Genomic DNA, 72,089 nt, shown 5'->3' on the forward strand with positions numbered 1-72,089 from the left:
TTCTGCTTTGGGGCGTGTAGTTTTTCCTATCTACAGGTCTTCAGCTGTTCCTGTGGGCCTGTGCACTGAATTCACCAGGCAGGACACTTGGAGCAGAAAAGTTGGTCTTACCTGTGGTCCCAAGGCTCAAGATTGCTCGTGGGGTGTTGCTAATGATCTCTCCTCAGGGGCAGCAACCAGGCGGACCTGCGCTGCCCTTTCCGGGAGCCCTCCGTGCACCAGAGTCCCAGATGGCGTTTGGTGTTTTCCTCTGGAGTCAGAGATGTGGGCAGAGTGCAGTCTCTTCTGGTTTACCAGTCGTGTCTGCCTCTCTGACGGTTTAGCTCTCCCTCTCCCAGGATTTGGGTGCAGAGAACCGTTTATCTGGCTGGTCCCTTCAGGTTCCTGCGGTGTCTCAGACGCAGTGGACCTGCTGCTCCTGTGCCCTTATCTACGGGAACCCAGAGACCGTTTCCTCTTGGGCCAGGGATATGGGCAGGGGTGGGCAGTGTTGGTGGTCTCTTCTGCTCTGCAGTCTCAGGAGTGCCCACCTGTCCGGGCGGTGAGCTCTGTCTCCCACGGGGTTTGGGAGCAGTGAGCTGGAGGCAGGGAGCACGAGATTCGGACTCCCGCTAAAAACTGGAAGTGTCCGGTCCTCCCACGGGGTTTGGGAGCCATACATCACTTTCTTTATTCATTGTTCAGTAGAGGCACATCCAGGTTGTTTCCAGATTCTGGTTAGTATGAACAAAGCTACTATGAACATAGTTTGACAAGTGGTTCTTTGGTACAGTGTGACATCTTTATGACTACACACCCAGGAGCGTTATAGCTGGCCCTTGAGGTAGAACAGTTTTTTTCTCTCAGTTTTGTGAGAAACCACCCAATTGATTTCCAAAGTTGTTGTTCAAAGTTTCACGTCCATCAGTGATGGATTAGTGTTCCCTTTGCTCCACAACCTGCCAGCATTCACTCTCACTTGAGTTTTTCATCTTTGCTTTTGTGATGGGTGTCAAATGACATGTCAGAGTGGTTTTGAGTAAGCAGCTCTTGGTTTTGTTCATTCTTTGTATTGTTTCCCATGTTTCTATGTTTAATTTTCATACCATCTTCTCTTGAGCGTGTATGCTTCTGTTTTTATTTTTAATATTGCATATGTGCTGATTAGCTGCTATTATGAAATCTCTCCATTTCTTTTGAAGGGACATAGTGTTATGAACTTTCCTTTTGCACTGCTTTTATTGTGTTCCCTAAGTTTGTATGATTTGTGCCTTCACTTTCATTGAATTCTAGAAAGACTTTTCTTCTTTCAACAGTGGTCACTTAGCATAGAGTTGTTCAGTTTCCATGAGATTGTAGGCTTTCCATTGTTTTTGTTGTTGACATAGTCCAACTTTAGTCCATGGTGACCTTATCAGACACAAAAGCATTTTGGTGTTCTTTTGTTGTTGTTGTTTTTGTATTTTCTTGTATCTGTTGTAGATCTGTATCTGTACATGTTCAATTTTGGAGAAGGTTCCATGAGGTGCTGAGAAGATACATATTTTTTTATTTGAGTGACAGCTTCTATAGATATATGTTGTTGTAAAAATATTAAAATAAAAAAGTAAAAGTTGTCTTTTACCCCGCTAGGTCCGCACCTCGGTGCCCCAAGATATCTGCTAGATATCTTGGCGGAAACACAGCCCAGCCGCACATTTTCCTACACTCAAACCCTCACATAAAAGAACACACAACACAATAATCTTTGATCCAATTGGTAAGGTATAGTTGCCACTTAAACATACAAGGCCTGGTACCATCCATCCCTTAGGAAGATTGATAACAACCTGTAAATACACAGAGCAGAATCTTAACATCACCTGCCATGGCTCCTCCCCCCTCTCTCTCCTCTTCTCTGTGTTAATCCCCTTCTCTTCCTTCAAGCTTCTCTCCTGCCCATCCTTGCTTCTCCTCCAGTGTCAGGTCTCCTACTATCCTGTACCTGCCCCTCACCTGTATTTTACAAATTCAATGGGGAGGTGGTTCTGGTGAAGTCATCTGAGTTCTGAGTATGTGACTAGGCAGCTGTCCTTGGGGCAGTGGAATTAGCATCAAAATACAGAAACTTCAGGGCAAACCACCACAGATATCTGTTAGGTCCATTTGATTCATGTCATCTACTAGTTGCATTACATTTCAGTTTAGTTTCTCTTTTGGTGACATGCCTGTTGGTCATTAACGTGATAATATGTAGGTGATGTCCCCTACTATTAATGTGTGGAATTGGAGGTGTGGTTTAAGCTTTAACAAAATTAGTAAATGTTTCTTTTGTAAAGGAGGATGCACTTGTATCGCAAGCATTGATGTTTAGAATTGAAGCACCATCTTGTTGGATTTTCCTTTGATTTATATGCAGTGTCCTTTCCCATCTCTTTTAATTATTTCTCATTGAAAGTCTATTTTACCAGATATTAGATTGGCTGCTGCAGCTTGACTCTTGCTTTACAGACCTTTTGTCCAGTCCTTTATTCTGTGGCAGTGATTATCTTTGTGGCTGAGTTGCATTTCTATATGCAACAGAAGCATAGATTCTGTTTATGCATCTACTCTCTTAGACTATGTCTTTTTATTTGGTAAGTGAATCTGTTCCTGTTCAGAGATATTAATAATTAATGATTGCTTTTACTTGGTATTTTGATTTTGGTTTGCATGTGTTTCTCTTGGTTGGTTTTACTATGCGATTATTAGTTTCTCGTGTTTCATTGAGTTCAGTTACTCTCCTTGTCTTGGAGTTTTGCTTGTAGCATCCTGATTAGTGATGGGTTAGTAGAAAGATATAGTTTGCGTTTGGTTTTGTCACAGAATAGCTTTTTACTCCATCTTGAGTAAAATTGATTGAAAATTTTGCTAAGTATTGTAGTCTGGGCTGACAGCTATAGTCTCTTGGGGTCTGTAAGACATCTCTCTGGCTCTTCTGGCTTTTAATTCTCTGTTGAGAAGTTTGGTATAATTCTGATTGTTCTGTCTTTATATGTAATATGTTACTTGCCTCTTTCTCCTTGTGGCTTTTTAATTTTCTCTCTTTGTTTTGGGGATTTAATGTTTTGGTTATTATGTAGCTGGAGGATTTATTTTCTGACACAGTAAACTCTTATTTGTACTGTAAGCTTCTTGTGTGTATGTAGGCATCTTTTTCTTGAGGTTTGGGATGTTTTCTTCTATGATGTTGTTGAAGATATTTTCTGGGCCTTTCATCTGGGAATCTTCTTCTCCTGTTCCTATTTTTCTTAAGTTTGGCCCTGATTCCACATCCAGCCTATCAGGCTGTGCCTTTTTAATGGGGAAGATGAGTTCACTGATATTGAGAGATATTAACAACAAATGAGTGTTAATTCCTGCCATTCTCATTTTGTGAATGAGTGATTATTATTTATTTTTGTTAACACCAATCAATTTGGTGTTCTGTAAGGTTCCTCTAAGTTTATAGGCATTCTTCCTTTATGTTGTATAAATTTCCTTCTATGATTTTGTTGAACATGTGTTCTCATCTTTGGAGCTGGTACTCTCTTCACTTTTGAACAATTCCTATTATCCTTAGTACAAAATTTCACAGTGTCTCAGACTACCTGAATATTTTGAGTCAGTAACTTTTTAGGTGATATTTTCTTTGGTTGACGTATTAATTTCTTTGAGTATATCATGTATGCCTGAGATCATCTCTTCCAATTCTTTTATTGTGTTGGCTGTGCTTCTGTTCTTGTTCTCTTTTGGAGTATTTCTGTCTCCAAGGTTCCATCATTTTGGGTTGCCTTTATTGCTTCTTTAATCATTTGCAGGTGTTGACATATTTTATTCATTTTGCTCACCTGTTTGATTGTATTTTCCTGTATATTTTAAGGGATTTGATAATTTCTCCTTTAAATTCCTCTATCATATTCATAAGATTGGATTCAATGTCATTTTATTGTGTTTTGATTTTATTCGCATATCCAGGTCTTGATGTAGTAGGATAGCTGGGCTCCAGGTGTGTTATATTGTTTTGTTCTTGTTGAGTGTATTCTCATGCTGGCCTTTAGCCAACTCTTTATCCATGGGTGTTTACTGGTGCAAGAGTCATGAAGTGGGCTCTGGGTTTTTCTCTTTTTAGGGGTTAGGTTAAGATATGGTCTCACTAAATTGTAGCTTTCTTTGTCTAAGGAATCACAGTGATCCATATGCTTTTGCTTCCTCAGTGTTGGGATTCATGTTGTGCGCCACCAGACCCAATCTGTTATTCTTTCAAGAATCATTAGCCCAGAGTAAAAGGAATCACAGTTGATTGTTTTTATACTGGTAAGGATTGGGTTTTCTGTCATTCTGAGAGAGTTCAGTTAGGATCATCACAATTGTTCACGGGTATTTATTTCTAGACATTGATGTTTGATAAATTACTGCCATCTTTGATTTGAAATATACAGGGAATGGATTGGTTCTAAGTGACGTAATTGGCTACAAATGAATATTTACTCTAGAGTACTCAATAGATTGTTCTCATAGACATTGATACTAAAAATGAGTTTCATAATTTTATTTGTAATATTCTTCTATACTTGTAATAATACACATTTTGTTTTTATTTTCAGAAGTCTTGTTTTTTAAAGATGAAAGGCCTTTGTCCTGGTAAGGCTTAACAGTACATTAGTACTAGAGGAGTGCAAAGATAAAAAGCAAATTCTTTTTGGGTATACTTTGAGACTTGTGTCTTACAGGTCCCACAGTATTCTGAATATAATTTTAGCCTAAAATTTGTTCAGTGTACTTTATATGAATGTGAAAAGTATGCTCACAAGTATGCCATTTCCAAGAAAAAACTATGCAGTTTTTAAAAAGAGCCTGCTAGGATTAACTCTGCAAGTTAATGTCCACTTAAGATTCTTCAGCTTTTCAAAGCCTTACTAAATTGTATTTGTGGACTAAGACCCACACTCATAGTTATCATTTCAGGCATTCATCTCTCTGACACGGTACATAATGTGGGATGATTCTCAGTTGTCAGTCATTACTACAAGATGGCAAGCATTTCTTTCCTCCTTTGACACCAGCTATGAAGGCAAAGGAACTTTTTGTCAGGTGTAGCATATATCATATATCTTAGAAGAAACCCATGAGTTGCAGTCCATCCAATGAAAGGCTGAGATTCCATGAAGGTGGATATTAACATTTCTCACTTTACATTTATAGGTTGTTATGGCTATTCTTAAGGGATGGATATATACTGGTTTGTGTGTGTCTAGATGAACTAACTATATCTTACCTAAGTGGGTGGTTTATGTCCTTATCAATTGGTTGTAAGTTGATTGTGCAAATGTATTGTTCATTAAGTAATTAACATATGACTCTGGGTTACAGTTGCTGGGTTACAGTTTGTTGAGTCATGACTTCACTGGATTGTTGGGAGTGTGAGAAGAGTCTGTGACAGGAAGCGGTGCTAGGCTATGGAATGCTTGGGGCTAGCTTGGCATGTGGCCACACTAGCATGGCCCACAGAACAACCCGCTATGGAGACAGTGTGTGAAAATGGATGACAGAGAAACATCTAGAGCATGTGATTGCACCTGGCATGGGAACTCATGGGAACCAGTCATTCACCTTTTAATTATTCCACAAGACCCATGTCTTCCTGAAAGCTCCACCCATCAAATATCCATTCATATGATCAGTTTTCCACAGGAATGGATCCTTTGAATCTCAATAGATTAGCTGAATGTATAGAACTAAGTGACCATGTGACTATTATTTATCTCTCTATAAAGGAGGTTTTTGCCTTCCATATCAGTTGGACATGAACATACAGGTGAAGGCCCATCCATTCCTGTCCAGGATGCTAGGTTAGACACTGGTTTGGTAGAAAATTAAAAGGTGTATTTCAAGCTCATTCTGTGCTCATTAGGATTACTTACCTCCACAAGAGAGGACAATTATGTTGTTCTCTTTATTTGGGCTCTGCATCAGGAAATCATTTTATAAATACTATCACATGACTTATTCCCTCCATGTTTAAGATTCCCTAAATCATACAAGCTAATGTCAAAATCAAGATTCAAACTTTTCCATACTAAAACTGTTCAAAGACTCCTTGCAAAATACGCATGTTAACTTATACTTGGAAGTGCAAACAGTTTCACAGTCTCAATGCAATTAGTCTTATTGTTCTTTGTTTCTGTTATTACCTTATTATGTTCATAAAAATGGATAAATGGCACAGAAACAGGCAGATTGTGACTTCGGGATTCATTCATGCGTGTGTTAAGAAGGAGCAGCTTGAACATTACAAATGCAGTGGTGGGTTTTGAAGAGCTCTAGCAGCAACAGAAATCTATTTGATGTTCGACAAGCAAACCACTTGGGTGGTACCATCATAGATAGTGAAATATTCACAAAGTATCATGGGAATAGGTGCCTTACTGCATCAGGGGCAAAGACTGTTATGATTAATGTAGTCAGGGGACTAATTCCATTGCATCTATAGATTAAAAATATCACTCGGTATAGCTATGAGAGCAAAAGCTAGAGAGGTGGTTGTGTGTATATATGTATCTGTATAATGGTTTCATTGGGCTAATTTTTGGGCCTAATTTCCTTCCCTTTCTTCTACATGGGGAAAAGTTGGAAGTAAAGTATTCCCAGACATACTCAACTGGTTAAAGAACAAATGAATAGCTTTTTAAAACAATTTATAATGTAATATAAGTTAGAAAATCAAGCAAGAAGTAATCCAATGCATTGGATTAATGTTTAGTATGAATATTAACATAACATTCTTAAAATACACCACAGTGGAGTAAGACCACCAGGACAGCTAAAATCCATTTTGAAAAACTCTAACCGGCATAATTCAGGTAAGATTAAGTGTAAGTCCTCTACTGATTCTACCCTAACTATAGAAAGAACTTTGTTTGTGCTAGGAAAGTAAGGAAATCAAATATGAATATATTTATATCCATTCTTCACTTCCTGGCAACCATTTTTAGAATTCAGATTTACTTAAGATATTGTTTCTAAGAAATTTCTTTTTTTCTTTTAAAGTTGTTTTATGTATTTGCATTCTTTTTATTGAATTACATTTTATTTCTTTACACAACTTTTCCATAGGCATTCTAGACATCAATCCAGTGGTTGGCTGTCTCTGCGTCTGTCTTAGTCAGCTTCTGGTAGAGCCTCTTAGCGGGACAGCCATGCTAGGCTCCTGTTTGCCAGCACAACATGGCATCAGTAATAGTATCAGGGTTTGGTGCCTATGCATGGGATAGATCCCAAGTTGGGCCGGTCACTGGACAGCCTTTCCTTTCCTCTCTGCTCCATTTTTTACCCTGTATTTCTTTTTTTTTTCTTTTTTTTCCTTTTTTCTTTTATGGGATTTTTAAAAATTTATACAACCACCAAACTAGATAAGATGGATGAAGCAAAGAAGTGCAGGCCGACAGGAACCGGATGTAGATCTCTCCTGAGAGGCAAAGCCAGACTACAGCAAATACATAGGCAAATGCCATCATTAAACCACTGAACTGAGGACGGGACCCCCGTTGAAGGAATCAGAGAAAGGACTGAAGGAGCTTGAAGGGGCTTGAGACCCCATATGAACAACAATGCCAACCAACCAGAGCTTCTAAGAAATTTCAAATTCAAATTATATCATCTGCAATGCTACTATATTCAAATCGAACTACTGATGCATGTAGTGACCTTTGATAAAAAAAAAAAAACTATTCCATGATTTGTGTCCTCTCTAGACACATAGCAGCAAGTTGACTTTGATATAAAATACATTTTTATTTCAGGTTTTAGCATATATACTATATATATGATTATTGCTACATGTCATAGGTGTCAGTGTGTGAAAATATGATCATATTAAAAAGCAAACCAAAAACAGTATTCAATTAATTTCATTATGTTTTGGAGACTAAATATCATTAGCATAATCTGGAATTTTTCCCTCCATAATATTTCAATCATACTTATTTTATAATTCACAGATTATCTTATAGTTATTTTTAGTTGTCTTCCATTTAATGTGAATATCTTGATATTATAAATATCTGGCTCACTCAGGAACCTTTGGAGAAGTGAATGGTGTGTGAGATTTGTAGGTAGTGCTGGGGAATGAAAACTGATATTCTTAGCATTCAATGAAAGCAGCCTCCATATGGGCTACTCTGACAGCACCTTTTCCCTGTAGTCCTATTAATTAGCAAAAGATATAGTGATACTTGATTTATATGCTGCAAGACATAATTTCCAGTAAAAACAACATTGACACAGTAGATGGAAGGTTGAAAAACCACATCATTCTCCAGTACACAGCACTGAATGATCCCTTGATTGAGTCTGAATAAGATTAGATTCCAACAGGGGGAGAAGCACCACAGAATTTATCCTTTCAGCAACCTACACCACAGCATCTCTCATACCTACTGTGCCTTTGGAGAGAGCCAGCCAGAGAATAGTGTAGAGGAACCTAAATGACCCTCTTCACATAACCCTGAGAGAAACAGAATTATCATAATGTGGGTGTCTTTTTTTAAAATGTATTTCAGCACTGGAGTTTTGTTTCTGTTGTCGAGGACTGAAAGAGGCCCCACACATGCTGAGCATACGGTCCACCATAGAGACATTTTCTCAGCCCATTTGTTGATAGGACAAAAACTTGCTCTGGTCATGGGCAATGCCAAGGGGTGTGCAGTGGAGTTTTACATACTGTAAAGGAAATGAACTAGGGTTGTTCATTCTCTGAAGCATGTTTCGAGGGCAGGCTTTATCCAGAGAGTGAAACATGAGACACACTATGGTTTATATGTGGAAATATATTTTTAAAATGTTTTATGTAAGATTGCTGCTCTATCTGCAAGTTTCTTTCATGCTTCTCTCTGGAGTAATAATTCATGTTGCATAACTACTAAGGAAGTCTTTCCAGTTGCTCTTGCCATGGCCAGCAATGGAAGTTGATGTTGAACTTCTTTTTGCTGGAAATGAGCTAGGGGTCAATGCTAGATCTGAGGGCCCTTAACATCTTCTTCAGAAGATCTCGACTACAGTAACACACTGATCTCTCAAGAGCTTTGTCACACTTGCAGCTGGAAACACTTTGTAAAGGTCTTTGGGTCTCCTATATTTGACTATGCTGCAACGACAGTCACCGGAGACTGTGCTTCCCGGTGGTAGCAATGAATGTTCCCCTACAGTGAAGGAAGTTCAAGTCGACCTTTGTAGCAGCCCCTTTCACTGCTGTACGAGATGAGCATGCTCACCTAAAGCGCTGCAAACATCCCTAGTCCAGAGGCAGAAAGCAGCAGTGGCAACATGACGCTGTCCTTTTAACCCTTCACTATGGGACAACAGTTCAGGCTAAGATGATAATTTCTGTGTCTGATAGTGATCAGGATCATAGGTAATTTGCACAACAATTTTTATAAGTAGTAACTTTTGATGAAATTTTCTCTTTGTCTTTAAAATATACTAGGAAATGGGAAGAAAGGTTTTTGCATATATTTATTATTTACCAATAATTATTCACTTTAAAGGCTTTTCATAAATGGTGCCAAAGGATATAGGGTCACAAATATTAGCCTTTGTACTTATTGTCATGTTTCCTATAGTTGTTTTGTGACAAATTTTGCTTCCCTCTTTAGAAGCTGGTAAGAGACTTACAGGAACATCACCATGGTAAGAATGTGTGCATTTTACAATTAATCTGTAAAAAGTATAATGTTCAGAACCTGACATTCTCTTTGCCTCTGTGTACTCCGATTTCAGCTTCTTTATTTCTTCTATAATCACAAGCTGAACAATTATCTCCCACACAGCATGAGTTATGGACAAACATCCTTAGGAAGGGAGATGATTCAGTGGATAAAGTGCTTGCCATGAGTCTGTGAGAATGGAAGTTTGGATTCTCAGAATCCACATGAGGTCTTGAGGATCTCATGTGCATCTGAATCCTGGGGCACTTATGGTGAGGCAGGAGGTGGTGAGAGAGAATCCCCTGAAGTTTACTGGCTAGTTTGCCTGGGTTTCTTATTCATGAAGAAGGGATTGAGCCACAAAACCAAGGTTGGAAGAATGTTGCATGCTGTTATTCTAAAGGCTCCCTGACAAGCCCTCCTTTCTTGTTCCTAGGTGTGTGAATGTGGATAATGTCAGCTCTACCTCCTCTGTGAAGGTAAAATTCTTCTTTGTGAATTTAATTTTCTTATGAATTTTGTTACAATTCAGCAATAGTGTAACTATCCCAGTTTTATATGGAAAGATTGCTCAAGGGAGTCCACATTGTAGATGTGGAGATTTCTACAAACTGCAAGTGAGCAGTAAGTCCTTGTGGGTAGTGGTGGCCAATAAGAGAATGGACTCAAAAGACATAGTGAGTGGAAGACTGAGCGCAGTCCTCGTACAATAGAAGATGTCTGATGTTTGACAAGTATTGTTTGCAGAAATGAGTACATGTTCGACTGATTTTAAAATGTGACTGTTACTAGACCATAATATTTCTTTTTTAAAAAATTTTTATTAGATATATTTCTTTACTTACTTTTCCAATGTTTTTCCCCTTCCTGGTTTCCGGTCCATGAGCCCCCATCCCTTCCCCCTCACCCTCTCCCATATCGGTTTTCCTGGGCTGGAGAGATGGCTCAGTGGTTAAGAGCACTGACTGAAAGAACCAAAAAAAAAAAAAAAAAAACCAAAAAAAAAGGAGCACTGATTGCTCTTCCAGAGGTCTTGATGAATCCAATTCACAGCAACCACATGTTGACTGACGACCATCTATAATGAGATATGATGATCTCTCCTGGTGTGTCTGATGATAGCTACTGTATACTTATATATAATAAGTACTTCTTAGTAAGTCCAGACATTTCTATAATCCATGAATCTCCTAAGTGACTTTACCCTCAGGAAAATGCATGCAATTTTTATCTACCTTTGGACACTGCTATTTTAGGATCCTGTATGAGAGCATCTCCTTGGTTTCTCTATTTCATGTGTATTTACACTAAGGAGAAATTGTGGCTATGTAGCAGTTTGTAATATGTTCATCAAGTTTGTCTTATGAGAATAGAGCATTTTCTATTTGATTCTATGAGGGTATGTTGAAAGCTCTTCATCTAGAAAAACAACAAGTGTTTTTCCCAATTATCCAGCATTTTTAGATGCAGGGAGTCAATTACTGTATATTTCCATTTAAGTTCTTCTTTATGGATTTTAAAATAATATAAACTTATATTCTTTGTGCCACATTCAAACAGTTAAAATATTGTAGTGCTTTACTTAGATATTTCGATATCCAGTCTGAGGCTGCTTTATCACTGTGAGCTGCTCCAGGTTAAGAAACCTGTTTCTATATAACCTATAGCCCTATAGTGAGGGGCTGTGTGAATGAAGAGTGGCAATTTAATGATTTTTGAATGTGACTCAGTGGACAATTGTGTTTCTATAAAGCAGTTTCACCGGTTCTATGGTATGGACAGTGCTAGCAATTAAATTGCCATTTATTTGTAAATGAAAACTGTGCATTTTGTGATTCCCCACAATGGAAGAGGAAGACTGTTAGAAGGGGCCTCATTAATATTAATAATCATCTTAAACTAGAAGCAGAATAATTGACTGATAATGAATTAAGCTTAGTCTCAACAAGAACAAGGTCAAGTTTGTCAGTTAATGATTTTCTCTTAATCTAGGCTAGCATAAATATTTTAACTTCTTGATGGTATCCTATTAAGTTGTAAATAGGCATATAAGAAGATATTTTATATTTAATAATTTTGATTTTCATGTGTCAATATCCTGTAATTCCTAAAGAACATTGTTGATGTGAAAGCATGCATCCTAAAAGAATAGAGTTAATTTCAAGACCAAATAAAAAGTAAACTCTCTTCTCTGCATTGCAGGGAGAATCGGGAAGAAAATTCCATATAATACCTAAGAAGATCCAAAATATTTTTAGAAAATCTGGAGTTTATGTGTCTTCTCGGGTAGACCCAATTCTTGAAGTATGGGAAGAAAATACATCTGCAACAGTAATCCCCACTGATGTGAGAAGTAACCTATTTCCTTTTGTGAAGGGGAGTGATGGGTGTTTGTGCCTATGCCTTCCTAGTGCAAGTAGTGAACGAGTAGAGAAAGATCAGCCTTGAGCATTCCCTTCACACTCTCCATATCCTCACTCCTTGCCAGTCACTGCATTAGGCATTGCTTCTCAACCTTCCTAACGCTGTGACCTTTAATACAGTTCCTCATGCTGTGGTGATTCCCAACCATACAACTGTTATGTTGCTACTGCATCAGTGTCAGATTGATAATATCATCAACTGTAATGTCGTATTGGTATTTTCAGAAGGTCTTTGCCAACCTGTGTGAGACTGTTCTATGCCTTCCTCCAATAGGGTATGACAGACAGGTTGAGAATCACTGTCATAAAATGTAATAATAGTAAATTAGACTATGGAAACAGAAGAAAAAACAGAAAATGAGCATGTTTTTAACTCACTGAGGAGAAGTCATAAAAATACAGAAACCAAATAGTACATGCTCCTGGAAATAGGTACAGTCAACATGAAAGCGACCACCATAGTTGTGCTTCATTTACTTTGGATTGACTGACTTTATGTGTGTGAATGTTTTGCGTGTATTCTGTCTGTATACCATGTGCGTGTGCTTCCCACAAAAATCAGAAGAGGTCATTTCATCCTTTGTTCTTGTTGTTCCAGAATTTTGTCAACCAATATTATGTGTTTTACAAAGCAAAGCCAGGTGTCCTGGAGGAGCAATGAATGTTTTAAACTCCTCAGCCCCTTTTCCAGCACACAGATTTAATATGTTTGATAGGCAAAAAGATTAAAATTATCATCAGGGGAAATAAGAAGTCAGTCTTCTGATATTTCTTAACTTCCTGGACAGGACCTCAGCATTCTGGTTTTACCCATTGAAGTCCAAAGTACTTATAGGCGGGGTGCCCACAACAGGAGGCTGGGTATGTTGGTGTACACAGTTAATTCATGAACTCATAAATCAGGCAGGATGGTCTCTGTCAGTTCAAGGACATTCTGTACTTAATTTATTTGGGGAGTAGGAGAATGTAAGTTGAATTGTAGGTATCAAAAGATAACTTGTAGGAATCAATCTTTCCCTTCCTCTGTTTCCAGTCTCAGGTATCAAATTCAAGTTGTCAGTCAGGCTGCCAAGTAGGTTTATCACATTGGTAGTATGATTTACACTTTGGTTAGCATTAACAGACAAACAGTAGATAAACTCTGCATGTGTGTGTGGGGGGGGTTATTTAACATTAACACAAATGCTAAGCAGTGCATGGGAGGATCAGACAAAGAGATGGGAGTTCATGTGATTGAACACTTGGCCACTGATGGGAGATTGTTTAACTTTCGGGGTCTGGCCTTGCTAGCAGAAGGTTTTCAGTGGTAGATTTTAATGGCTATGACTACTTGTGGTACCAGTACTGTGTTATCTGCTTCCCGGTCTACCAGCATGTGAGAACCAACAATGTACTGCCAAAAGTCAGGCCTCCCTGTTCCTTCCTTGAAATAAGTGACTGGTTTTCCCCATCAGATATTTTGTCACAGAAAGTACAGAAACAAATTCAAAAGTAACAGCCATCTTTCCTGTTTAAATCCCCTTTCAGAAGTTACAAAGCAAGCAGAAGGGTGTGTCTGTTGATCTTACACACACTACTTACTCCTTACTCCACTGCATACTGTCAACACGTAGCTAACTACCTTCCTCTAGACCTCTAATTTCATCATTAGGAAAGAGGAAGTTCAGATATAATTATTACACATAATGGAATCATTAGAAACTGTAATTTACAGAAACCAAACTCAAATGCTCTTCGTTTATGCCTAGATAAATTTGGTTTCCAATTAACTACTACAGGTGATGAACCTGAGTAATTTTTATTCTAGGAAGAACTTAGCAAAGACATAGAACTCAGGTACTTTAATAAACAGAAATTCATTCGGCAATCACCTTCTATTGCAGTGAAAAGTCATTAGAATTTTCTAAACTAAAATTTCTAATGCAAACACATTTTATCCTAACTAGAATTTTATGATGCTATGGAATGTACAAATAATGGTGATGAATATAGTAACTAAATTTTATATGCCCATGATTAGAATACAATCCACAATATCATTACAGCAGTGGGATCTTACAGAGACAACTAAGACAAAGGTAGTTTCCATTCTTCCAAGGAATAAATGTCACTGAAGTAAAACTAAACATCATTTCTGATGTTAAATTTGAATAAAACCAAACGAACACAAGACTTCCCACAAGACTACATGGCAAATGCAGTGTAATGAGTATAAAATAAAAAAATGAAAGACCTTAGCTAGTTAATACCAGTTCTCTACCCCATGCTAGCGGAATACCAGGTATAAGTCATTATAAACAAGTACAGCCAGCAGGATTTACAATGACACAGGCACATTTCAAAGGTGATGCCTAGTTTGGCTGAAAGAAAAAGATCACATGAATGAGAAATTCACACTTACTACATTTCATTTTTATTCTAAACGGCTATACACCAATCTTTCTCCTTTTATTTTAAAAGCAGTAAATATATATACATATATACATATATACATATACTTGCATATATATGCATGTATACACATCTTCTCACGTACACATATGTAGTTACAAATACATACATGCGTATAAGTGCACACACATGTGTATATGCATATTTGCCAGCCAGATGGTTCAATGGGGTAGTGATAAGTAGTCTGGTAACACATTGCATATGAAAACATGACTATGTGTGTAACATACCCCATGGTTTGCTATATTCAAGTCTGTCTTTCTCAGGAAATCCAAGGAACTTAAATTCTCTCATGATCCATTTTAATAGTGTGAACACTAAGAGGAAATGCATGCTTCTTCAACATTATTCTTTGATCAACAGTCCTCCTTCACCTGTTCTGTTGAATCTTCTCTGTGATATATTGCTTGTTGATGCAGAGAATGTTTGACGTGTCAGTTTTGCAAGTAAGAAACGTAAATCATCCTCAAACCTGGCACTGAAAGTCAAAAGTAGACTGCCATGTTATGGGTTTCCCTGAGGTGTAAGGAAGAACAAACATGTGAAGATCTTATTTCTTATGCAGTATGAGTCAATGAGGCTTCCCATTTACAATGCAGCATCAAACCCATTCACAAGCCCAACTTCCTGAATTTATCTATTTAAATCAACGAGTGTTCCGGGCATCCTATCTAAGCTAGCTTTATGGAATTTGATAACACATTTTGTGACCAAATCCCCTGGGTAACACCACTTCACAGCTTTGAATGAATCCTTCAGACTCTGTTAAATACACTCTTATTGTAACTAGCTGATGCTTATGTTAGTCACTTTCTATAGTTGTAAAAAAATATCATGGGAAAGAAAATGTTTAGAAGAAAGAGATGGTGTGAAGTGGGTCTCTTGGTTAAATTGGATACAGAAATCACCATCATGATTCAGGCAGACAAGCATGACGATGAAGCAGCAGCTGAGAGATCACATCTTGACCTACACAGGAAAGAGAGAACTTAGTGGAAATGACACCAGTCTATTGAAATCTTTTTTTTTTATTAACTTGAGTATTTCTTATTTACATTTCGAATGTTATTCCCTTTCCTGGTTTCTAGGCCAACATCCCCCTAATCCCTCCCCCTCCCCTTCTTTATGGGTGTTCCCCTCCCCATCCTCCCCCCATTGCTGCCCTCCCCCCAACAATCACGTTCACTGGGGGTTCAGTCTTAGCAGGACCAAGGGCTTCCCCTTCCACTGGTGATCTTACTAGAATATTTATTGCTACCTATGAGGTCAGAGTCCAGGGTCAGTCCATGTATAGTCTTTAGGTAGTGGCTTAGTCCCTGGAAGCTCTGGTTGCTTGGCATTGTTGTTCATAAGGGGTCTCGAGCTCCTTCGAGCTCTTCGAGTTCTTTTTCTGATTCCTTCAACGGGGGTCCCGTTCTCAGTTCAGTGGTTTGCTGCTGGCATTCGGCTATGTATTTGCTGTATTCTGGCTGTGTCTCTCAGGAGAGATCTACATCCGTATCCTGACGGCATGCACTTCATCGCTTTATCCATATTGTCTAATTGGGTGGCTGTATATGATTGGGCCACATGTGGGGCAGGCTCTGAATGGGTGTTCCTTCTGTGTCTGTTTTAATCTTTGCCTCTCTATTCCCTGCCAAGGGTATTCTTGTTCCCCTTTTAAAGAAGGAGTGAAGCATTCACATTTTGATCATCCGTCTTGAGTTTCATTTGTTCTATGCATCTAGGGTAATTCAAGCATTTGGGCTAATAGCCACTTATCAATGAGTGCATACCATGTGTGTTTTTCTGTGATTGGGTTGCCTCACTCAGGATGATATTTTCCAGTTGCAGCCATTTGCCTACGAATTTCATAAAGTTATTGTTTTTGATAGCTGAGTAATATTCCATTGTGTAGATGTACCATATTTTCTGTATCCATTCCTCTGTTGAAGGGCATCTGGGTTCTTTCCAGCTTCTGGCTATTATAAATAAGGCTGCTATGAACATAGTGGAGCACGTGTCTTTTTTATATGTCGGGGCAACTTTTGGGTATGTGCCCAAGAGAGGTATAGCTGGATCCTCAGGCAGTTCAATGTCCAATTTTCTGAGGAACCTCCAGACTGATTTCCAGAATGGTTGCACCAGTCTGCTTTCCCACCAACAATGGAGGAGTGTTCCCCTTTCTCCACATCCTCGCCAGCATTTGCTGTCACCTGAGTTTTTGATCTTACCCATTCTCACTGGTGTGAGGTGAAATCTCAGGGTTGTTTTGATTTGCATTTCCATTATGACTAAAGATGTTGAACATTACTTTAGATGTTTCTCAGCCATTTCGCCTTCCTCAGCTGTGAATTCTTTGTTTAGCTCTGAACCCCATTTTTTAATAGGGTTATTTGTCTCGCTGCGGGCTAACTTCTTGAGTTCTTTGTATATTTTGGATATAAGGCCTCTATCTGTTGTAGGATTGGTAAAGATCTTTTCCCAATCTGTTGGTGGCCGTTTTGTCCTACCCACAGTGTCCTTTGCCTTACAGAAGCTTTGCAGTTTTATGAGATCCCATTTGTCGATTCTTGATCTTAGAGCATAAGCCATTGGTGTTTTGTTCAGGAAATTTTTTCCAGTGCCCATGTGTTCCAGATGCTTCCCTAGTTTTTCTTCTATTAGTTTGAGTGTATCTGGTTTGATGTGGAGGTCCTTGATCCACTTGGACTTGAGCTTTGTACAGGGTGATAAGCATGGATCGATCTGCATTCTTCTACATGTTGACCTCCAGTTGAACCACCACCATTTGCTGAAAATGCTATCTTTTTTCCATTGGATGGTTTTGGCTCCTTTGTCAAAAATCAAGTGCCCATAGGTGTGTGGGTTCATTTCTGGGTCTTCAATTCTGTTTCATTGGTCTATCTGTCTGTCTCTGTTCCAATACCATGCAGTTTTTATCATTATTGCTCTGTAATAGTGCTTGAGTTCAGGGATAGTGATTCCTCCTGAAGTCCTTTTATTGTTGAGGATAGTTTTAGCTATCTTGGGCTTTTTGTTGATGAATTTGCAAATTGTTCTTTCTAACTCTTTGAAGAAATGGATTGGTATTTTGATGGGGATTGCATTGAATCTGTAGATTGCTTTCGGTAAGATGGCCATTTTTACTATATTAATCCTGCCAATCCATGAGCATGGAAGATCTTTCCATCTTCTGAGGTCTTCTTCAATTTCTTTCTTCAGAGTCTTGAAGTTCTTATTGTACAGATCTTTTACTTGCTTGGATAAAGTCACACCGAGGTACTTTATATTATTTGGATCTATTATGAAGGGTGTTATTTCCCTAATTTCTTTCTCAGCTTTTTCTCTTTTGTGTAGAGGAAGGCTACTGATTTATTTGAGTTAATTTTATACCCAACCACTTTGCTGAAGTTGTTTATCAGCTTTTGTAGTTCTCTGGTGGAACTTTTGGGATCACTTAAATGTACTATCATATCATCTGCAAATAGTGATATTTTGACTTCTTCTTTTCCCATCTGTATCCCCTTGACCTCCATTTGTTGTCTGATTGCTCTGGCTAGAACTTCAAGAACTATATTGAATAAGTAGGGAGAGAGTGGGCAGCCTTGTCTAGTCCCTGATTTTAGTGGGATTGCTTCAAGTTTCTCTCCATATTGTTTAATGTTAGCAACTGGTTTGCTCTATATGGCTTTTACTATGTTTAGGTATGGGCCTTGAATTCCTATTCTTTCCAGGACTTTTATCATGAAGTGGTGTTGAATTTTGTCAAATGCTTTCTCAGCATCTAATGAAATGATCATGTGGTTCTGTTCTTTCAGTTTGTTTATATAATGGATCACGTTGATGGTTTTCCGTATATTAAACTATCCCTGCATGCCTGGGATGAAGCCTACTTGATCATGGTGGATGATTGTTTTGATGTGTTCTTGGATTTGGTTTGCCAGATATTTATTGAGTATTCTTGTGTCGATATTCATAAGGGAAATTGTTCTGAGGTTCTCTTTCTTTGTTGGGTCTTTGTGTGGTTTAGGTATAAGAGTAATTGTGGCTTCATAGAAGGAATTCGGTAGTGCTCCGTTTGTTTCATTTTTGTGGAATAGTTTGGAGAATATTGGTATGAGGTCTTCTATGAAGGTCTGATAGAATTCTGCACTGAATCCGTCTGGACCTGGGCCCTTTTTGGTTGGGAGACCTTTAATGACTGCTTCCATTTCCTTAGGAGTTATGGGGTTGTTTATCTGGTTTATATGTTCCTGATTTAACTTTGGTACCTGGTATCTGTCTAGGAAATTGTCCATTTCCTGCAGATTTTCAAGTTTTGTTGAATACAGGCTTTTATACTAAGATCTGATGATTTTTTGAATTTCGTCTGAATCTGTAGTTATGTCTCCCTTTTCATTTCTGATTTTGTTAATTTGGACACACTCTCTGTGTCCTCTAGTTAGTCTGGCTAAGGGTTTATCTATCTTAATGATTGTCTCAAAGAACCATCTCTTGGTTCTGTTGATTCTTTCTATGGTCCATTTGTTTCTACTTGGCTGATTTCAGCTCTGAGTTTGATTATTTCCTGCATTCTACTCCTCCTGGGTGTGTTTGCTTCTTTTTGTTCTAGAGCGTTTAGGGGTGTTGTCAAGCTGCTGACATATGCTCTTTCCTCTTTCTTTCTGCAGGCACTCAGCGTTATGAGTTTCCTCATAGCACAGCTTTCATTGTGTCCCATAAGTTTGGGTATGTTGTACCTTCGTTTTCATTAAATTCTAAGCAATCTTTAATTTCTTTCTTTATTTCTTCCTTGACCTGGTTATCATTGAATAGAGCATTGTTTTATTTCCACGTATATGTGGACATTCTTCCATTATTGTTATTGAAGACCAACTTTAGGCCATGGTGGTCTGATAAGATGCATGGGATTATTTCTATCTTTCTGTACCTGTTGAGGCCCGTTTTTTGACCAATTATATGGTCAATTTTGGAGAAAGTACCATGAGGAGCTGAGAAGAAGGTATATCCTTTTGCTTTAGGATAGAATGTTCTATAAATATCCGTTAAGTCCATTTGGCTCATGAATTCCCTTAATCTGTCTAGGTCTCTGTTTAATTTCTATTTCCATGATCTGTCCATTGATGAGAGTGGGGTGTTGAAATCTCCTACCATCATTGTGTGAGGTGCAATGTGTGTTTTGAGCTTTAGTAAGGTTTCTTTTATGTATGTAGGTGCCCTTGTATTTGGGGCATAGATATTTAGGATTGAGAGTTCATCTTGGTGGATTTTTCCTTTGATGAATATAAAGTGTCCTTCCTTATCTTTTTTGATGACTTTTGGTTGAAAATTGATTTTATTTGACATTAGAATGGCTACTCCAGCTTGCTTCTTCTGACCATTTGCTTGGAAAGTTGTTTTCCAGCATTTCACTCTGAGGTAGTGTCTGTCTTTGTCTCTGAGGTGTGTTTCCTGTAGGCAGCAGAATGCAGGGTCCTCGTTGCGTATCCAGTTTGTTAATCTATGTCTTTTCATTGGGGAGTTGAGGCCATTGATGTTGAGAGATATTAAGGAATAGTGATTATTGCTTCCTGTTATATTCATATTTGGATATGAGGTTATGTTTGTGCGCTTTTCTTCTCTTTGTTTTGTTGCCAAGACGATTAGTTTCTTGCTTCGTCTAGGGTATCTCTTGCCTCCTTATGTTGGGCTTTACCATTTATTATCCTTTGTAGTGCTGGATTTGTAGAAAGATATTGTGTAAATTTGGTTTTGTCCTGGAATATCTTGGTTTCTTCATCTATGTTAATTGAGAGTTTTGCAGGATGCAGTAACCTGGGCTGGCATTTGTGTTCTCTTAGGTTCTGTATGACATCTGTCCAGGATCTTCTGGATTTTATAGTTTCTGGCGAAAAGTCTGTAAGATTCTGATAGGTCTGCCTTTATGTTACTTGATCTTTTTCCCTTACTGCTTTTAATATTCTTTCTTTATTTTGTGCGTTTGGTGTTTTGACTATTATGTGACGGGAGCTGTTTCTTTTCTGGTCCAATCTATTTGGAGTTCTGTAGGCTTCTTGTATGCTTATGGGTATCTCTTTCTTTAGGTTAGGGAAGATTTCTTCTATGATTTTGTTGAAGATATTTACTGGTCCTTTGAGCTGGGAGTCTTCACTCTCTTCTATACCTATTATCCTTAGGTTTGATCTTCTCATTGAGTCCTGGATTTCCTGTATATTTTGGACCAGTAGCTTTTTCCGCTTTACATTATCTTTGACTGTTGAGTTGATGATTTCTATGGAATCTTCTGCTCCTGAGATTCTCTCTTCCATATCTTGTATTCTGTTGGTGAAGCTCGTATCTACAGCTCCTTGTCTCTTCTTTAGGTTTTGTATTTCCAGGGTTGTTTCCATGTGTTCTTTCTTGATTGCTTCTATTTCCATTTTCAATTCCTTCAACTGTTTGATTGTGTTTTCCTGGAATTCTTTCAGGGATTTTTGTGACTCCTCTCTATGGGCTTCTACTTGTTTATTTATGTTTTCCTGGAATTCTTTCAGGGATTTTTGCGATTCCTCTCTGTCGGCTTCTACTTGTTCTCTAAGGGAGTTATTCACGTCTTTCTGGAAGTTCTCCAGCATCATGATCAAATATGATTTTGAAACTAGATCTTGCTTTTCTTGTGTGTTTGGATATTTTGTGTTTGCTTTGGTGGGAGAATTGGGCTCCGATGATGCCATGTAGTCTTGGTTTCTGTTGCTTGGGTTCCTGTGCTTGCCTCTCGCCATCAGATTATCTCTAGTGTTACTTTGTTCTGCTATTTCTGACAGTGGCTAGACTGTCCTATATGCCTGTTTTTCAGGAGTGCTGTAGACCTGTTTTCCTGTTTTCTTTCAGCCAGATATGGGAACAGAGTGTTCTGCTTTGGGGCGTGTAGTTTTTCCTATCTACAGGTCTTCAGCTGTTCCTGTGGGCCTGTGCCCTGAATTCACCAGGCAGGTCACTTGGAGCAGAAAAGTTGGTCTTACCTGTGATCCGGAGGCTCAAGGTTGCTCATGGGGTGTTGCTTATGAGCTCTCCGCGGCGGCAGCCACCAGGAAGTTCTGACCGCCCTTTCCGGGAGCTTCTGTGCACCAGGGTTCCAGATGGCGTTTGGTGTTTTCCTCTGGAGTCAGTAATGTGTGCAGAGTGCAGTCTCTTCTGGTTTCCCAGGCATGTCTGCCTCTCTGAAGGTTTAGCTCTCCCTCCCACAGGATTTGGGTGTATAGAACTGTTTATATGGTCAGTCCCTTCAGGTTCTGGCGGTGTCTCAGATGCCAAAAGAAAGCACTGTTGTTCTACTCTGTTTCCAGCTCTGTCTCTCTATTGAAATCTTAAACCTCATCCTGGCAACAGTTTTACTACAAAACAGCCCCACCACCTACTCCTTTTGAAAATAATTCAGCGCTCTGCACAGCAAGCATAATGTGAGCCTATGGGGCTGTTGACATTCAAGCCACCACAGAGGTGCTGGATGAGGTCTTAATATACATCCTGTAAGTGTAGCAATAGTCATGATGTTACAGAATAGTTGACGATACTGTGCCCTCCTCCCAGATTGCGTTGTTTACTTATAAACAAATTTCTACTAATTGCTGTGGTTCAGCCTTTGCACAGACCTTTAATCTCTCAAACTGGAATGTAGACATTTCCTTAGTACCCACCCTTAATGCTAAGTAATCAATGTAACCTTAGTTTATAGAATGAAGCACCTCGTTTAAAAGTGATGCTTAATTGCATGAAAGAGAAGGTGATTATCCAGAGAAAGATTTGGTATAAAGAATATTCCCATCTCTCTCACGAAGGAATAAGAAAAGTGGCTACTTGAGGGGTAGTGCAGCAGAAAGTACAAAAAGACGGGGGGAGAGAGAGAGAGAGAGAGAGAAAGAGGGAGGAGGGAGGGAGGGGCGGAGGGAGGGAGGTGGCCTTTTTACTTGGAGAGTTTTAGAGAGAAACAGTGCAGAATGAACCATAGAATATGAAGGAAAGAGAATATTACAAAATCACTATTTAGAGGAAGAGTAGAGCAAAACATCAGAGGCCAAGAGTCACATTTTGTCCTTTCTATTTATATATTTCCATCTTACAAGGAAAAATGACTTCAGGTAGCAAAGAGCAGAAGAAATCTAAGTATAAACCTAAAGAGATCCACAGTAAAGACTTTGAAAAACTCTGGGCCAATTACTCAAGCAGACAGGAAGCAGACTTCACTGAATGTCACTGAATGTAGTGCTAACTTTCGACAGAATACACAAATAGTTTGGGGACTATGAATCCAGGTTCTGACATTATCAGAAGGGTGATAGAATGAATAAAATCAGTAAATTTTCAATCAAAAGTATCACTGCTAATTTTCGTTTTAGGATGAAAAATATAAAACAGATAATTTCTATGCGGTGTCTTCTGAGCATAGAAATTCTATTCCTAAGGCTACTGCTGATCGTGAAGCTTCCACCTCTACTGCTGACAGCCTGGATGCTGCCGAGCCTGACCCAACAAATTCTACAAATGCTACTGACTGTCTGGCTGCTCTTGAGCATGAGCTGACTAATTCCAACAACACTGCTGACTGTCTGGCTGACCTTGAGCCTGATCCGACGATTTCTACCAATGCCGCTGACTTTCAGGCTGCTGTTGCACCAGAGCCAACTATGTCCACCCACCCTGCTGACTGTCTGCCTGATGTGGAACCAGAGCCAACTATGTCCACCCACCCTGCTGACACTCTGGCTGCTCTTGAGCCTGAGCTGACTACTTTCAACAACACTGCTGACTGTCTGGCTGACCTTGAGCCTGAGCCAAACATGTCCACCCACCCTGCTGACAGTCTGCCTGATGTGGAACCAGAGCCAACTATGTCCACCCACCCTGCTGACACTCTGGCTGCTCTTGAGCCTGAGCTGACCAATTTCAACAACACTGCTGACTGTCTGGCTGACCTTGAGCCTGATCCGACTATTTCTACCAATGCCGCTGACTTTCAGGCTGCTGTTGCACCAGAGCCAACTATGTCCACCTACCCTGCTGACTGTCTGCCAGATGTGGAACCAGAGCCAACTATGTCCACCCACCCTGCTGACACTCTGGCTGATCTTGAGCCTGAGCTGACTAATTCCAACAACACTGCTGACTGTCTGGCTGACCTTGAGCCTGATCCGACGATTTCTACCAATGCCGCTGACTTTCAGGCTGCTGTTGCACCAGAGCCTGCTATGTCCACCTACCCTGCTGACTGTCTGCCAGATGTGGAACCAGAGCCAACTATGTCCACCCACCCTGCTGACACTCTGGCTGCTCTTGAGCCTGAGCTGACTAATTCCAACAACACTGCTGACTGTCTGGCTGACCTTGAGCCTGATCCGACGATTTCTACCAATGCCGCTGACTTTCAGGCTGCTGTTGCACCAGAGCCAACTATGTCCACCCACCCTGCTGACTGTCTGCCTGATGTGGAACCAGAGCCAACTATGTCCACCCACCCTGCTGACACTCTGGCTGCTCTTGAGCCTGAGCTGACTACTTTCAACAACACTGCTGACTGTCTGGCTGACCTTGAGCCTGAGCCAAACATGTCCACCCACCCTGCTGACAGTCTGCCTGATGTGGAACCAGAGCCAACTATGTCCACCCACCCTGCTGACACTCTGGCTGCTCTTGAGCCTGAGCTGACCAATTTCAACAACACTGCTGACTGTCTGGCTGACCTTGAGCCTGATCCGACTATTTCTACCAATGCCGCTGACTTTCAGGCTGCTGTTGCACCAGAGCCAACTATGTCCACCCACCCTGCTGACTGTCTGCCTGATGTGGAACCAGAGCCAACTATGTCCACCCACCCTGCTGACACTCTGGCTGCTCTTGAGCCTGAGCTGACTAATTCCAACAACACTGCTGACTGTCTGGCTGACCTTGAGCCTGATCCGACGATTTCTACCAATGCCGCTGACTTTCAGGCTGCTGTTGCACCAGAGCCTGCTATGTCCACCAACCCTGCTGACAGTATGGCAGCTGTTGAGCCTGAGCCGACTATGTCCACCCACCCTGCTGACATTCTGACTGCTGATGAGCCTGAACATAATAATTCTACCAAAGCTGCTGACTGTCGGGCTGACCTTGAGCCTGAGCCAAACATGTCCACCCACCCTGCTGACAGTCTGCCTGATGTGGAACCAGAGCCAACTATGTCCACCCACCCTGCTGACACTCTGGCTGCTCTTGAGCCTGAGCTGACCAATTTCAACAACACTGCTGAATGTCTGGCTGACCTTGAGCCTGATCCGACTATTTCTACCAATGCCGCTGACTTTCAGACTGCTGTTGCACCAGAGCCAACTATGTCCACCCACCCTGCTGACTGTCTGCCTGATATGGAACCAGAGCCAACTATGTCCACCCACCCTGCTGACACTCTGGCTGATCTTGAGCCTGAGCTGACTAATTCCAACAACACTGCTGACTATCTGGCTGACCTTGAGCCTGATCCGACGATTTCTACCAATGCCGCTGACTTTCAGGCTGCTGTTGCACCAGAGCCTGCTATGTCCACCTACCCTGCTGACTGTCTGCCAGATGTGGAACCAGAGCCAACTATGTCCACCCACCCTGCTGACACTCTGGCTGCTCTTGAGCCTGAGCTGACTAATTCCAACAACACTGCTGACTGTCTGGCTGACCTTGAGCCTGATCCGACGATTTCTACCAATGCCGCTGACTTTCAGGCTGCTGTTGCACCAGAGCCTGCTATGTCCACCAACCCTGCTGACAGTATGGCAGCTGTTGAGCCTGAGCCGACTATGTCCACCCACCCTGCTGACATTCTGACTGCTGATGAGCCTGAACATAATAATTCTACCAAAGCTGCTGACTGTCTGGCTGACCTTGAGCCTGAGCCAAACATGTCCACCCACCCTGCTGACAGTCTGCCTGATGTGGAACCAGAGCCAACTATGTCCACCCACCCTGCTGACACTCTGGCTGCTCTTGAGCCTGAGCTGACTAATTTCAACAACACTGCTGACTGTCTGGCTGACCTTGAGCCTGATCCGACTATTTCTACCAATGCCGCTGACTTTCAGACTGCTGTTGCACCAGAGCCAACTATGTCCACCCACCCTGCTGACTGTCTGCCTGATGTGGAACCAGAGCCAACTATGTCCACCCACCCTGCTGACACTCTGGCTGCTCTTGAGCCTGAGCTGACTAATTCCAACAACACTGCTGACTGTCTGGCTGACCTTGAGCCTGATCCGACTATTTCTACCAATGCCGCTGACTGTCGGGCTGCTGTTGCACCAGAGCCCGCTATGTCCACCAACCCTGCTGACAGTATGGCAGCTGTTGAGCCTGAGCCGACTATGTCCACCCACCCTGCTGACATTCTGACTGCTGACGAGCCTGAACATAATACTTCTACCAAAGCTGCTGACTGTCGGGCTGACCTTGAGCCTGAGCGAAACATGTCCACCCACCCTGCTGACAGTCTGCCTGATGTGGAACCAGAGCCAACTATGTCCACCTACCCTGCTGACACTCTGGCTGCTCTTGAGCCTGAGCTGACCAATTTCAACAACACTGCTGACTGTCTGGCTGACCTTGAGCCTGATCCGACTATTTCTACCAATGCCGCTGACTTTCAGGCTGCTGTTGAACCAGAGCCAACTATGTCCACCTACCCTGCTGACTGTCTGCCAGATGTGGAACCAGAGCCAACTATGTCCACCCACCCTGCTGACACTCTGGCTGCTCTTGAGCCTGAGCTGACTAATTTCAACAACACTGCTGACTGTCTGGCTGACCTTGAGCCTGATCTGACTATTTCTACCAATGCCGCTGACTGTCGGGCTGCTGTTGCACCAGAGCCCGCTATGTCCACCAACCCTGCTGACAGTATGGCAGCTGTTGAGCCTGAGCCGACTATGTCCACCCACCCTGCTGACATTCTGACTGCTGACGAGCCTGCACATAATACTTCTACCAAAGGTGCTGACTGTCTGGCTGACCTTGAGCCTGAGCCAAACATGTCCACCCACCCTGCTGACAGTCTGCCTGATGTGGAACCAGAGCCAACTATGTCCAATCACCCTGCTGACACACTGGCTGCTCTTGAGCCTGAGTCGACTAAATCCTCCAATGCTGCTGACTGTCTGGCCTATGTTGAGCCAGAGCCAGCTATGTCCACCCACCATGCCAACAGTCTGGCTGCTCTTGAGCATGAGCTGTCTCATGCCAACAAAGATGCTGACTGTCTGGCTTCTCTCAAGGCTGAGCTGATTAATTCCACCAATGCTACTGATTGTCTGGCTTCTGTTGGGACTGAGACAACCATGTCCACCCAGCCTACTGACAATTTGGCAGCTGTTGAGCCTGAACATAATTCCACCAATACTGCTGACGGTAAGGACTCTGTTGAACAAGAGCCATCTAAGCCCACCTACCGTGCCGACAGCCTGGCTGCTCTTGAGCATGAGCTGACTAATTCCAACAACACTGCTGACTGTCTGGCTTCTCAGAAGGCTGAGTCAATTGATTCTACCAATGCTACTGATTGTTTGGCTTCTGTTGGGACTGAGACAACTATGTCCACCCACCCGGCTGACAATATGGCTACTGATGAGCTTGAGGCTACACATTCCACCAATGCTGCTTACTTTCTGGCGGCTCTTGAGCCCCAGTCGACTAATTCCTCCAATGCTGCTGATATTCTGGCTTCTGTTGGGTCTGAGACAACCATGTCTACCCACCTTGCTGATATTCCTATTGCTCATGAGCCTCACTATAATGATTCTACCAATGCTGCTGACAGTCTGGACTCCGTTGAGCCAGAGCCAGCTATGTCCACCCACCGTGCCGACAGTCTGGCTGCTCTTGAGCATTAGCTGTCTCATGCCAACAAAGCTGCTGACTGTCTGGCTTCTCTCAAGGCTGAGCCAACCATGTCCACCCAGCCTGCTGACAGTTCGGCAGCTGTTGAGCCTGAGCCTACAATTTCCACCAGAGCTGCTGATTTTCTGGCTACTGTTCTGCCAGAGCTAACTAGGTCAAACCACCCTGCTGACTGTCTGGACTCTGTTCAGCCTGAGTCATCTATGTCCACACACCCTGCTGATAATATGGCTACTGATGAGCTTGAGCCTACAAATTCGACCAACGCTGCTAACTGTCTGGCTGCTCTTGAGCCTGAGTCGACTAAATCCTCCAATGCTGCTGACTGTCTGGCCTATGTTGAGCCAGAGCCAGGTATGTCCACCCACCGTGCCGACAGTCTGGCTGCTCTTGAGCATGAGCTGTCTCATGCCAACAAAGATGCTGACTGCCTGCCTTCTCTCAAGACTGAGCTGATTAATTCCATCAATGCTACTGATTGTCTGGCTTCTTTTGGGACTGAGACAACCATGTCCACCCAGCCTACTGACAGTGTGGCAGCTGTTGAGCCTGAACATAATAGTTCCACCAATGCTGCTGATGGTCTGGGCTCTGTTGAACAAGAGCCAGCTAATCCCACCCACCGTTCCAACAGTCTGGCTGCTCTTGAGCATGAGCTGACTAATTCCAACAACACTGCTGACTGTCTGGCTTCTCAGAAGGCTGAGTCAATTGATTCTACCAATGCTACTGATTGTTTGGCTTCTGTTGGGACTGAGACAACTATGTCCACCCACCCTGCTGACAATATGGCTATGGATGAGCTTGAGCCTACACATTCCACCAATGCTGCTTACTTTCTGGCCGCTCTTGAGCCCCAGTCGACTAATTCCTCCAATACTGCTGATATTCTGGCTTCTGTTGGGTCTGAGACAACCATGTCTACCCACCTTGCTGATATTCCTATTGCTCATGAGCATGACTATAATGATTCTACCAATGCTGCTGACAGTCTGGACTCCGTTGAGCCAGAGCCAGCTATGTCCACCCACCATGCCGACAGTCTGGCTGCTCTTGAGCATGAGCTGTCTCATGCCAACAAAGCTGCTGACTGTCTGGCTTCTCTCAAGGCTGAGCCAACCATGTCCACCCAGCCTGCTGACAGTTCGGCAGCTGTTGAGCCTGAGCCTACAATTTCCACCAGAGCTGCTGATTTTCTGGCTACTGTTCTGCCAGAGCTAACTAGGTCAAACCACCCTGCTGACTGTCTGGACTCTGTTCAGCCTGAGTCATCTATGTCCACACACCCTGCTGATAATATGGCTACTGATGAGCTTGAGCCTACAAATTCGACCAACGCTGCTTACTGTCTGGCTGCTCTTGAGCCTAAGTCGACTAAATCCTCCAATTCTGCTGACTGTCTGGCCTATGTTGAGCCAGAGCCAGGTATGTCCACCCACCGTGCCGACAGTCTGGCTGCTCTTGAGCATGAGCTGTCTCATGTCAACAAAGATGCTGACTGTCTGGCTTCTCTCAAGGCTGAGCTGATTAATTCCATCAATGCTACTGATTGTCTGGCTTCTGTTGGGACTGAGACAACCATGTCCACCCAGCCTACTGACAGTTTGGCAGCTGTTGAGCCTGAACATAATTCCACCAATGCTGCTGACGGTCTGGACTCTGTTGAACAAGAGCCAGCTAAGCCCACCCACCGTGCCGACAGTCTGGCTGCTCTTGAGCATGAGCTGACTAATTCCAACAACACTGCTGACTGTCTGGCTTCTCAGAAGGCTGAGTCAATTGATTCTACCAATGCTTCTGATTGTTTGGCTTCTGTTGGGACTGAGACAACTATGTCCACCCACCCTGCTGACAATATGGCTACTGATGAGCTTGAGCCTACACATTCCACCAATGCTGCTTACTGTCTGGCTGCTCTTGAGCCTGAGTCGACTAAATCCTCCAGTGCTGCTGACTGCCTGGCCTATGTTGAGCCAGAGCCAGCTATGTCCACCCACCGTGCCGACAGTCTGGCTGCTCTTGAGCATGAGCTGTCTCATGCCAACAAAGATGCTGGCTGTCTGGCTTCTCTCCAGGCTGAGCTGATTAATTCCACCAATGCTACTGATTGTCTGGCTTCTGTTGGGACTGAGACAACCATGTCCACCCAGCCTGCTGACAGTTTGGCAGCTGTTGAGCCTGAACATAATAATTCTACCAATGCTGCTGACGGTCTGGACTCTATTGAACAAGAGCCAGCTATGCCCACCCCCCGTTCCGACAGTCTGGCTGCTCTTGAGCATGAGCTGTCTCATGCCAATAAAGCTGCTGACTGTCTGGCTTCTCTCAAGGCTGAGCCAACCATGTCCACCCAGCCTGCTGACACTTTGGCATCTGTTGAGCCTGAGCCTACTTTTTCCACCAAAGCTGCTGATTGTCTGGCTACTGTTCAGCCTGAGCTAACTAGGTCAAACCACCCTGCTGACTGTCTGGATTCTGTTCAGCCTGAGTCATCTATGTCCCCACACCCTGCTGACAGTTTGGTAGCTATTGAGCCTGAACTGACTAATTCCACCAAAGCTGCTGACTGTCTGGACTCTGCTGAGCCAGAGCCAACTATGGCCACCCACCATGCTGACATTCTGACTGCTGTTGAGCCTGAACATACTAATTGCTCCAGTACTGCTGACTGTCTGCCTGCTGTTCAGCCTGAGTCCAGTATGTCCACCCACCCTGCTGACAGTATGGCTGCTATTGATGCTGAGCCTACAGATCCTGCCATTGTTGCTGACTGTCTGGCTGCTCTTGAACCTCGGCTGTCTGTTACATGTGCTGCTGACAGTAGTGTGTTAGTTGAGAGTCATGACTCAGGACCAGCTAGTCACATTGGATTGGATTATGTAGTTGATTTACCTCTTTACAAGGAGAGTACAAGGTACAAACCCCATGCTGACCCAGAGCCCACTCCTGGTTCCTGCACTTGTTATTCCCTTGACTCCATTCAAATGACTAACCTGACTCTTTTGATATCCCTTAGTGAAGAAGAAATATTTGATTCTGCTACTTCAGATGAGGAATCTTCTTTTACTCCTGACGTAGAAGAAGGTCTGCCTGCTACTCAGGGTGCTGAGGATATTTTTCATGCTTCCGCACGAGCTGAACCAATAAACCACAGCTTGATCCTTCTCAGGGAGAGTGGATATCTTCGGGCAACAGAGATACCACGCATACCTTTTTTGCTCTTCATATGGCTTATATCCTCACTCTTATCCATCATAACATGGATGAAAATCCAAATTCAACAAGCATGGCATGAAGAAAATGGCCAAGGAGCTCCCACTAAGAAGAGAGTCGGACCAGGTAAGTTAAACTAAAATAGTAGCTTAAAATAGATTAAGATTGTTTTACTAGAAACCTAGGTCTCTTTTGTTAATAAATTTCATACTTCTATAGGGCTATTTACACATAACCTAGAACCTGAAAACTTTATTTTTTCTCAATTTATAGAAAATAATTTTCATAATGTAACAAATCCAGTTTAGAGAAATACAACTGACCAGGTAATATTTTTTCCTACTTGGATGTTTCCTATTCTAGAATGAGGAGATTATTGTCACTTCCAGTGAAAACATGTGTTTCCTGAATGACTAAGCCGGGAAAACTTCCTGTTAAATGTTATTGTCTATTTAATGCTGTCATTCTGAACTCTGACTTCTGAAGTTAGCATAGCCTTTGACCGCAACATTCCAAAAGAAGCAACTTCTGAGATTAAAAATAACAAGAGAAGCATCCACCTTCTCACTGTTTCTCTCTACATTGATATGTCTACATTGATATCTACATGATAATGACACTGATGTTGTTGATGCTGGGCATGACAATATCACCAGAGATGTGCCTGATGATACTGTTAATAATTCTTCTTTTTCTTCTAGTGGCTGCGGCTCCTGATCCCTAGACCCTTGATGCTCCTCCAGGATCGATTGGAATATCAAAACACAGTCTGTGTGGGAGAATTGATCATATATATAAATTTTAAAATAAAATGTTCAGTCTGATTGTAGACTGAAGTAAAAATTGATTGTTTCATTGGAGTCTCAGTTGTGCCATGTGATGCTTCCTGGAAACTTTTTTCAATTATTTTCAATTTTAATATTTTCAATTTTAATATTTACTTATTTACTTTACATCCTGCTCACTGCCCCCTCCCTGTCAGCCTCTCCCATAATTGTTCCCTTGTGCCCCACTCTCCTTCTCCTCTCAGTGGGTAGAGGCCATTTGGTTATCTTCCCACCCTGGAACATGAAGTCTCTGTGTGACTAATCTAGGACACAATCTAGCTAGAAGAACCTATTCTGCATACAGGCAACATCCTTTAGGATAACCCATGCTGTAATTGTTTGGGACTCACACAAAGATCAAGCTTCACATCTCCTACCTATGTGTGTGGAGGCTTAGGACCAGCCTCTGTATGTTCTTTGGTTGCTGGTTCAGTCTCTAAGAGCCCTAAGAGTCCAGGTCAGGTGATTTGGTTAGTCTTCCTGTGGCGTTCTTATCGTCTGAGGGACTGCAATCCTTCCACTTATTTTTCCATGACAGTCTTCAAGATCCATCCAATTTTAGCTGGGAGTGTTCATCTAAGTCAGCTTCTGGGTGAACCCTCTCATGGGACAGCCTATGCTAGACTCTGTCTGCAAGCATAACAGGATATCATTAATAGTGTCAGGGACTGTTGCTTGACAATGCGATGGGTTTCAAGTTGGGTAGGCTGGTGGTTGGCTTTTCCCTCAGTCTCTCCTCCAGCCCTGTTCCTTCATTGACTGTAGACAGGAAAAAAATTGGATTTAAAGTTTTGTGGTTGGGTTGATGTTCGAATTGCTCCAGTGGGCTTGCTGCGTAGCTAGAAGAGCCAGTCACCCCAGGCTCTGTATCCCCAAGGCTATGATTCACAACCTCCACTGATTCTTGTGTGCCTCCCCTATCCCATTCTCTGTCTCTCTCTCTGAGGTTGTACCCTCACTCAACACCCTTACAAGTTACAGATCTCCATTCATTATCATGGTTCCCTCCTCCTTCCCACACTGAACCCTGCCTGACCCTATCCCTTTCTATCTCCTTTCTTAATCAGCTCCTTTCATCCATCCATATGCCTTCCATGACCATTCTATATTCTCAAATATCCTTTCTTGTGCCCTTCTTTTTCTACCTTCTTGGGTCTGTAGAGTCTATCATGGGCATCCTGTATTTTATGGGCTGCCTCCTGAGAGGGAGGGGTCATGCTTACCTTCCTTTTCACTGAGCCCCACTGGATTGCATTCCTATTTAGGGCTCCTAGGCATAAGAGGCCTGTATAACTAAAGAGAGCCAATCCTAGGCCTTCTATAAGAAAACATAATCATTGAATTAAGTCATAAATACTTTTCCAATGTTTCTTTTAGAGCCCATCTATTCAGCACTTTAACATGTTTAAGTTAAAGAAATTACATTTTTTTATATCATTAAATTGATTAGATTTATATGTAGAAGATTTTGCTGCTGTGCATTTTCTATGCAGTATGTGTGATAGAATTCAGTACTGGTTCCCCTGGAATTGGAGTTACAGATAGTTGTGAGTGACCAGCAATGTGCTAGCAATTAAAACTGAGAGCTCTACAGTCAAAACTAGAACTCTTAACAGCCCATCCATCTCTAAAGGTATATATATATATATATATATATATATATATATATATATATATATATATATATATATATATATATCTCAACATGGTAAATTTTATCATAAAATCTTATGAAATTTCAATACATTGTCTAGTTTATGTAAAAAAAAATTCACTAAGAACATTTTACTCTAATATGACCTGTGTTTGCAGATGGGTCAAAGACATTTTGAATTGGATCTATGACCCTGAACCCCAGTACTCACATTGTGTACATGTGTACATCTTGTTTGTGCATTGATCCACATATGAAAGATAGAGACTGATATTGTCTTTCTCTCACTTTACCCCCCACACGTGGATTACTGTGTTTGGGCCAAAGGACAATGCCACTTGACAGTTCTGTTCTGCTATACTGTGGGTTCTAGGGACTGAATACAGACCATCAACCCTCATTTTCGTTCCACCCCTGGTCCCTCCATTTTGGAGACTGTTCACTCACTCAAATCCCTAGTGTGTTTGATTTTCTGTCTTGGAGCAAAATTATCTTCATACTTGCAGGAAAGTAAGCTTTGGGGATCCCATTATACCCACATCTGCAATGAGGTTTTCAGGACAAGTGTTTTGCCAATTGAGTTTTACCAAGCACCCCAGTCTCTATCCCTTATTTCCTATTTTTAGGCTGTACTAGCTTAGGAAGGAGAACCAGTAGCACAGTAGTAGACATTCCATTGTCCACATGCTTCTTGATCATCTTGTAGTTCTAAAGGCTTAATTAATTAGTCTTTAAGCTGCAGTTTCATATAAATAATAAATTATGCATTCTAATTCCAAAATATTCCTCTGTTTATTGAACATATTCTTTAAATACTCCGACTTGATGAACTGGAATTTTTCATTCTGTCAGTCCATTTACTCCCCACATGTAACTTCCCACATGTACTGTGTAGAATCCCCATTCTACTATTTCTCAAGATTGTCCCATTCTTACACCTTTTTGTTTCTTTAGCCAGTCAAGATCCTTACACTTCATAAATTTAAATATTATGAAATGAACCCTGGTCTTTGGGACCCTCATTTCATTTTGCTTAAACCATTTTGAATCTAGAATCCAGGAGCTGGGGTGCCATTGTTTCTCACCTCATAGTGATATTTACCAATTTTGGTGTAAGTCCAGGCACACACTGACCATTTTACCATAAAGCGTGAAGTCCTGCTTTGCTACCTTTTAGTCCCTGTGTTACCATTGATACTGTATCTATTACCTAAGAAGCATGTTGTGATCCTGATGGAAGCAAATACAGAAACATTACTCCTGGGCATAAAAAATGAAATTTGGAAATGAAAAAAAAATCAAAGTACTAGTGACTGGGGGTTTCCTTGTTCATTTGTTGGTAAGAATTTACATAGATACACGTGGTCTGAAAACTGCATCAGTGGGTCATGTCTACATTGTGTCAATCATCCAGCCTAAGACCCACAGCCTGTCACTCATCCACAAGACACACAGCTTATCAAAAAATCTGTCCGCAAACCCTCCATAGTCTGTCAATTATCCATAGGGAAATCCCACAGCCTGGCAATCATCAATAAGAATTGCCTAAGTCCTGTCAATCATCCACTGGAAACCTCCTTGTCCTGTCAGTCATCTACAAGCAACTCTCAACTCTCTGTCATCCAGAAGAAATTTTCACAGCCTGTCAATCACGCATAAAAAATAGCCATAGTCTGTTAATCATCCACAGGTCATGTCCACAAGCTTACATACAAACCTTACATGGAGATCTGTAACTTGTAAGAGTGTTGAGTGAGGGTACAACCTCAGAGAGAGAGACAGAGAATGGGATAGGGGAGGCACACAAGAATCAGTGGAGGTTATGAATCATAGCCTTGGGGATACAGAACCTGGGGTGACTGGCTCTTCTAGCTACACAGCAAGCCCACTGGAGCAATTCGAACATCGACCCAACCACAAAACTTTACATCCAATTTTTTTCCTGTCTACAGTCAATGAAGGAACAGGGCTGGAGTGTAGAGGGCCGCAATAACATTCGCCACCACAAGATGGCGCGGGCCTCCGCCGCGCCAGCCGACTTCCTTTCAGGAAGTTAACTGTGTGTGCATGTGCAAGAGTGCCTTCGTGCCAGGTCTTTGCCCACTCCGGGGTGTGCCTAATGAGATCTTGGGTAAGCGACCAATCAGGTGTGGATGTGCCGCGCTAGGGTGTATATAAGCCGCGCCCTGCCGGCGTCCCGGGCCTCTCCTTAAGATTCAAAAAATGTTTAGCTGCAGTAAGAATTCGTGTGTTCCCATGTATTCTTGCTGGCGAGCTCGCGCGGGACACTGGAGGAGAGACTGAGGGAAAAGCCAACCACTAGCCTACCCAACTTGAAACCCATCACATTGTCAAGCAACAGTCCCTGACACTATTAATGATATCCTGTTATGCTTGCAGACAGAGTCTAGCATAGGCTGTCCCATGAGAGGGTTCACCCAGAAGCTGACTTAGATGAACACTCCCAGCTAAAATTGGATGGATCTTGAAGACTGTCATGGAAAAATAAGTGGAAGGATTGCAGTCCCTCAGACGATAAGAACGCCACAGGAAGACTAACGAAATCAACTGACCTGGACTCTTCGGGCTCTTAGAGACTGAACCACCAACCAAAGAACATACAGAGGCTGGTCCTAAGCCTCAACACACATAGGTAGGAGATGTGCAGCTTGATCTTTGTGTGAGTCCCAAACAATTACAGCATGGGTTATCCTAAAGGATGTTGCCTGTATGCAGAATAGGTTCTTTTTTTTTTTTTTTTTTATTAACTTGAGTATTTCTTATATACATTTCGAGTGTTATTCCCTTTCCTGGTATCCGGGCAAGCATCCCCCTCCCCATTCCCCTTCCTTATGGGTGTTCCCCTCCCAACCTTCCCCCCATTGCCGCCCTCCCCCCACCAGTCTAGTTCACTGGGGGTTCAGTCTTAGCAGGACCCAGGGCTTCCCCTTCCACTGGTGCTCTTACTAGGATATTCATTGCTACCTCTCCCTTCCCTACAATCTTTGTGTTGTTCTTGATGGTGACAATTACTTAAGTATGAATATTAAAATGATATTAAATGATTTGAAAAACTCAGAGACAAATATTTAGAAAGCTTATGACACAGGAAATACGGAGACTGTTCCAACACAACAAAAGAACAGCAGTACCAGGATTACTACATAGTTCAGTAGTTCAGTTCATGAGTCATGAACCAAGACAAAGAATAAGCTAGATCAGCTGTTGGTCCACTTCAGTATTTTTTATTTTGACACAGTTTGCCACTGAATTAAAGGTCATGTGTGTCATTGGCAAATGTTCTACCATGAATAAACACCCCCAGTCCCTGAGTCTGAAATTTTATAATTTCTGACTCTAAAAATGACAGCATAAGCCACATGTTTAGAATTATACATACATAATCACAGGTAATAAATAGTGTTTCCTAATGATCTGTTTGAGTTTTGAAATGTCCAATGCAGCAGAAAACTACCTTTTGCTAGGAGGTTTTCTGTAAACTTTCATCCTGTAATGAACCAGCAATGTTCTTGATACTGCAGTCCAAGACATTTTTTTGTCATATTTCAGATGGAGCTTTCAATGTGGATATATAAATAGTTCATTTCCTTCCACATATTCTGGTATTGTAGAATTATAAATCTTGTCCTAGACTTTGTTAATGTTTAGCTCTACAAAATGATCTTACAAAGCTATATTCCTTTCCATATGAAATAAAATTGTTTATGCTGAAATTCCCTGTTTAGTACACATGTTTACCTATTGTTTATGTTGAGCCATTATTTCCAGACAACAGATCTGTGCTTTAAGGTGAGCCTTTCTAGAGAGAGCTCACTCTCATTTCAAAACTTTAATGCTCTTTGAAATATTTAATTTTATTTTTTCTTATTCACTTTACATCAAACTCACTGACCCTGTCTCAGTCTCCCTATTCTACAGTCCTTTCCGGTTCCCCTTCCCCTTCACCTCTGAGCAGTCATGGATCCCCTATATATCCCCACACCCAGGCACTTCAAGTCTCTGCAAGGGTAGACACTTCCTCTCTCTCCAAGGTCAGACAAGGCAGCTCAGCTAGAAGGAGGTATCCCATGTATAAGGAACAGTTTTTGATAGGCCCCATCCCAGTTGACTGGGACCTATAAGAAAATCCAGCTACTCTTCTGCTACATATGAGTGGGAAGGTGTGAGTCCAGCCCGTGTATTTTCTGTGGTTGGTGGTTCAGTCTCTGAGAGCCCCAGGTGTCCAGGTTATTTCACTCTGTTGTTTGTCCTCTGGAGTTCTTATCTCCTTGCAGACCTGGAATCTTTCCTCCTAGTGTTCCCTAAGAGTCTAATGCCATACATCCCTGAGCAAGGCAAATCTTGTCATTAGAGTTTTTAAGTGGGAGGAAGGGAGGGAGGGAGGGAGGGAGGGAGGGAGGAAGGGAGGGAAAGAGGGAAAGATTGTGTGTATGCTTTCTCGAGCCTTTTAGTTTGTGCTCTATTTAAAACTTAACCATGCCTCATGTTTTCTCTTGTGAAATTCGGGAGGATACCAGTCAATAATCATAATCATTTGCTGAAAAATGAATTAAAGATTATTTGCCTAGACCTGTAGTTCCATGAATTACATCCCAGACTGTGGGAGGTAGGAGACACACAGACCTTTGTGAGTTAAGTCCAACATGGTCTATGGGGTGGGTTTCAGACCAGCATGGCTACATAGTGAGATCCGGTTTCAAAAAAGAATGTTTGTAAACATCTAAACTAAGACACAGGGGACTCAAATATAAAGGGCTTCAAATGCTCGCTAAATGTTTTTCTTATGAATAGTACGATAACCATAACTTTAAAATCTATGCCACAGTGCAAGAAGACCAGCACATAAAAAAAAAGTGAAGCATGTCAGATTTAACAAAGGTAAGATTTTTATATCATATATAAATTTACTATATTGTAGCTGGTCTTATTCACCCTAGATAAAATAGTGCAGACATTTTAGCTCCTCTCCTACTGTGACCACACAAGGCAGCCCAGCTAGCAGAAAGGAATCCAAATGTGAACAGAATGTGAACCTGCCCTCAGTTCAGTAAACCAGGAGTCCACATGAAGAGCACATGAAGCTGCACATCTGCTACCTGTGAATATGGGGTCTATGTGCAGCCTTGCGTGCTCTTTGATTGGTGGTTCAGTCCCTGTGAGCCCTCATGGTCCCCTGTTGGTTAATCTGTAGGTTTTCTTGTTGTGTTTCTGAACCTTCAATGGCACTGTCCTCCTTTGAATTCAATATCCTTCACCCAACTCTTTCACAAGACGCCCCAACCTCCACCTGATATTTATTTGGCTGTGGGTGTGCACATCTGTTTCTATCCAGGGCTTGATGAAGACTCTCAGAACAATTAGCCAAGGTTTCTGTCTGCAAGCATAGCAAAATATCATTAATGGAGTCAAAGATTGGCTCTCTTCCACAGGGTGGGTCTCAAGTTGGTCCAGTTATTGGTTTGGTATCTCCTTAATGTCCGTTCCATTTTAACCTGCCTATCTTGCTGGTAGGATAAATTTTGGGTTGATGTTTTTCTAAGTGCTTTGGTGTTCTCCTCCTTCTCCTGGAAGTCTCCCCTGTGTACAGAAGATGACCACTGAAAGCTGCATATCACCTGCTGCTAGTAGGCTCCGCGAGTCTCAGCTCCATAGATAGACTGCTAAGAGCCCCCATGGTTCCTGGTCTTTGTTTCACGATAGAGATGCCTCTCCACTGGTATCTTCTGTCCCAGCTCCCACACCACACCTGCTCTGCACCTTAGTTCCCCTCCCCATCTCCCACAAATTTCCCTCCCTCAATTGAATCCTGATATCTATTTCATTTTCTCTCCTGAGTGAGATTCACGCATCTTCCCTTGGGCCCTCATTACTTAGCTTCTTTAGGTCTGTGCACTGTGGCCTGGTTATTCTGTAATTTATGGCTGCTAAGGTCCTCACCTTTAAGTGAGTACATACCATGCCTGTCCTTCTCGGTTTCAGTTACCTCATCCATTATGATGTTTGCCAATCCCATCCATTCTTAATTTTTAGAAAAAAAAAAAACTGTCAAGTTCCTTTTCAAAGGGGGTTGTAAATGTGTCCTCCCACCAACAATGGAGGAGTGTTTCCTTTGCTCAATATCCTTGCCAGCATGTGCTGTCACTTGTGTTTTCTATTTTAGCCATTCTGACTGGGGTAGGATGGAATCTAAGAGTTCTTTTTATTTGCATTCAGTGATGACTGAAGACTGAACATTTACTATTTCTCTGCCTCCTGAGATTCCTCTGTTGAGAATTCTCCATCTACCACTTTACCTCACTTTCCAATTGGTTTATTGGTGTCTAACTCCTTGGGTTTTTATATATAATTTGACCATTATTTCTCTTTCAAGTGCAGGACTGGTGAAGATCTTTTCCCAATGCGTAGGCTTCTGTTTTGTCCTTTAATGGTTTCCTTTGCTTTACAGAAGGTTTTCAGTTTCATGAGTCCCCATTTATCAGTTGTTGGTCTTAGAGGCTGGGACATTGGTGTTCTGTTTAGGAAATTGTCTACTGTACTAATGTTCCAAGGATATTAATGTTTCTGCTTCAATGCTGAGGTCTTTCATCCATGTGAACTTGAGTTTTGTGCAGGGTGATAAATACTCATCTATTTGCATTCTTCTTCATGCAGACATCCAGTTACACCTGCATCATTTGTTGAAGATACTTTCATTTTTCCCCCATTGTATGGTTTTGCCTTCTTTGTCATAATCATGTGTTGGTAGATATGTGTGTCTTTTCTTTGATTTGATTCCACCTATCAACTTTTTGTTTCTGTACTAATTCTATACAACTTTTGTTATGATTGCTTTGTGATATGTCTTGAGATCAGGGATGGTGATACCTCCAAGAATTATTTTATTATTCAAGATCTATATCTATATCGATATCTAACTCTATCTATCTATCTATCTATCTATCTATCTATCTATCTATCTATCTATCTATCTATGTCTTAGCGATCTTGGGTTTTTTTTTTTGAAAGAATTGCTCTTTCAAGGTCTGTAAATAACTGTCTTGCAATTTTGATGGGAAGTGCAGTGAATGTGATGATGCTTTTTATAAGATGGCCATTTTCACCTTGTTAATCCTATCCATCTGTAGCATAGGAGACCTTTCCATCTTCAGATGTCCTGTTAATTCCTTTTTCAGAGACATAATGTTTTTGACAGACAGGACTTTAAGTAGCTTGATTAGAGTTGTACTGGGCTATTTAATGTTCCCTGTGGTTACTGTGAAGGGTTTTGCTTGGCTAAATTTTTTCTTATCTCTTTTAACTATTGTATGAGGGAGGGCTGCTGGTTTTCAGAGTTAATCTTGTATCCAGACACTTTTCTGTAAGGGTTTATCACCTTTGGTGTAGGTGTACTTTGGTAGATTTTGCGAGGTCTCCTTTGTATGTGGGCAGCTTTGCTTACTCTCTGGTTTTAAGTTTCTCTGCATTTAAGTTGTTATTGTCTATTGGCTGGTTTAGGTATGCAAATTTGATCACTGAGGTCTCTAAGACTTTTAACATGAAGGGGTGTTTGTTTTTATATGGCTTTATCAGCATCTAATGTGATGATCAAGTAAAATTTTTCCATAACCCCACCCCTACCAGCTGCAGCTATCCATTCATTTTCATGGCTGTCAAGCCATCTCCTCTGTATCTCCCCAGACCCGATCCTGAAACACTCAATTGTCCCAAATTTACCCACTCCCACCTAGTTCCTTCCTTCCTCTGCCTCCTCTGACTATTTTACAGTATGTTCTAAGTTAGATTCAAAATCCTCTCTTGGTTCTTTCTTGCTCATCTTCTTTCGGTCCTGAGTATAGTAGTGATATCCTGTACTTTATTGCTAATATCCACTTAGAAGTGAGTATACACCATCCATGTCTTTTGGGTCTGGGTTATGTCACTCAGGAAGATACTCTCAAGTTCTATTCATTCACCAGCAAAATTCATTATCTTTGTCCTTAGTAGGTGAATGGTATCCCACATTGTCTTTTTTCATTTTAAAAATTTATTTTTTTAAGATTTATTTTATTTATATGAGTACACTGTAGCTGTCTTCAGACACACAGAAGAGGGCATCGGATCCCATTTCAGATGGTTATGAGCCACAATGTGGTTGCTGGGAATCAAACTCAGGACCTCTGGAAGAGCAGACAGTGCTCTTAACTGCTGAGCCAACTCTCCAGCCCATAGCAGCCTTATTTATAATAGCCAGAAGCTGGAAAGAACCCAGATGCCCTTCAACAGAGGAATGGATACAGAAAATGTGGTACATCTACACAATGGAATATTACTTACCTATCAAAAACAATGCCTTTATGAAATTCATAGCAAAGCTACTAGAACATAGTTTAAGATGTGGTTCTTTGGTATCGTGTGACATCTTTCTGACTACACCCAGGAGAGTTATAGCTGGCCCTGGAGGTAGAACTATTCTCAGTTTTCTGAGAAACCACCCAATTGATATCCAGTTATTGTTGACACCCACCAGTGATGGAGTAGACTTCCCTTTGCTCCACATCCTGCCAGCATTTACTCTCACTTGAGTTTGTCACCTTGTTTTGTGATGGGTGTCAAATCACATGTCAGTGGGTTTGAGTAAGCAGCCCTTGGTTTTGTTCTCTGTATTGTTTGCCATGTTTCTATGTTTAATTTTCATACCATCTTCTCTTGAGCCTGTTTGCTTCTTTTTTTCAATATTTCAGATTTGATGTTTAGCTGCTTTTATGAAATTGCTCCATTTTATGAAGGGACATAGTGCTATGAACTTTCCTTTTGCACTGCTTTTATTGTGTTCCCTAAGTTGGGATGTTTTGTGCCTTCATTTTCATTGAATTCTAGAAAGTCTTCGATTTCTTCTTGCACCAGTGGTCACTGAGCATAGCATTGTTCAGTTTCTATCAGATTGTATGCTTTCTGTTGTTTTCTTGTTGATGTAGTCCAGCTTTAGTCCATGGTGACCTTATTAGATGCAAGAGTTTTTTGGGGGGATTGTTGTTGGTTCTTTTTTTCCCTTTTCTTTTATCTGTTGATGTAGATCTGTATCTATATATGTTCAATTTTGGAGAACATTCCATGAGATGCTGAGACGGTACATATTTTTTATTTGTGTGAAAGGTTCTGTAGATATCTGTTAGGTCCATTTGGTACATGCCATCTATGAGTTGCATAATTTTTCAGTTTAGTTTCTCTTTTGGTGACATGTCCTTTGGTCATAATAGTGATAATATGTAGTTGATGCCCCCTACTCTTAATTTGTGAGGTTTGAGGTGTGGTTTAAGCTTTAGCCAAATTAGTAAATGTTTCTTTTATGAAGCAGGATGCCCTTGCATCTCAGGCATTGTTCAGAATTGAGACATCATGTTGGTGTATTTTCCTTTGATTTGTATGCAGTGTCCTTTCCCATCTCTTTTGATTATTTCTGATCGAAGGTCTATTTTACCAGTTATTAGATTGACTGCTTCAGCTTGTGTCTTGGGTCCATTTGCTTTTCAGTCCTTTGGTTCAGCCCTTTATTTTGTGGTAGTTTTTATCTTTGTGGCTGAGTTCCGTTTCGATATGCAACAGAACGATAGATTCTGTTTATACATCTGCTCTCTTAGACCCTGTCTTTTTGTTTGGCAAGTGAATCTGTTCCTGTTCAGAGGTATTAATGACTAACGATTGCTTTTACTTATTATTTTGATGTTGGTTTGCATGTCTTTCTCTTCTATTGGTTTTGCTGTGTGATTATTAATTTCTTCTGTTTTGTTGAGTTCAGTTACTCTACTTGTCTTGGAGTTTTGCTTGTAGCATCCCTGGTAGGTATGGATTAGTAGAAAGATATAGTTTGTATTTGGTTTTGTCACAAAATATCTTTTTACTCCATGTATGTTGTTTGAAAATTTTGTTAAGTGTTGTAGTCTGGGCTGACAGTTGTAGTCTCTTAGGTTCTAGAAGACATCTCATTGGCACTTCTGGCTTTTAATTCTCTGTTGAGAAGTTCGGTATATTTCTGATTGGTTTGCCTTTATATGTAATATGTTACTTGCCTCTTTCTCCTTGCCGCTTTTTAATTTTCTCTCTTTTTTGGTGGATTTACTGTTTTGGTTATTATGTAGCTGGAGGATTTTCTTTTCTGGCACAATAAAGTACTATTTGTACTTTAAGCTTCTTGTGTGTAGATAGGCATCTTTTTCTTGAAGTTTGGGATGTTTTCTTCTATGATGTTGTTGAGGATATTTTCTGTGCCTTTACTCTGGGAAACTTCTTCCATTCCTATTTTTCATAGATTTGGTCCTAATTTCACATCCTGCTTGTCAGGCTGTGTCTTTTTAGTGGGGAAGATGAGTTCACTTATATTGAGAGATATTAATAGCCAATGAGTGTTAATTCCTACCATTCTCGTTTTGTGAAGAGATTATTATGTGTTGGGAACACTAATCAATTTGGTGTTCTGTGAGGTTCTTTTATGTTCATAAGCATTCTTTCTTTACGTTGTATAAATTATCTTCTATGATTTTGCTGAACATATGTTCTCATCCTTGGAGCTCGTACTCTCCACTTTTGTTCATGGCTATTATTCTTAGTAGGAAATTTCACAGTGTCTCAGACTACCTGAACATTTTGGGTCAGTCATTTTTTTAGGTAACCTTTTCTTTGGATGATGTATTAATTTCTTAAAGTATATATTCTATGCCTGAGATCATCTCTTCCAATTCTTTTATTGTGTTGGCTGTGCTTCTGTTCTTGTTCTCTTTTGTAGATTTTCCATCTCCAAGGTTCCATCAGTTTGTTTCCTTTATTTCTTTTTTTATCATTTGCAGGTATTGACATGTTTTATTCATTTTTCACCTGTTTGATTATATTTTCCTGTACATTTTAAGGGATTTATTAATTTCTCCTTTAAATTCCTCTATCATATCAATAAGATTGGTTTCAAAGTAATTTCATTGTGCTTTGATTGTGTTAGGATATCCAGGTCTTGCTGTAGTAGGATATCTGGGCTCAGGATGTGTCATGTTGATTTGGCTCTTGTTGAATGTATTCTCATGCTGGCCCTCAGCCAACTGTTTATCCCTGGGTGTTTTTCAGGTGCAGTGTCCTGAGGTGGGCTCTGGGTTTTTCTCTTTTTACGGGTGAAGTTGAGACATTGTCTCACTAAATTGTAGTTCTGTTTGTCTAAGGAATCACAGTGATCAATGTGTTTTTGCTTCCTCAGTGTTGGTATTCATGTTATGCACCACCAGACCCAATCTGTTATTCTTTCCAGAATCATTAGCCCAGAGTAAAAAGAATCACAGTTGATTATATTCATACTGGTAAGGATTGGGCTTCCTGTCATTCTGAGAGAGTTCAGTTAGGATCATCGCAATTGTTTACGGCTATTTATTTCTAGACATTAATGTTTGATAAATTGCTGTCATCCTTGATTTGAAATATATAGGGAATGGATTGGTTCTAAGTGAAGTAATTGGCTACAAATGAATATTTACTCTAGAATACTCTCTAGATTGCTCTTATAGACATTGATACTAATAATGAGTCTGATTATTCGTAATATTCTTCTATACTTGTAATAATACATTCTTTGTTTTTATTTTCAGAAGTATTTGTTTTTAACAATGAAAGGCCTTTGTCCCGGTAAGGTTTAACAATACATTAATACTAGAGAAATGCAAAGATAATAAGTAAATTATTTTGGGTATACTTTGAGACTTGTGTCTTACAGGTCCCACAATATTCTGAATATAATTTTAGGTTGAAAACTTGTTCGGTGTATTTCATAAGAAAATGAAAATTATACTCACCCACCATTTCCAAGAACAAACTATACAGTTTTTAAAAAGAGCCTGCTAGGATTAACTGTGCAAGTTAGTGTCTACTTAAGATTCTTTGGCTTTTCAAAGCCTTACTAAATACTTGTACACTAAGACCCACACTCATAGTTATCATTTCAGTCATTCATCTTGTCTGACATGTTACATAATTTGGAATGATTCTCAGTCAGTCATTACTAGAGGATGGCAACAATTTCTTTCCTCCTTTGGCACCAGCTATGAATGCAAAGGTGTAGCATATATCATAGATGTTGGAAGACACCCATGAGTTGCAGTCCATCCAATGACAGGCTGAGAGAATTTGAAGGTGGATGTTAAGAATTCTCTCTGTACATTTATTGGGTGTTATGGTTATTCTGAAGGGATGGATATGTACAGGATTTTGGGTGTCTAGATGAACAAACTATATCTTATCTTGGTGGGCGGTTTATGTCCTTATAAGTTAGTTATAAGTTAATTGTGCGAATGTATTGTTCATTAAGTAATTAACATATGACTCTGGTTGCTGGGCTACAGTTTGTTGAGTCATGACTTCACTGGGTTGTTGGGAGTGTGAGAAGAGTCTGTGACAGGAAGCCGTGCTAGGCTATAGAATGCTTGGGGCTAGCTTGACATTTGGCCACACTAGCATGGCCCACGGAACGTGATGTGGGTTTCAGGTTGGGAACAACCCTTTATGGAGACAGTGTGTGAAAATGGAGGACAGAGAAACATCTAGAGCATGTGATTCCACCTGGCATTGGAACTCGAGGGAATCATTCACCTTTTAATTATTCCACAAGTCCAATGTCTTCCTGAAAGTTCCACCCGTCAATTATCCATTCATATGATCTGCTTTCCACAGTAACAGATCCTTTGAATCTCAATAGGTTAGCTGAATGTATAGAACTAAATGACCATGTGACAATTATTTATCTCTGTATAAAAGGGGTTTTTGCCTTCCACATCAGTTGGACATGAACATACAGGTGAAGGCCCATCCATTCCTGTCCAGGATGCTAGGTTAGACACTGGTTTGGTAGAAAATTAAAAGGTGTATTTCAAGCTAATTCTGTGCTCATTAAGAGTAATTACCTCCACAAGAGAAGACAATTATGTTGTTCTCTTTATTTGGGCTCTACATCAGGAAAACATTTTATAAATACTATCAAATGACTTATTTCCTCCATGTTTAAAATTTCCTAAATCATACAAGCTAATGTCAAAAATCAAGATTCAAACTTTTCCATACTAAAACTGTTCAAAGACTCCTTGCAAAATATGCATTTTAACTTATACTTGGAAGTGCAAACAGTTTCACAGTCTCAATGCGCTTAGTCTTATTGTTCTTTTTTTCTGTTATTACCTTCTTATGTTCATAAAAACGCATAAATGGCACAGAAACAGGCATATTGTGACTTCAGGATTCATTCATGCATGAGTTAAGAAGGAGCAGCTTGAACATTACAAAAGCAGTGGTGGGTTTTGAAGAGTTCTAGCAGCAACAGAAATCTATTTGATGTTCGACAAGCAAACCACTTGGGTGATACCATCATAGATAGTGAAATATTCACAAAGTATCATGGGAAAAGGTGCTTTGTTGCATCAGGGGCAGAGACTGTTATGATTAATGTAGTCAGGGGACTAATTCCATTGCATCTACAGATTAAAAATATCACTTGGTATAGCTATGAGAGCAAAAGCTGGAAAGGTGTGTGTGTGTGTGTGTGTGTGTGTGTGTGTGTGTGTGTGTGTAACTGTGTAATGGTTTCATTTGTGTTGCTAAATTCCTTCCCTTTTTTCCACATGGGGAAAAGTTGAAAGGAAAGTATTCCCAGACTTGTAATGTAATATAAGTTAGGAAATCAAACAAGAAGTAATTCAATGCATTGGATTAATGTTTAATATGAATATTAACATAACATTCTTAAAATACCCCGCAGTCGAGTAAGATCACCAAGACAGCTAAAATCCATTCTGAAAACATCTATCCAGCATAATTCAGGTAAGATTAAGTGTAAGTCCTCTACTGATTCTACCCTTACTATAAAAAGAATAAGGAAATCAAATACGAATATATTTATATTCTTTGTTCACTTGCTGGCAACCATTTTTAGACTATAGATTTATTAAGGTATTGTTTCTAAGCAATGTCAAATTCAAATTATACCGTCTGACGTGTTAGCTTCTTCAAATTGAACTACTCATGCGTGTAGTGTCTTATGATACAAAAAATACACTATTCCATGATTTGTGTCTTCTCTAGACACATAGCAGTAAGTTGACTTTGTAATAAAATACATTTTTATTTCAGTTTTTATATATAATATATATATGATTAATGCTACGTATTATAGGTGTTAGTGTCTGTAAAATATGATAAGGTTAAAAAACAAACCAAAACAATATTCAATTACTTTCATTATGTTTTGGAGACTAAATGTTTTTAGCATAATCTGGAATTTTTCCCTTCATAATATTTCAATCATACTTATTTGATAATTCATAGATTATCTTATAGTTATTTTTAGATGTCTTCCATTTAATGTAAATATCTTGATATTATAAATATCTGGCTCACTCAGGAACCCTTGGAGAAGTGAATAGTGTGTGAGATTTGTAGGTAGTGCTGGGGAATAAAAACTGATATTCTTAGCATTCAATGAAAGCGGCTTCCATATGGGCTACTCTGACAGCACCTTTTCCCTGTAGTCCTATTAATTAGCAAAAGATATAGTGCTACTTGATTTATATGCTGCAAGACAAAATTTCCAGTAAAAACAACATTGACACAGTAGATGGAAGGTTGAAAAACCACATCATTCTCCAGTACACAGCACTGAATGATCCCTTGATTGAGTCTGAATAAGATTAGATTCCAACAGTGGGAGAAGCACCACAGAATTTATCCTTTCAGCAACCTACACCACAGCATCTCTCATACCTACTGTGCCTTTGGAGAGAGCCAGCCAGAGAATAGTGTAGAGGAACCTAAATGACCCTCTTCACATAACCCTGAGGGAAACAGAATTATCATAATGTGGGTGTCTTTTTTAAAAATGTATTTCAGCACTGGAGTTTTGTTTGTGTTGTCGAGGACTGAAAGAGGCCCCACACATGCTGAGCATACGGTCCACCATAGAGACATTTTCTCAGCCCATTTGTTGATAGGACAAAAAACTTGCTCTGGTCATGGGCAATGCCAAGGGGTGTGCAGTGGAGTTTTACATACTGTAAAGGAAATGAACTAGGGTTGTTCATTCTCTGAAGCATGTTTCGAGGGCAGGCTTTATCCAGAGAGTGAAACTTGAGACACACTATGGTTTATATGTGGAAATATATTTTAAAAATGTTTTATGTGAGATTGCTGCTCTATCTGCAAGTTTCTTTCATGCTTCTCTCTCTGGAGTAATAATTCATGTTGCATAACTACTAAGGAAGTCTTTCCAGTTGCTCTTGCCATGGCCGGCAATGGAAGTTGATGTTGAACTTCTTTTTGATGGAAATGAGCTAGGGGTCAATGCTAGATCTGAGGGCCCTTAACATCTTCTTCAGAAGATCTCGACTACAGTAACACACTGATCTCTCAAGAGCTTTGTCACACTTGCAGCTGGAAATGTTTTGTAAAGTTCTTTGGGTCTCCTATACTTGACTGTCCTGCAATGACAGTCACCAGAGACTGTGCTTCCCGGTGGTAGCAATGAATGTTCCTCCACAGTGAAGGAAGTTCAAGTCGACCTTTGTAGCAGCCCCTTTCACTACTGTATGAGATGAGCATGCTCACTTAGAGCGCTGCAAACAACCCCAGTCCAGAGGCAAAAAGCAGCAGTGGCAACATGACGCTGTCCTTTTAACCCTTCACTATGGGACAACAATTCAGGCTAAGATGGTAATTTCTGTGTCTGATAGTGATCAGGATCATAGGTAATTTGCACAACAATTTTTATAAGTAGTAACTTTTGATGAAATTTTCTCTTTGTCTTTAAAATATACTAGGAAATGGGAAGGAAGGTTTTTGCATATATTTATTATTTACAAATAATTATTCACTTTAAAGGCTTTTCATAAATGGTGCCAAAAGATATAGGGTCACAAATATTAGCCTTTGCACTTATTGTCATGTTTCCTATAGTTGTTTAGTGACAAATTTTGCTTCCCTATTTAGAAGCTGGTATGCAACTTACAGGAAGATCACCGTGGTAAGAATGTGTGCATTGTACAATACATTAATCTGTAAAAAGTATAATGTTCAGAACATGACACTGTCTTTGCCTTTGTGTACAACGATTTCAGCTTCTTTATTTCTTCTATAATCACAAGCTAAACAATTATTTGTAGAGCAAACCATGTTCAAACTACTAGACCTATCTCCCACACAGCATGAGATATGGACAAACATCCTTAGGAAGGGAGATGATTCAGTGGATAAAGTGCTTGCCATGAGTCTGTGAGAATGGAAGTTTGGATTCTCAGAATCCACATGAAGTCTGATGATCTCACGTGCATCTGAATCCTGGGGCACGTACGATGAGGCAGGAGGTGGTGACAGAGAATCCCCTGAAGTTTACTGGCTAGTTTGCCTGGGTTTCTTATTCAAGAAGAAGGGATTGAGCCACCTAACTGAGGTTGGAAGAATGTTGCATGCTGTTATTCTAAAGGCTCCCTGACAAGCCCTCCTTTGTTGTTCCTAGGTGTGTGAATGTGGATAATGTCAGCTCTACCTCCTCTGTGAAGGTAAAATGCTTCTTTGTGAAATTAATTTTCTTATGAATTTTGTTATAATTCAGCAATAGTGTAACTGGGATCAGTTTTATATGGAAAGATTGCTCAAGGGAGTCTACATTGTAGATGTGGAGATTTCTACAAACTGCAAGTGAGCAGTAAGTCCTTGTGGGTAGTGGTGGCCAATAAGAGAATGGACTCAAAATACATAGTGAGTGGAAGATTGAGCACAGTCCTTGTACAATAGAAGATGTCTGATGTTTGACAAGTATTGTTTGCAGAGATGAGTACACATTTGACTGATTTTAAAATGTGACTCTTACTAGACCATAATATTTCTTTTTTAAAAATTCTTTATTAGATATATTTCTTTACTTTTCCAATGTTTTTCCCCTTCCCGGTTTCCTGTCCATGAGCCCCCATCCCTTCCCCCTCACCCTCTCCCATACGGGTTTTCCTGGAGTGGAGAGATGGCTCAGTGGTTAAGAGCACTGACTGCTCTTCCAGAGGTCTTGATGAATCCAATTCCCAGCAACCACATGGTGGCTCACAACCATCTATAATGAGATCTGATGATCTCTCCTGGTGTGTCTGAAGACAGCTACAGTGTACTTATATATAATAAGTACTTCTTAGTAAGTCCAGACATTTCTATAATCCAGGAATCTCCTAAGTGACTTGACCCTCAGGAAAATGCATGCAATTTTTTTCATCTTTATTAACTTGGGTATTTCTTATTTAGATTTCGATTCTTATTCTGTTTTCGGGTTTCTGGCCAACATCTCCCTAAACCCTCCCCATCCCCCTAGCCCCTCCCTGTCGCCTTCTCTATGTGTGTTCCCCTCCCCATCCTCCCCCCATTACCGTCCTCCTCTGCTAAGTTGTAAGTAGGCATATTAGAAGATATTTTATATTTAATAATGAATTTTAATTTTCATGTGTCAATATCCTGTAATTCCTAAGTAATAAAGTTGATTTAAAAGCATGCATCCTAAAAGAAAAGAGTTAATTTCGGGACCAAATAAAAAGTTAACTGTCCCCTCTGCATTGCAGGGAGAATCAGGGAGAAAGATCCACATAAAACCTAAGAAGAGCCAGAACAGTTTTAGAAAATCTGGAGTTTATGTGTCTTCTCGGGTAGACCCAATTCTTGAAGTATGGGAAGAAAATACATCTGCAACGGTAATCCCCACTGATGTGAGAAGTAACCTATTTCCTTTTGTGAAGGGGAGTGATGGGTGTTTGTGCCTATGCCTTCCTAGTGCAAGTAGTGAACGAGTAGAGAAAGATCAGCCTTGAGCATTCCCTTCACACTCTCCATATCCTCACTCCTTGCCAGTCACTGCATTAGGCAGTGCTTCTCAACCTTCCTAATGCTGTGACCTTTAATACAGTTCCTCATGCTGTGGTGATTCCCAACCATACAACTGTTTTGTTGCTACTGCATCAGTGTCAGATTGATAATATCATCAACTGTAATGTCGTATTGGTATTTTCAGAAGGTCTTTGCCAACCTGTGTGAGACTGTTCTATGCCCTCCTCCAATAGGGTATGACAGACAGGTTGAGAATCACTGTCATAAAATGTAATAATAGTAAATTAGACTATGGAAACAGAAGAAAAAACAGAAAATGAGCATGTTTTTAACTCACTGAGGAGAACTCATAAAAATACAGAAACCAAATAGTACATGCTCCTGGAAATAGGTACAGTCAACATGAAAGCGACCACCATAGTTGTGTTTCATTTACTTTGGATTGACTGACTTTATGTGTGTGAATGTTTTGCGTGTATTCTGTCTGTATACCATGTGCGTGTGCTTCCCACAAAAATCAGAAGAGGTCATTTCATCCTTTGTTCTTGTTGTTCCAGAACTTTGTCAGCCAATATTATGTGTTTTACAAAGCAAAGCCAGGTGTCCTGGAGGAGCAATGAATGTTTTAAACTCCTCAGCCCCTTTTCCAGCACACAGATTTAATATGTTTGATAGGCAAAAAGATTAAAATTATCATCAGGGGAAATAAGAAGTCAGTCTTCTGATATTTCTTAACTTCCTGGACAGGACCTCAGCATTCTGGTTTTACCCATTGAAGTCCAAAGTACTTATAGGCAGGGTGCCCACAACATGTGGCTGGGTATGTTGGAGTACACAGTTAATTCACGAACTCATAAAGCAGGCAGGGTGGTCTCTGTCAGTTCAAGGACGTCCTGTTCTTAATTTCTTTGGGGAGTAGGAGAATGTAAGTTGAATTGTGGGTATCAAAAGATAACTTGTATGAATGAATCTTTCCCTTCCTCTGTTTCCAGTCTCAGGTATCAAATTCAAGTTATCAGTCAGGCTTCCAAGTAGGTTTATCACATTTGTAGCATGATTTACACTTTGGTTAGCATTAACAGACAAACAGTAGATAAACTCTGCATGTGTGTGTGTGGGGCGGGGTTATTTAACATTAACACAAATGCTAAGCAGTGCATGGGAGGATCAGACAAAGAGATGTGAGTTCATGTGTTTGAACACTTGGCCACTGTTTGGGAGATTGTTTAACTTTTGGGGTCTGGCCTCGCTAGCAGAAGGTTTTCAGTGGTAGATTTTAATGGCTGTGACTACTTGTGGTACCAGTACTGTGTTATCTGCTTCCCGGTCTACCAGCCTGGGAGAACCAATAATGTACTGCCAAAAGTCAGGCCTCCCTGTTCCTTCCTTGAAATAAGTGACTGGTTTTCCCCATCAGATATTTTGTCACAGAAAGTACAGAAACAAATTCAAAAGTAACAGCCATCTTTCCTGTTTAAATCCCCTTTCAGAAGTTACAAAGCAAGCAGAAGGGTGTGTCTGCTGATCTTACACACACTACTTACTCCTTACTCCACTGCATACTGTCAACACGTAGCTAACTACCTTCCTCTAGACCTCTAATTTCATCATTAGGAAAGAGGAAGTTCAGATATAATTATTACACATAATGGAATCATTAGAAACTGTAAACTTATAGAAACCAAACTCAAATGCTCTTCGTTTATGCCTAGATCAATTTGGTTTCCAATTAACTACTACAGGTGATGAACCTGAGTAATTTTTATTCTAGGAAGAACTTAGCAAAGACATGGAACTCAGGTACTTTTTATTTTTATTTTTATTTTTTTTTCTTTATTAACTTGAGTATTTCTTATTTACATTTCGATTGTATTTCCCTTTCCCGATTTCCAGGCCAACGTCCCCCTAGCCCCTCCCCCCTGTTCCCCTCCCCATCCTCCTCCCATTACCTCCCTCCCCCTAACAATCTTGTTCACTGGGAGTTCAGTCTTAGTAGGACTAAGGGCTTCCCCTTCCACTGGTGCTCTTACTAGGATATTCATTGCTACCTATGAGGTCGGAGCCCAGGGTCAGTCCATGTATAGTCTTTGGGTAGTGGCTTAGTCCCTGGAAGCTCTGGTTGCTTGGCCTTGTTGTTCATATGGGGTCTCAAGCCCCTTCATGCTCTTCCAGTCCATTCTCTGATTCCTTCAACGGGGGTCCCGTTCTCAGTTCAGTGGTTTCATGCGGGCATTCGCCTATGTATTTGCTGTATTCTGGCTGTGTCTCTCAGGAGAGATCTACATTCGGCCCCTGTCGGCCTGTACTTCTTTACTTCATCCATCTTGTCTAACTGGACTGCTGTATATGTGTGGGCCACTTGTGGGGCAGGCTCTGAATGGGTGTTCCTTCTGCATCTGTTTTAAACTTTGCCTCTCTATTCCCTGCCAAGGATATTCTTGTTCCCCTTTTAAAGAAGGAGTGAAGCATTCACATTTTGATCATCCATCTTGAGTTTCATTTGTTCTAGGCATCTAGGGTAATTCAAGCATTTGGGCTAATAGCCACTTATCAATGAGTGCATGCCATGTGTGTTTTTCTGTGATTGGGTTACCTCACTCAGGATGATATTTTCCAGTTCCAACCATTTGCCTATGAATTTCATAAAGTCATTGTTTTTGATAGCTGAGTAATATTCCATTGTGTAGATGTACCACATTTTCTGTATCCATTCCTCTGTTGAAGGGCATCTGGGTTCTTTCCAGCTTCTGGCTATTATAAATAAGGCTGCTATGAACATAGTGGAGCACGTGTCTTTTTTATAAGTTGGGGCATCTTTTGGGTATATGCCCAAGAGAGGTATAGCTGGGTCCTCGGGTAGTTCAATGTCCAATTTTCTGAGGAGACTCCAGACTGATTTCCAGAATGGTTGTACCAGTCTGCAATCTCACCACATCCTCGCCAGCATTTGCTGTCACCTGAGTTTCTGATCTTAGCCATTCTCACCGGTGTGAGATGAAATCACAGGGTTGTTTTGATTTGCATTTCCCTTATGACTAAAAATGTTGAACATTTCTTTAGGTTTTTTCCCAGCCATTCAGCATTCCCCAGCTGTGAATTCTTTGTTTCGCTCTGAACCCCATTTTTTAGTAGGGTTATTTGTCTCCCTGCGGTCTAAATTCTTGAGTTCTTTGTCTATTTTGGATATAAGCCCTCTATCTGTTGTAGGATTGGTAAAGATCTTTTCCCAATCTGTTGGTTGCCGTTTTGTCCTAACAACAGTGTCCTTTGCCTTACAGAAGCTTTCCAGTTTTATGAGATCCTGTTTGTCCATTCTTGATCTTAGAGCATAAGCCATTGGTGTTTTGTTCAGGAAATTTTCTCCAGTGCCCATGTGTTCCAGATGCTTCCCCACTTTTTCTTCTATTGTTTGAGTGTATCTGGTTTGATGTGGAGGTCCTTGATCCACTTGGACTTAAGCTTTGTACAAGGTGATAAGCATGGATCGATCTGCATTCTTCTACATGTTGACCTTCTGTTGAACTGCACCATTTGCTGAAAATGCTATGTTTTTTTCTATTGGATGGTTTTGGCTCCTTTGTCAAAAATCAAGTGCCCATAGGTGTGTGGGTTCATTTCTGGGTCTTCAATTCTAGTCCGTTGGTCTATCTGTCTGTCTCTGTACCAATACCATGCAGTTTTTATCACTATTACTCTGCAATACTGCTTGAGTTCAGAGATAGTGATTCCCCCTGAAGTCCTTTTATTGTTGAGGATAGTTTTAGCTATCCTGGGTTTTTTGTTATTCCAGAGGAATTTGCAAATTGTTCTAACTCTGTGAAGAATTGGATTGATATTTTGATGGGGATTGCGTTGAATCTGTAGATCACTTTTGGTAAAATGGCCATTTTTACTATATTAATCCTGCCAATCCATGAGCATGGGAGATCTTTCCATCTTCTGAGGTCTTCTTCAATTTCTTTCTTCAGAGACTTGAAGTTCTTATTGTACAGATCTTTTACTTGCTTGGTTAAAGTCACACTGAGGTACTTTATATTCTTTGGGACTATTATGAAGGGTGTCGTTTCCCTAATTTCTTTCTCGGCTTGTTTCTCTTTTGTGTAGAGGAAGGCTACTGATTTATTTGAGTTAATTTTATACCCAGCCACTTTGCTGAAGTTTTTTATCAGGTGTAGTAGTTCTCTGGTGGAACTTTTGGGATGAACCATAGAATGTGAAGGAGAGAGAATATTACAAAATCGTTATTTCGAGGAGAAGCAGAGCAAAACATCAGAGGCCAAGAAACACATTTTGTCACTTCTTTTTATATATTTCCATCTTAAAAGGTACCATGAGTTTAGATCCCAAAGAGCAGAATAGTGGTAAGTTTAAACCTAAGCATGTCCACATTAAAGATTTTTAAAGACTCTGGGCCGTTTACTCATCCTGAAAGGAAGCAGACGTTACTGAATATCATTGAATGTAGTGCTAAATATCGACGGAATACAGAAATAGTTTGGGGACTATAAATCAAGCTCCTGACTTTATCAGAAGGGTGATGAAATGAATAAAATCAGTGAATTTTAAATCAAAAATAACAATGATAATTTTCCTTATAGGATGAAAAAACTAAAATGGAAAATTTCCATTCCGTGCCTTCTGAGGCTGCTGCTGATGTTGGACCTTCCACTTCTACTGCTGACAGCCTGGATGCTGCTGAGCCTGCGCAGAATAAGTCCACCAAGGAGGCTGCCAGTCTGACTGCAGTTGAGCCTGAGCCAACTAAGTCCACCATTGCCGCTGACAGTCTGACTGCAGTTGAGCCTGCGCCAACTAAGTCCACCATTGCCACTGACAGTCTGACTGCAGTTGAGCCTGCGCAGACTAAGTCCCCCAAGGAGGCTGCCAGTCTGACTGCAGCTGAGCCTGCACTGACTAAGTCCACCAAGGATGCTGCCAGTCTGACTGCAGCTGAGCCTGCGCCGACTAAGTCCACCACTGCCGCTGCCAGTCTGACTGCAGCTGAGCTTGCGCTGACTAAGTCCACCAATTCCGCTGACGGTCTGACTGCAGATGAGCCCGAGCTGTCCCATACAAATGCTGATGACAGTACTGTGTCAGGTGACTCAGGACCAGCTAGTCACATTGGATTGGATTATGTAGTTGATTTACCTCTTTACAAGGAGAGTACAAGGTACAAACCCCATGCTGACCCAGAGCCCACTCCTGGTTCCTGCACTTGTGATTCCCTTGACTCCATTCAAATGACTAACCTGACTCTTTTGATATCCCTTAGTGAAGAAGAAATATTTTATACTGCTTCTTCAGATGAGGAATCTTCTTTTATTCCTGACATAGAAGAAGGTCTGCCTGCTACTCAGGCACCTGTTGATAATTTTGATGCTTCTGCGTCAGCTGAACCAATAAACCACAGCATGAACCCTCTCAGGGTGGGTGGATATCTTCCGGCACCAGCGATAGCACACATCCCCTTTTTGCCTTTTTTATGGCTTGTATCCTCACTTTTCTCTGTCATAACATGGATGAAAATCCAAATTCAACATGCATGGCATGAAGAAAATGGCCAAGGAGCTCCCACTGACAAAAAAGTTGGATCAGATTAGTTAGACAAAAATAGTAGCTTAAAATAGATGAATTTTTTTCCCTTGAAACCTAGGTCTGTTTTGTTAATAAATTTCATGCTTCTATAGGGCTATTCATGAATAACCTAGAACCTGAAACTTTTTTTCAATTTATATATTTTTAGTAACATGATAAATCCAGTTTGGACAAATACAAGTGACATGTAAAACTGTTTTCTGATTGGTTGTTTTCTAGTCTAGAATGAGGAGATTATGGTCACTCCCAGTGAAGACCTTGTGTTTCCTGAATGACTAAGCAGGGGTAACTTCCTGTTAAATGTTATTGTCTATTTAATGCTGTCATTCTGAACTCTGACTTCTGAGGTTAGCATAGCCTTTGACCGCAACATTCCAAAAGAAGCAACTTCTGAGATTAAAAATAACAAGAGAAGCATCCACCTTCTCACTGTTTCTCACTACATTGATCCCGATGATAATGATACTGATGTTGTTGATGCTGGGCATGACAATATCACCAGTGATGTGCCTGATGATGCTGTTGATAATTCTTGTTTTTCTTCTAGTGGCTGCGGCTCCTGATCCCTAGACCCTTGATATTCCTCCAGGATCGATTGGAATGCCACAGCAGTCTGTGTGGGAGAATTGATCATATATATAAATTGTAGAGTTAAAGGTATAATGTGATAGTAGACTGAAGTAAAAATTTATTGTTTCACTGGAGACTCAGTTGTGCCATGTGATGCTTCCTAGAAAAAATGTTCAATTATTTTCAATTTTATTTTTTACTTGTTTACTTTACATCCTGCTCACTGCCCCCTCCCTGTCAGCCTCTCCCACAATCCTTCCCTTGCGCCCCACCTCCTTCTCCTCTGAGAGGGTAGGGGCCACTTGGTTATCTTCCCACCCTGGAACATGAAGTCTCTGTGAGACTATGCCCTTCCTCTCCCACTGAGTCCAGACAAGGCCGTCTAGATAGAAGGACATATCCCGCATAGGGGCAACAGCTTTAAGGATAGTCCCTGCTGCAGTTTTTTTTGGGACTCACACGAAGATCGAGCTCCATATGTGCTACCTATGTGTGTGGAGGCTTAGGACCAGCCTCTGTATATTCTTTGGTTGGTGGATCAGTCTCTAAGAGCCCTAAGAGTCCAGGTCAATCGATTTTGTTAGTCTTCCTGTTGCGTTCTTATCCTCTGAGGGACTGCAATCCTTCTACTTTTTCTTCCATAAGAGTCTTCAAGATCCATCCAATTTTAGCTGTGGGTGTGTACATCTAAGTCAGCTGCTGGGTGCAACCTCTCCAGACAGCCTGTGCTAGACTCTGTCTGCTAGCATAACAGGGTATCATTCAGAGTCAGGGACTGTCGCTTGTTCAAGGGATCAGTTTCAAGTTGGGTGGGTTATTGGTTGGCTGTTCCCTCAGTCTCCCCTCCAGCCCTATTCCTTCATTTCCTGTAGACAGGAAAAAATTTGGATTTAAAGTTTTGTGGTTGGGTCGATGTTCCAGTTGCTCCACTGGGCTTCCTGCATAGCGAGAAGAGCCAGGATCCCCATGCTCTGTATCCCCAGTGCAGTGAGTCACAAGCTCCAGTGATTCTTGTTGCCTCCCCTACCTCAGTCTCTGTCTCTCTCTGAGGTCGCCTCCTCACTCACCACCCCTATCTGTTGCAGATTTCCATTCATTATCATAGTTCCCTCCCCCTCCCCACACTGGACCCTCAGTGACCCTATTCCTTCCTTTCTCCTTTCCCAACTGCTTCCCTTCATCCATATGCCTTCCATGACCCTTCCATATTCTCAATTATCCTTTCTTGTGCCCTTCTTTTGTTCAGTCTTCTTGGCTCTGTGGAGTGTAGCACTGGGCATCCTTTATTTTATAGGCTCCTTACTGAGAGGGGAGAGGTCATGCTTAGCTTCCTTTTCACTGAGCCCCACTGGATTGCATACCTACTTTAGGCTCCTAGGCATATGAGAGCTGCGTACCTGAAGACAGCAGCTCATAGGCCTTCTGTACAGAAAACAGAAACATTGAGTTAGTTTATCAATTCTTTTCCATGGTCTCCTTTAGAGCCCGTTATTGGGCACATGTTTTAGGTCAAGAAGTTAATACATTTTATTTTCTTTGTCTATCATTAAATTGATTAGATTTATATGTAGGAGTTTTTACTGCTGTGCGTTTTCTATGCAGTATGTGTGATAGAACCCAGTGCTGGTTCCCCTGGAACTGGATTTACAGATGGTTGGTTTTGAGTGGCCAGCGATGTGCTAGCAATTAAAACTGAGTGCTCTACAAACAAAACTAGAACTCTTAACTGCGTCTCCATCTCTCTAGGCCATATGTGTGTATGTATGTGTGTGTGTGTGTGTATGTATATGTATATGTATGTTAATATTATACAACATGGTAAATTTCACCATAAGATAAATTTTTATCATGAAACTTCAATAAATTTTCTAGTATAGTGCAAAAATTTTCACCAAGAGATATTTACACCAATATGACTTGTGCTTGCAGATGGGTCAAACAAAGACATTTTGAATTGGATCTATAACCCTGAACCCCAGTATAAACCTTGTGTACATCTTGTGTGTGCATTGATCCACATGTGAAGGATAGAGACTGATATTGTCTTCCTCTCTATTTCCTGTACCCCACTCACATGTGTAATTGTGTGGGTCAAAGGACAATGCCACTCTACAGTTCTGTTCCGCCACATTGTGGGTTCTAGGGACTGAACTCAGGCCATCATCCCTCTGTATGGGTTCCACCCCTGGTCCCTCAGTTCTGGGGACATGTTCATTCACTCAAATCCTAGTGTCTTGGAGCACACTGATCTTCATCCTTGCATGAAAGCAAGTTTTGGGGATCCCCTTATTTCCACATCTGCAGTGAGGTTTTCAGGAAACGTGTTTTACCAAACACCTCAGGCTCTAATCCTTATTTCCTATTGTTAGGCTGTACTAGGTTATGAAGGAGAACCATAGCACAGTAGTAGATATTCCATAATCCACATGCTTCTTGATAATTTTGTAGATCTAAAGGCCTTTAGTCTTTAAGTTACAGTTTCATATAAATAATAAATTCTGAATTAGAATTCCAAGATCTTCCTCTTTATTGAATATTTTCTTTAAATACACTGACTTGTCCTACTGTAGTTTTTCATTCTGTCAGTCCATTTACTCCCCACATGTAACTTAGATGTGTACTGAGTACAATACACATTCTACTATCTCTCAAAATCGTCCCATTCTTAACCTTTTGTTTCTGTGCCCAGTCTCAGAGCCTGTAAATCATTCATAGGTAATGTCAACAGCCTGTGAATCAACCCCAAGAAACACATACCAACTCTGTCACTTCTCTAAAGGACAAGCCTACAGTCTGTCAGTCATTCATAAGAAATGACTACACCCTGACCATCATTCATAAGAAACACCCAACGCGAATCACTATCCCTGAACTCAAGCAGTATATCCTCCATTGTTGGTGGGATTGCAGACTGGTACAACCATTCTGGAAATCAGTCTGGAGGTTCCTCAGAAAATTGGACATTGAACTGCCTGAGGACCCAGCTATACCTCTCTTGGGCATATACGCAAAAGATGCCCCAACTTATAAAAAAGACACGTGCTCCACTATGTTCATCACAGCCTTATTTATAATAGCCAGAAACTGGAAAGAACCCAGATGCCCTTAAACAGAGGAATGGATACAGAAAATGTGGTACATCTACACAATGGAATATTACTCAGCTATCAAAAACAATGAGTTTATGAAATTCGTAGGCAAATGGTTGGAACTGGAAAATATCATCCTGAGTGAGGTAACCCAATGACAGAAAAACACACATGGTATGCACTCATTGGTAAGTGGCTATTAGCCCAAATGCTTGAATTACCCTAGATGCCTAGAACAAATGAAACTCAAGACGGATGATCAAAATGTGAATGCTTCACTCCTTCTTTAAAAGGGGAACAAGAATATCCTTGGCAGGGAATAGAGAGGCAAAGATTAAAACAGAGACTGAAGTAACACCCATTCAGAGCCTGCCCCACATGTGGCCCATACATATACAGCCACCCAATTAGACAAGATGGATGAAGCAAAGAAGTGCAGGCTGACAGGAACCAGATGTAGATCTCTCCTGAGAGACACAGCCAGAATACAGCAAATACATAGGCGAATGCCAGCAGCAAAGCACTGAACTGAGAATAGGACTCCCATTGAAGGAATCAGAGAAGGAACTGGAAGAGCTTGAAGGGGCTCGAGACCCCTTATGAACAACAAGGCCAAGCAACCAGAGCTTCCAGGGACTAAGCCACTACCTAAAGACTATACATGGACTGACCCTGGACTCTGACCTCATAGGTAGCAATGAATATCCTAGTAAGAGCACCAGTGGAAGGGGAAGCCCTGGGTCCTGCTAAGACTGAACCCCCAGTGAACTAGATTGTTGGGGGAGGGCGGCAATGGGGGGAGGATGGGGAGGGGAACACCGATAAGAAAGGGGAGGGGGAGAGGGGAGGGGGATGTTTGCCTGGAAACCGGGAAAGGGAATAACACTCGAAACGTATATAAGAAATACTCAAGTTAATTAAAAAAAAAACAAAAAAAAACCACCCAATGCCTGTCAACCATACATAGTACATATCTACAATTGTTCAATATGCACAGTAAACATGTACAGCCTTCTAGTCAGTCATCCATATTAACTGAGTGCTACCTGCAAATCATCCATAGGAAGTACCCACATCCTGTCAGGCATTCATAGGGAATGCCCACAGCCTGTCAATCATTTATAGGAAATAGCTACAGCTTGTTAGTCATCAATACACATGGCACACCCCCAAGCTGGCAATCATCTGGAGGAAGAACCTACGTCCTATCAATCATCCATAAGAATTCCCTACAGCCTTAGAATCATTTATAAGAAATGACCATATCCTGTCATCTATTAGAAACACACACAGTCTGTCAGTCATCCACACATCACATACATTGCGTGAGAGTCATCCATAGGAAAAGCTAAGTGCCTGTCATGCATACAAAGGAAATGAACACAACCAGTAAATCATGCATAGGAATCTCCAACAGTCTGTCAGTTATCAAGAGAAAATTCACACAGTCTTTCAATTATCCAAAGTAAACAGCAACAGTATTCAATTAAGATTAAACAGAAAAATTTCAAAAACCCACAACCCTCACACACTGATATCATAAATAGGGACGTGATAAACCTGGGAGACAGCACACAATAAATCATGCCGAGAGCAAAGATTCATCTCTGCCTCAGGCTCCTCCTCCTACATCATTCAGGCCTCAGGTTTGCCATGCAGAGCCGATCCTGTTACCATGCCTGCTTGAAATAAAATGGGGAGATGTTTGTGATGATGAACTTCATGTATTTATTCTTTATGAAAAATAATGTAGTGAAGGAAGCGCAGGATTTTGTTTCTGTTGACAGCACATTTTCAGAAGGATTTAGAACACTTTTTCTGCATACAGGTAGCTAATTCTTCAGAGCTCCTGATAAAGCAGAAGATTGTATAATAGGAAAACAAGGCAGCAAGTTTGTGTCCATTCAAGAGTCCATCCTCATATTATTTTGATTATATTGACAATAGCGAAAAGTTCAGAAAAAATAAAGGAAACTCCTCATTCTGAATGATCACAGGTTACCATGGACACACAAACACCAATGTTTTTAACAATGTGAGCGTAGAATTAATATTTTATGAGTAAATCACATTGACAGGTTTGTAACCTGCTTTAATGGTTTACGTTCCTGTATGAAAGGCACACACACACACCGACACACAGACACACACACAGACATGCACACACACACACCGACACACAGACACACACACCGACAGACACACACACAGACACACACACACACAAAGGTTTTATGTTTTGATATATCTTGATCAGTACCGTAGATAGGCCATTGCTTAATCTCCACATGGTTAATTCACCTTCTGCCAATAATTCTGAGTTTTTACTTACTAAATGCTGAAACAAGATGCCATTTAAGACAGTCAGAGAGTGAAACATTCAAGGTTTTGTGTGTAGATATTTCAGAGAGAATCACAGAGACTAGGTGCAAAATAATTCTTTATAACAATGGATGTAAGTTGAATGTGCTTCCTGAAGTATTTTCAGGGGGAAAATCGGGATCACATTAGGAGACAGTGTTCTTTCTGCAGTTTTTCCCTGGCTCTTTGCCAGGCACACCTTTCTTATTGCAGTTCGTTTGAACGGGCAGCACTCATTTTCCTACCCTAGGTTTTGATGTTCGTGGGCTGGATCCTGCTACTCTGTCTCTATTTCCTCATTCACACAATTTGCTTTAAGTTCTTCTTAGAAATGTTACTTCTTCAAATATTAATTTGTGGATCTACACTATTCCTCTCATATGAAAGCCACGGACTTCAGGCTGTCTGGTAAGCTTTTCTTTATAAAACTTTCTGGGATATTTATCATGGCTGTAATTATAATAGATTTTTTAACTTGATTCTTCATAATCTTAATGTTTTTATTCCTTGATAATACTCACTAAATCTTTAGTTAATAGCTAAGGAAACCTGAGTTTTCTGGTGGATAACGGAGCAGTCCCACTGATGTCCACATCCTAAAATTCCCTAATTTGCCTAAACCGCAGCATGCTTGGTGAATCTAAACATACAGTGGAGTGGTGGATATTATCCCAAAATTTCAGAATACTGACCATATAATTTAGAGACTATTTGTAGCTCAAGAAGACGAACGACAAAAATCTGATGCTTCAGTACTTCTTAGAAGGGGGTACAAAATAGTCCAGGAGGAAATATGAAGACAAAGTATGGAGCAGAGACTGAAGGAAAGGCCATCCAGAGAGTAACACATATGTGGATCCATCCCACATGAGGTCACCAAACCCATTCACTATTGGGGTGACAAGAGGTACATGCTGACAGGAGCCTGATACAGCTGCCTCCTGAGAGAATATGCCAGAGCCTGACAAATCAGAGGCAGATGCTCTCAGCAAGCCATTGGATTGAGAACTGGGACCTCAATGGGGGAGTTAGTGAAAGGACTGAGGTAATTGAGGGGATGTGCAACCCCATAGGAAGAACTACAGTATCAACCAACCAGATACTGCAGAGCTACCAGGGACTAAAGCACCAAGTAAAGAGTACACATGGAACGAACCCTGGCTCCAGCAGCATGTGTAGCAGAAGATGGGCCTTGTTGGGCATCAATGGGAGGAGAGACCCGTGGTCCTGTGAAGGCTCAATGACAAGTATAGGGGAATGCCAGGGCAGGGAGGCAGGAGGGAGTGTGTGGGTGTGTGGGAGTTCACCCTCATGGAGGCAGGGGTTGAGGAGATGGGATGGAGTAGCGGTTTTCTGGACTGGAAGCAGAGAAGCAGGATAACATTTGAAATGTAAATAAAGCAATTATCTAATAAAAGCAATAAAAATCAGTGGAGGGCTATTCCTATAAAAACTTAAATTCAAGGGAGCTAAATCATTCGCTAAGAGTAGTTTAAAGAAGTACATGGCTGTGGCAATTTTAGACGATGTCAAGAGACTTCAAAACATTTCATTTTGTATGTTGAACACAAATTTGTCTTCTGCATTCTTAAGGTTAATCTCTTTCACTGACTGTCACCTTTCTCAATCCTGTAGGAGAGTGAGGTCCACTTGATTCCTACACTTCCATGCTTAGTGATCAAGAAAGTGGTTCTCTCATTAAATTCCCTGTTTATGAGTCTACAACTAGTTTGTTGTTTCTTTGGTTGCAATAATCGCAACCCCCTACACTCTTATGCAACTCTGAGATTTTCTGAGCACTTTTAAAATTGATTCTATAGTATTTTATCATTTAGAATATTTTTAGGAGATGTGGCCCAGTGGTTAAACGCACTGGCTAACTGCTCTTCTAGGAGACATGAGCCTAATATCTAGCTGTACATGGTGGCCATCAGCTGTCTGTAACTACAGTTTGAAGGAGATCTGGCAGTGGTACCCACTTCTGAATGCTTCAGGCACTACATTCATTCGGTGCACAGAAATACATGCAGACAAAATATCTATACAGGTCAAACATCAAAATAATAAACGCTTGTCATGTGCGTCTGTGTTTGCCACCTATGTCATATCTAGAGCATCCAGAAGATAAGGTCAGGTACTCTTGAGCCACTGGATAAGTTCTGAGAATAGAACATAGATTTTTGGCAAATGCACCAGGCCCTTATCAATACTGAGCCATCCCTGCAACCCCCATATAGGTTCTTCCTATGTCACAGTGCAATCATCTTTGGCTTTCATTTTGGCAATTGGAGCTCATTACGCTAGAACTACTTCTTAAGCCCTGCCAGGTCAGGATTTCTGGTCCCTGGGTTTATCAATTTAAAATGGCATACAAAGATAAGCAGGGAATCCTCAACAAAGGAACCTCAAATGGCCAAGAAATCTTCAAAGTACTTAGCCATCTTGGAAATGAGTATCAAAATGACCCTGAGATTCCATATCCACTGTTAGAATGGCTAAGTCCAAAAATTCAAGTGATAGCACATGCTGGTAAGGATGTAGAGCACAGGAAAGAGTTTCTCAGTGTTGCTGGAGTGGAAACTTGTACAATGAATTTGGAAAATTAATTTGGAGGTTTCTCAGAAAACTAAAAATTGTTTTACCTCAAGACCCAGGTATACCACTCCTAGGCATATACCAAAAAGATAACCAACCATACGACAGGGACACCTGCTCAACTCTCACTTTCCAGTGCCCCACACATGTGGAGCTAAGTGTGTAGTGGCCAGAAGGCAGGGTCAACTACCGTTCTGTTCTGCCACATTGTGGCTTCTGAGGACTGAACTCAGGCCATCAGGCCGCCCTGTGGATTCCACCCCTGGTCCCTCTGTTCTGGAGACAAACCTCACTCACCCACGTCCCTGGTGTGGTTGATTTACTATCTTGGAGCGCACTGATATTCACACTTGCAGGCAAGTAGCTTTGGGGATCCCCTTGTCCCCACATCTGCAGTTGGGTTTTCAAGGCAAGAGTTTTACCAAGTGAGGTTTACCAACCACCCCTTCCCCTCATCCTTTTTTGGGGAGGAGTATTTGATTTTTTTTATTTCCATTTCAAATGTTATCCCCTTTCCTGGTTTCCCACCCATGAACGCCCATCTCATCTTCCCTTCCCCTCTTCTATGAGGCTGTTCCCCCACCTATCCACTCACCCCTTCCCACCTCCCTCCCTCTCTCAGCATTCCTTTACACTGTGGAGGTAGAGCCTTGGCAAGACCAAGGGCTTCTCCTCCCATTGGTTCCCCACAAGGCCATCCTCTGCTACATGTGCACCTAAGACATGGGTCTGTCAGTGTACTCTGTAGATGGAGGGACATCTGGGTTCTTTCCAGCTCCTGGCAATTACAAATAAGGGTTCTATGAACATAATGGAGCATGTTTCCTTGCCACATGTTGGCACCCCTTTTGGGTATATGCCCAGGAGGGTGTATAGCTAGGTCCTCAGGTAGTACTATGTCCGAATTCTGAGGAACTTACAAACTAATTTCCAGAGTTAGTATAAGAGCTTGCAATCCCACCTACAGTGGAGGAATGTTTCTCTTTCTCCTCATCCTCGTCAACATTTGTTGTCACTTTAGACTTTTTTCTTAGTCATTCTGAGTGGTGTGAGGTCAAATCTCAACATTTTCTTGGTTTGATTTTTGCTGATGATTAAGGATGTTTAATAGTTCCTTAGGAGCTTCAGGGCCATTTGATATTCCTCAGCTTAGAATTCTTTGTTTAGCTCTGCACCTCATTTTGTGCTAGAGTTATTTAATTCTCTGCAGTCTAAACTTATGAATTTCTTTGTATGCATATTAGCCCTCTATCAGATATAGATATAGATACAGATTCTCTGGCTTCTCCTTCTATTCCTGCTTCTCCTTCTACTCCGGCTTCTCCTCCTCCTTCTTCTCCTTCTCCTTTTTCTCCTTCTCCTTCTCCTTCTTCTCCTTCTCCTTCTTCTTCTCCTTCACCTTCTTCTCCTTCATCTTCTTCCTTTTCTTCGGCTTCTTCTTCTTCTTGTCCTAGTCATCTTTGTGGTTGTCATCATCTCCTCCTTCCCCACCTTCTCCCCTTTGTTTCCCCTCCCCCTCCCCCTCCTCCTCTGTCTTCTTCCTTGTCCTCATTGGCTTCTTTGGCTTTGTTGACTTCTTATGCTTCGCCAGGTTCTTCTGCTTCGGCTTCGCCTTCTGCTTCTTCTTTGGCTTCTGCTTAGGCTTCGGCTTGGCGGTTTTGGCATCGGCTTTAGCTGCTTCGGCGGCTTCTGTGGCTATGGAGGCTTTGGCGGCTTTGGCGGCTTCGGTGACTTCCGGGGTTTCGGCGGATTAGGTGGCTTAGGCTTCCGCTGTTTTGGCTTCAGCTGCTTTGGCTTTGGCTGCTTCTGTTGGAGCTTGGGCTGCGGCTTCGGGTGCTGCTTCTGTTGCTGCTGCTGCTGTTGCTGCTGCTGCTGCTGCTGCTGCTGATGCTGCTGCTGCTGCTGCTTCTGTTGCTGCTGCTGCTCCTTGTCCTCGTCCTCGTCCTCCTCCACCCCTCCTCCTCCTCCTCGTCTTCGTCCTCCTCCTCGCCCTCCTCCTCCTCGTCCTCGTCCTCCTCGTCCTCGTCCTCGTCGTCCTCGTCCTCCTCGTCCTCGTCCTCCTCGTCCTCGTCCTCGTCGTCCTCGTCCTCCTCGTCCTCGTCCTCCTCGTCCTCGTCCTCCTCCTCATCCTCCTTCTCCTCCCCCTCCTCCTCCTCCTCGTCCTCCTCGTCCTCCTCCTCCCCCTCCTCGTCCTTCTCTTCCTCCACCTTGTCGTCCTCTTGGTCCTCCTCCTCCTCCTCGTCGTCGTCCTCCTCCTCTACTTATTTTTCTTCTTTTTTTAATTGGATATGTTTCTTTATTTACATTTCAAATGTTATTGCCTTTCCCAGTTTCCTGTCCTTAAACCCCTATGCCCTCCCCCTTCCCTGTAAGGGTGTCCCTCCCCGAATCCAACCCCCTTACAATCCACCCCTACATTCCCCTGCACTGGGGATCCAACCAGGGTAGGATCAAGGGCTTCCCCTTCCACTGGTGACCAACAAGTGTATTCTCTGCTACATACACAGCTGGAGCCCTGGGTCCATATATAGTCTTTGGGTAGTGGTTTAGTCCCTGGCAATCTTTGGCATTGTTATTCTTATGGGGTTGCAAGCCCCTTCAGCTCTTTCAATCCTTTCTCTAATCCCTGAAAGGGCGTCCTGTTCTCAGTTCAGTAGTTTGCTGCTAGTGTTAACCTCTGTATTTGACATGCTCTGGTTGTATCTCTCAGGAGATATCTATATCCAGTTCCGGACATGACGCACTTCTTAGCTTCATCAGTCTAATCTAGTTTTGGTGGCTGTATATGTATGGGCCACATGTGAGCCAGGCTCTGAATGGCTGTTCCTTCAGTCTCTGCTCTAAACTTTGCCTCTATATCCCTTCCTATGGATATTTCTGTTATCCCATTATAATAAGTAGTGGAAGCATCTGTATTTTATTCAATCTTTTTCTTGAGCTTCAAGTGGTCTGTGGATTGCATCTTGGGTAATTCGAGGTTTTGGGCTAATATCCACTTATCGATGAGTGCGTGCTATGTGTGTTTTCTGTGGTGGGTTACCTCCCTCAGGATGATATTTTCTAGTTCATTCCATTTGCCTATGAATCTCATGAAGTCATTGTTTTTGATACCTGAGTAGTACTCCATTGTGTAAATGTACCACATTTTCTGTATCCATTCCTCTGTTGAAGGGCACCTGGGTTTTTTCCAGCTTCTGGCTATTATAAATAAGGCTGCTATGAACATAGTGGAGCATGTGTCTTTATTGTATGTTGGAGCATCTTTGGGTGTATGCCCAAGGGTTGTAGAGCTGGGTTCTGAGGTAGTGTAATGCCCAATTTTCTGAAGAACCTCCAGACTGATTTCCAGAGAGGTTGTAGAAGTTTGCAATCCCACCAACAATGGAGGAGTGTTCCTCTTTCTCCACATCCTCACCAGCGTCTGCTGTCATCTGAGCTTTTTTTATCTCAGGGCTGCTTTGATTTGCATTTACCTGATGACTAAGGATGTTGAACATTTCTTTAGATGCTTTTTGGCCATTTGATAATCCTCAGCTGAGAATGTTTTCTTTAGCTCTGTACCCTATTTTTTGATAGGGTGATTTGGCTCTCTGGAGTCCATCTCCTTGAGTTCTTTGTATATTTTGGATTAATATTAGCTCTCTGTCAGATGTAGGATTGGTAAAGATCTTTTCCCAGTCTGTTGGTTGCCATTTTGTCCTAATGACATTGTCTTTTGCTTTACAAAAGCTTTGCAGTCTTATGAGGTCCCATTTGTTGATTCTTGATCTTAGAGCGTAAGACATTGTTTTGTTCAGGAAATTTTCTCCAGTGCCCATGTGTTTGAGATGCTTCCCCACTTTTTCTTCTATTAATTTGAGTGTATCTGGTTTGATGTGGAGGTCCTTGATCCACTTCTTTGTACAGGGTGATAAGCATGGATCGATTTGCCTTTTTCTATATGCTGACCTCCAGTTGAACCAGCACCATTTGTTGAAAATGTTATCTTTTTTCCATTGGAAGGTTTTAGCTCCTTTGTCAAAGATCAAGAGGCTATAGCTGTGTGTTTCATTGCTGGGTCTTCAATTCTGTTGCACTGATCTACCTGCCTGTCTCTGTAGCAATACCATACAGTTTTGAAGACTATTGCTCTGTAATACTGCTTGAAGTCAGGGATGGTGATTCCCCCAGAATTTCTTTTACTGTTGAGTATAGTTTTCGCTATTCTGGGTTTTTTGTTATTCCAAATGAATTTGCAAATTGCTCTTTCTATCTCTATAAAGAATTGAGTAGGAAATTTGATGGGAATTGCATTGACCTATAGATTGATTTTGGCAAAATGGCCATCTTTACTATATTAATCCTGCCAATCCATGACCATGGAAGATCTTGTCATCTTCTGAGATCTTCTTCAATTTCTTCAGAGATATGAAGTTCTTGTCATACAGATCTCTCACTTGCTTGGTTAAAGTCACATCAAGATATTTTCTGTTATTTGGGACTATTTTTAAGGGTGTCATTCCCTAATTTCTCTCTCAGCCGGTTTATCCTTTGGGTAGAGTAAGGCTACTGATTTGTTTGAGTTAATTTTATGCCCCGGCACTTTGCTGAAGTTGTTTATCAGGTTAAGTAGTTCTCTGGTGGATCGTTTGTGTTCGCTTAAGTACACTATCATATCATCTGCAAATAGTGATATTTTGATTTCTTCCCTTCCAATTTGTATCCCTTTGACCTCCTTTCGCTGTCTGATTGCTCTGGCTAGAACTTCAAGAACTATATTGAATAAGTAGGGAGAGCGTGGGCAGCCTTGTCTAGTCCCTGATTTTAGTGGGATTGCTTCAAGTTTCTCTCCATTTTGTTTGATGTCAGCTACTGGTTTGCTGTATATTGCTTTTAGAATGTTTAGATATAGGCCTTGAATTCCTGATCTTTTCAGGACTTTTATCATGAAGGGGTGTGGAATTTTGTCAAATGCTTTCTCAGCATCTAATGAAATGACCATGTGCTTCTTATCTTTGAGTTGTTTACGTAGTGGATTACATTGATGGATTTTCATACATTAAACCATCCCTGCATCCCTGGGATGAAGCCTACTTGATCATGATGGATGATCGTTTTGATGTGTTCTTAGATTCAGTTTGCAAGAATTTTATTGAGTATTTTTGCATTGATATTCTTAAGGGAAATTGTTCTAAATTTCTCTTTCTTTGTTGGGTCTTTGTGTGGTTTAGGTATAAGAGTAATTGTGGCTTCATAGAAGGAATTTGGTAGTGCTCCGTCTGTTTTAATTTTGTGGAATAGTTTGGACAGTATTGATTTGAGATCTTCTATGAAGGTATGATAGAATTCTGCACTGAACCCATCTGGACCTGGGCTCTGTTTGGTTGGGAGACTTCTAATAACTGCTTTTATTTCTATAGAGTTACGGGGTTGTTTAGATGATTTATTTGTTCTTGATTTAACTTTGGTACCTGGTATATGCCTAGAAAATTGTCCATTTCCTCCAGATTTTCCAGTTTTATTTAATACAGGCTTTTGTAGTAGGATATGATGATTTTTTAAAATTTACTCAGATTTTGTTATGTCTCCCTTTTCATTTCTGATTTTGTTAATTTGGATACACTGTCTGTGACTACTGGTTAGTCTGGCTAAGGGTTTATCTATCTTGTTGATTTTCTCAAAGAACCAGCTCCTGATTTTGTTGATTCTTTGTATAGTCCATTCCATTTCTACTTGGTTGATTTCAGCTCTGAGTTTGATTTTTTTCCTGCCTTCTACTCCTCTTGGGTTTATTTATTTCCTTTTGTTCTAGAGCTTTAAGATGTGATGTCAAGCTGCTGACATATGCTCTCTCCTGTTTCTATTTGTAGGCACTCAGAGCTATGAGTTTTCCTCTTAGTACCGCTTTCATTGTGTCCCATAAGCTAGGGAATGTTTCATCTTCATTTTCATTAAATTCTAAGAAGTCTTAATTTCTTTCTTTATTTCTTCCTTGACCACATTGTCCTTGAGTAGAGCATTGATCAACTTCCATGTATATGTGGGCTTTCTGTCATTATTGTTGTTACTGAAGACCAGTCTTAGCTCATGGTGATCTGATAGGACGCATGGGATCATTTCTATCTTCCTGTATCTGTTGAGGCCTGTTTTGTGACTGATTATATGGTCAGTTTTAGAGAAGGGTCCATGAGGTGCTGAAAAGAAAGTATATCGTTTTGTTTTAGGATGGAATGTTCTGTAAATATCTGTTAAATCAAATTGGTTCATAACTTCTGTTAGTTTTTGTATGTCTCTGTTTAATTTCTGTTTCCATGATCTGTCCAGTGATGAGAGTGAGGGGTTGAAGTCTCCTGGTATTATTGTGTAAGTTACAATGTGTGCTTTGAGCTTTAGTAAGGTTTCTTTTATGAATGTAGTTGACCTTGCATTAGGAGCATAGATATTTAGGATTGAGAGTTCATCTTGGTGGATTTTTCCTTTGATGAATATAAAGTGTCCTTCCTTATCTTTTTTAATGACTCTTGGTTGAAATTCAATTTTATTTGGTATTAGAATGGCAACTCCAGCTTGTTTTTTTGGCCATTTGCTTGGAAAATTTTTTCCAGCCATTTACTCTGAGGTAGTGTCTGTCTTTGTCTCTGACGTGTGTTTCCTGCATGTTGCAAAATGCTGGGTCCTCTTTATGTATTCAGTCTGTTAGCCTATGTCTTTTTATTGGGGAATCAAGTCTGTTGATGGTGAGAGGTGTTAAGGGATAGTGATTGTAGCTTCCTGTTATTTTCATTGTTAGAGGTGAAATTATGTTTGTTTGTCTCTCTTTTGGTTTCAATGCAAGGAAATTATATTCTTGCTTTCTGTATGGTGTAGTTCCTCTCCCTGTCTTGGAGTTTTCTATCTCTTAT

General features: G+C 41.1%; 2 protein-coding genes across 2 annotated transcripts; both read left to right on the forward strand.

Moving 5' to 3' along the window:
- Positions 1 to 5,732: 5,732 nt before the first annotated feature.
- LOC134482338 (uncharacterized) lies at positions 5,733 to 27,423 on the forward strand. Its single transcript, XM_063275828.1, has 5 exons — positions 5,733 to 6,839; positions 9,630 to 9,663; positions 10,117 to 10,159; positions 11,883 to 12,026; positions 22,912 to 27,423. Exon 5 carries the CDS (start codon positions 23,200 to 23,202, stop codon positions 27,421 to 27,423), a length of 4,224 nt encoding a protein of 1,407 aa, XP_063131898.1. The 5' UTR covers positions 5,733 to 6,839; positions 9,630 to 9,663; positions 10,117 to 10,159; positions 11,883 to 12,026; positions 22,912 to 23,199.
- A 57-nt stretch (positions 27,424 to 27,480) lies between these two features.
- Positions 27,481 to 31,090, forward strand: LOC134482339 (uncharacterized). Its single transcript, XM_063275829.1, has 2 exons — positions 27,481 to 30,344; positions 30,447 to 31,090. The coding sequence occupies exons 1-2, from the start codon at positions 27,481 to 27,483 to the stop codon at positions 30,781 to 30,783; spliced, it is 3,201 nt and encodes a 1,066-aa protein (XP_063131899.1). The 3' UTR covers positions 30,784 to 31,090.
- Positions 31,091 to 72,089: the final 40,999 nt, after the last annotated feature.

This window comes from Rattus norvegicus, chromosome 16 (genome assembly GCF_036323735.1).
Source record: "Rattus norvegicus strain BN/NHsdMcwi chromosome 16, GRCr8, whole genome shotgun sequence".
Taxonomy (NCBI): Eukaryota; Metazoa; Chordata; class Mammalia; order Rodentia; family Muridae; genus Rattus; species Rattus norvegicus.

Excerpts from the sequence above, each read along its gene's own strand:
- LOC134482338 (XM_063275828.1), top strand. The coding sequence starts at position 23,200 with ATGTCCACCCACCCTGCTGACTGTCTGCCTGATGTGGAACCAGAGCCA.
- LOC134482339 (XM_063275829.1), top strand. The coding sequence starts at position 27,481 with ATGTCCACCCAGCCTGCTGACAGTTCGGCAGCTGTTGAGCCTGAGCCT. Across the intron at positions 30,345-30,446 it reads CTTTACAAGGAGAGTACAAG|TGAAGAAGAAATATTTGATT; the intron begins GTACAAACCCCA and ends GATATCCCTTAG.